General features: G+C 26.4%; 6 protein-coding genes across 11 annotated transcripts in view; 5 read left to right on the plus strand and 1 right to left on the minus strand.

The window, feature by feature from the left end:
- Positions 1–3,473, plus strand: part of LOC132937088 (uncharacterized) — an 18,017-nt gene extending 14,544 nt beyond the window's left edge. The window contains exon 6 of the mRNA XM_061003916.1: positions 1–3,473. This exon is cut by the window's left edge and continues 114 nt beyond it. The gene's annotated coding sequence lies outside the window, so the exon portion shown is untranslated.
- Positions 3,474–8,282: 4,809 nt separating this feature from the next.
- On the plus strand, positions 8,283–25,156 carry LOC132934225 (uncharacterized). The gene is made up of 13 exons (XM_061000505.1): positions 8,283–8,595; positions 13,713–15,867; positions 15,934–16,133; positions 16,195–16,309; positions 16,508–16,938; positions 17,000–17,186; positions 17,252–17,475; positions 17,622–17,874; positions 17,950–18,261; positions 22,563–22,752; positions 22,840–22,968; positions 23,032–23,356; positions 23,682–25,156. The coding sequence occupies exons 2-13, from the start codon at positions 13,776–13,778 to the stop codon at positions 23,832–23,834; spliced, it is 4,611 nt and encodes a 1,536-aa protein (XP_060856488.1). The 5' UTR covers positions 8,283–8,595; positions 13,713–13,775; the 3' UTR covers positions 23,835–25,156.
- A 4,450-nt stretch (positions 25,157–29,606) lies between these two features.
- Positions 29,607–38,511, plus strand: LOC132936019 (uncharacterized). The gene is made up of 5 exons (XM_061002683.1): positions 29,607–29,753; positions 32,945–33,222; positions 34,317–34,466; positions 34,752–34,881; positions 38,217–38,511. The coding sequence occupies exons 1-5, from the start codon at positions 29,661–29,663 to the stop codon at positions 38,442–38,444; spliced, it is 879 nt and encodes a 292-aa protein (XP_060858666.1). The 5' UTR covers positions 29,607–29,660; the 3' UTR covers positions 38,445–38,511.
- Positions 38,512–38,718: 207 nt separating this feature from the next.
- Positions 38,719–43,942, minus strand: LOC132936018 (endoplasmic reticulum-Golgi intermediate compartment protein 2). Of its 6 annotated transcripts, none has more exons than XM_061002681.1 (9): positions 43,592–43,942; positions 43,446–43,508; positions 42,422–42,543; positions 42,017–42,172; positions 41,732–41,951; positions 40,530–40,783; positions 40,322–40,444; positions 39,456–39,593; positions 38,719–39,381 (listed from the first exon to the last, which is right to left on the minus strand). In XM_061002681.1, exons 3-9 carry the CDS (start codon positions 42,531–42,533, stop codon positions 39,281–39,283), a joined length of 1,104 nt encoding a protein of 367 aa, XP_060858664.1. In that variant the 5' UTR covers positions 42,534–42,543; positions 43,446–43,508; positions 43,592–43,942; the 3' UTR covers positions 38,719–39,280. The 6 variants fall into 6 exon arrangements, with proteins under 6 accessions (XP_060858664.1, XP_060858660.1, XP_060858662.1 ...); XM_061002677.1 differs by having other exon boundaries at positions 43,416–43,508; XM_061002679.1 differs by having other exon boundaries at positions 43,339–43,508.
- A 6,542-nt stretch (positions 43,943–50,484) lies between these two features.
- Positions 50,485–53,747, plus strand: LOC132936017 (myosin heavy chain, skeletal muscle-like). The gene is made up of 12 exons (XM_061002675.1): positions 50,485–50,622; positions 50,685–50,726; positions 50,800–50,856; positions 51,545–51,670; positions 51,746–51,828; positions 51,968–52,106; positions 52,187–52,306; positions 52,374–52,484; positions 52,642–52,785; positions 52,859–52,923; positions 53,289–53,538; positions 53,622–53,747. Exons 1-12 carry the CDS (start codon positions 50,485–50,487, stop codon positions 53,745–53,747), a joined length of 1,401 nt encoding a protein of 466 aa, XP_060858658.1.
- Positions 53,748–60,526: 6,779 nt separating this feature from the next.
- On the plus strand, positions 60,527–65,932 carry LOC132936015 (kinesin-like protein KIF27). The gene is made up of 9 exons (XM_061002674.1): positions 60,527–61,362; positions 62,732–62,937; positions 63,024–63,295; positions 63,351–63,513; positions 63,570–63,722; positions 64,383–64,517; positions 64,604–64,750; positions 64,844–65,075; positions 65,132–65,932. The coding sequence occupies exons 1-9, from the start codon at positions 61,125–61,127 to the stop codon at positions 65,284–65,286; spliced, it is 1,701 nt and encodes a 566-aa protein (XP_060858657.1). The 5' UTR covers positions 60,527–61,124; the 3' UTR covers positions 65,287–65,932.
- Positions 65,933–71,989: the final 6,057 nt, after the last annotated feature.

The raw sequence follows: 71,989 nt of genomic DNA on the forward strand, positions 1-71,989 counted from the left end.
TTATATTGTTTAAACATTATATATCTTTGTTGGAAGTTAAGTTGTTATAAAACTAACATTAATGGTTGTAAACAAACCTGGGCATAAATAAGTTAAGAAGTTAAAGCTTAGTTAAAAGTTAAGTTAATTTTAACTTTTTAAAAGCATCAACTTAACTTAACTTAAATAAAAATTATCTTTTACTTGCCCAGGCTTGGTTGTAAACTGCATTGATTTATTGTGTAGACGGCTATGGTTCTGTATGCAGTCTACCTGTGAATGTTCCCTCATTGGTAGATAGTACCTATAGCTATAAAAACAATGGTTCTGATTTATGAAAATTAGGTAATAGTTAGTAGAACAGGTACTTAATTTCTATTAACTTTATTAGGTAGTTATTATTAATTATCGTGCCATATAAAAGAAAAAGAAAATTAATTATCGTACAATTTTTTTAAATTTTTTTATTAGCTAGATCACAAATGTAGATTAGGGCCATGTTATGTATCGATAGATATGTACACAAACTTTTTCAGGAGGACGTGTTATACATTATCAATCAAATATTTCATATCAATCTTATAAATTATTTGAAAAAGGTCAAATGACAATATTATAATATTTAATTCATATTTCATAGCAAAATGTATAGAACTATACTGAAACTGACAATACCATGCATAAAAAAATTTGAATAAATTAAAACGGTTGTCGTCCGTGGTCAATGGATTGTTTCCATTTATATAATTTTGTAACAAAGAAGGATACACGTTGCCAACATTCTATCAGATTACGGATACGGTACAACTTTTAGATAATAAAGTAGCCCAATAATTCATACTGTAGGGATACAGAAACTCGATCAGCTGATTGAGTGTCGCATCTATATTGTTCTGTGCTAGAATACAGCGACAGGTAGATCCATACAAAACCATAGTGATACAAACGGAAAATGTAAATTTGTAAAATATAAAACAACTTATTTGTTGGAACTATAAAATGTATATTATGCTTTGTCTCTATACAGTTTATTCTTGCTTGAAAACATGTATTTTTTTTAACTGTTGAATAACTTTAAATTTAATTGTGGTTTGTATAAAATATGAAGTAAATGAATACATATATTGAGAATTTTTTTCATCAACTTGGAGCCGGTAGAAAAAAAAATGGTTTAACACTAGGCCTTTAGGTATGTAAAATGTTTAAATAAGTTGATATTTTAACTACTATACATATTGCCAAAGCTGGGCAAGTTAACGATTTTTTTTTAATTCGTTAAGTTAAGTTATTTTAAAATAATAAAGTTAAATTAAATTAAAAGTTACTTGTATTTTTTTTTTCGTTAACTCATTAAGTTACTTAATTTAGTGTAAAGTTAAAATTTGCTAATTTGCAATAATAAATATTCTAGACACATAATATGGTTTATTAGATAATTTTTCTTTACGCTCAAGAAAATTACTGGGGAAATTTAAAATGATACATCAAAGCAAAAACCCATTCAAAAATTGACATTATTCTTCGGACAAAAATTAACTTAATTTATATACTTTTGAAATATAGTTAACTTAAAGTTAACGCGTTAATCTTGAAAAAAAGTAACAAATTAATTAACTTAATTTTAACTTTTAACTCGTTAATGCCCAGCCTTGCATATTGCTACCTTAACAACAACAACATATATATTATTTTTTGCTACTTTTTCAGGAGAAACAATAAACTAAATTAATTGGTAATTAATATTTAATCGACCAGTTTCAAGATACACTCTGTTAATTTAACTACCTAAATTTACATCAATTTTTCTAACTAAAAGTTAATAAAATTGTGTAATTTACTGAAAAAGCCACTTATGTGGGATTGACCAAATATAAAGACACGGTCTAAAATTATGTACAATTTTAATAACTATTTTATTTTCCGTAACCAATGAAAATCCTATACAAAACTCGGTGTTAGCCTCTCTTTAAAACACCTTATTTCAGAACTAGGAGTGCAAAAGACTGATATGGATCGCTTAAACACACACACACACACAAATTGCTTTTTATCATTATAAATCTAAATAACTAATAAGTACTATAGTAGTTAAAAATTGTATATAAACAAGTTTTTTTAAGTAATAATGAAAATAATATAATAATATTTTTTTATTTTGTGTCTTATCATGTCCATGATTAGTGCCCCTATTTCATATATAGAGTGCATACATATGAACTGTGCGGACATTTCTTAAACATACTTAAAAGTACTTAAAAGTATACCTACGTTAGCTATTCTCTATTATACATCCATGCTTCTATGCATTGGAATGCATTAATGAATACTAAACATTAAATAGTAATATTGTATTTTTTTTTTTATTTAATATTATATTTACTATCTACAAATTTACTGTAATCTACTATTAATTAAATTTTAAAATATTTTCAAGCTATGAAAAATTATATGAAATAATTTTTAATTGTTTAAAAAGTATTATGATTAACCTGTTACATATGAGGATACCTAATATGTAAGCTACAAAAAAAAATGATTTAAAATAGGAAGTAATTTAAGTTTTTCAAATATTTAGCTAAGAAAATATTTTTATTAAAGTGTACGTTTTACTGCCAATTACCTTTTAAGTGTTTTTAAAATATTAAAATACTTTTACTTTCCACCGAAAAATGTTTATATAATTTAAAATTTATATATTTATGCCAAAGTCAATTTTAATAATACTATATTATGCTTTATATCCTATACATAAGTCTTATTTCTGATTAGTTATAGATAGGAGGAAGTTAGAGTGAATCACTAAAATATTTCCCTAAAATGTACTACTAAAAATAAAGTCATATTATAACACTTTTATGCTATCGCTCAATTCTCTAAAATTATTTTTGTATAAAATGAAATTTAACTGTTGAAAGTCACTGTTTTTGTCATTTTTTGTTATTTTTATAATTTTTATATTTTGTATTGTATTTAAGTATTACAATGTACATCTATATTTGAACTATTGAATGGACTAAGTAGTATAATACTATAAAATATGATTAAGTACAGAAAGAGTGAAGTTAAAATTAACTTGTTATAAATTAAGTCATTAATATGATAACCAAATATTAACTTTATTTTATTTTATTATTTTGTGCGTAGAGAATTTGTTTAAATCCATAACTTTCTTCTAATCTTAGCTAATTAAAGCCATTCTTTGTTTTTTGTAGGTATGTGTGTATTATACACAAATTTTCCTATAAACCAAACTGACGGATGTTGTAAATATTATGTTATTATAATAAATATATAAATAATTTAATAAAAACTAAAATAATATTTTAAAAAAAAGATGTGTTGTGAAACCACAATGCGATATTTCTTAAGTATAATATTATGTTCCTTTTGAATTTAATCCGTGTAAGCTAATTAAAAACTATACAAATTTCATCTTAATGTGTGCAATCAGTTTCACAATATTTTGTATTTGTAAATAATATAGTTTAAATAAATTATAAAAGCAGTACAAATTTAAGATAATATAATTTTCTTATTAATGTATGAAATTATTATTTGTACTATTTGTTTGAAACTATAATATTATAGAGTATAGACTACAGTGTAAGTTATAATTATCAACCTTGTTTTAATACTGATTAAAATATTATTATTATTGTTAATTTTAATAAGTTTTGCATCAACTGTTTAAAATTGTGTGTGATGTGTATTCTTTTTTATAGGTATTTACTATTTCAGTGTTTTATTGTTGGTTTATTATAAATTATAATTATATAAATTTCAAATAATTGTAATATTGTAATTTTAACTATAATTCAAAATTGTATTCTGTACACATTTTTAGTTATAATTAAAAATATTATTGATTGGGTTTTAATTACAGTTTTTATCACTTTCAACAATGGCATTTATAATTTATGTGTATTTTTTATATGTATGTTAAATGTTTATTAAATAAGAACAATTGACAATTGTAATTGTATTCAGTTAATTTTGTAACATCCCAACAAAAGTATCATATTTCTTGGTAAAATAAAAAAATATTAAGTAAATATTAGTGTATGAATACCACTATACCAGTGTTGGGTAGTTAGTAGGTACCTAACATAGGTAACAAAGATCACACATTACTTTGTTTGTAATGTGTTATGTAATTTGTTAGAACTTTTTCCTTTGCGAAATTGTTGTTTTTATTAACCTACCTAACAATGGCAATTCGTATTGCAATTTACAATAAGTACATTTGTTTATTTTTTTTGTGGTAAAAAAAAATTAATTTTATAATTTTGGTGGGTCCTTGTATACACATTAGGAGAGGGGCGCCATCATCGGAAGGAACCAGACTACTTTATGGGGCGACCTTTTTATTTCAATTTTTTTCAGGGAACCGTGTGGCTGTGTATTTCAACAAGTTAAGAACGATTGTGTAAAAATAAATTGACGGCAATCATTGTCTTTTAAGTTATAGACCTACAAAGTTCACGATTTTTTGGTGTTATAATTACGAATTTGCACAACGCTATAGTTTACCGCAACCGCGTTTATAACGAATTTTTATCGCCTAGAAACCGACAAGGCACTTGCTCGATACGCTCGCTAGGACAGCTTAAAACGAAAATATCCCTCGAATTGATAAGCAACATCACCGTAGTAAGTAGGCTACAGGATAAAACTTAAAATGGCTATAACTTTTAAACAAACGTTTAAAAACCAAAGATGAACCACCATTTTGAACTACATTTTTTAGAACATATAATAACATATAACCTATTCATTTCAATAATTTTAATAATACAAAATATATGGTCATGGTCTTAACCTAACCAGCTTCGTCTCAAAATATTGTCTTTTTTTTTTGCTCGCCAATACTAGTAAAAATTTACTTTGACAAATTATTTGCCTCTTTCCGATAAAATAATTTATATTTATTACTTATTTTAAATCTTAAAAGTATTTAATTGTATTTGAAATATTTTCTGAATGGATTTTTTACGTAGACATTATATTATTATGTACCTATATTAACATTTTGGTTATTTATTCAATAAATTTTAAAAACAAATCAAAATAGATGGTAATAGATATAATTATTTTATACTTTTAACTTTTTTTCTGAAGGATATCTATTATTTATTATTAATAATAAACCAAAAAAACACAATTCACTTGAATTTTACACTGTTTTAAACATTTGTTTTATTCGTTTAAAACAAACGATTTAAATTAATGTTTTAACCATGTACAACATGTACAAAACTGTATGACTTTGAACGGTTGTATTTTAATTCTGAAAAAAATATCTTATTTACTTGATTTGTCTATAGGTGATCGATCGAGAAGTTTTTTCCTATTACCTACTAAAATCTAAACTATTATGAAGTTTAAAAAAAAAACAACATTTATATTTTGAATATCCCGACTTTAAATAACTGGAAGAAAAAATGCCCCGATCGATTATTAGTAGAAAAAATGTCGCAGCGGTGGCCGTACATTTTTTTGTATTGGCGGTGGAGGTAAAATTGTGCCAGGACTCATTTTGCCGTCACCGCCATCGCCATCGCTATTGCTGCAGTGTGTGTGGGGGGACCTTGAACAAAAATTTCAGAGAAGTTTTCAGAATTAAAATCCAATCACTCAAAGCCCCAAACTGTTGTCTCGCTATTTTGTCTCCATTACTACATTTTTATATCGGTAATCCTTTATGCGGAATCAATTTATTAATCGATAACATTATCGTTAAAGCTGGGCTCAACTCTAACGTATCATAATAATTGGTTTCATAATACAAGAAAATAATAAATTAAAAAACAATGGTTTGAATGTTGTTTGTTGTTATAACGTAGGTAGCCTCGTACAATATTTTATGTTCAATCGTGTTTTATCAGAAATAAGGTATAAAATATATTGAAAACTGAAACGTACATCAGTAATTACATATAAGTACATCAAATATTAAAAGATGTTGTACTTAATATTAAATATTTAAATTTTGGTTGAATTTAAAAATTCAACAATTGTTATAACTCATAAAATTAATTCTTCGTTCTTCTGTATTTTCTGTCTTTTGGCTCAATCCGATTCATACTTTCTAAATAAAAAACATTAGGCTAGCTGCATAATACCCTATGTAGTTTTTACTATTAAAAATGTTGTAATTTGTATTAATCAATTTTGAAAATTATTCATAATATCTAAAACTTTATATAATACTTAATATTATTTACTATGATATACCTACCTAGTATATAACAACAATAATAATATACTAAACTCTAATAATGATTTTATAAAAAGAAAACTTACTTCAGCGATCTACAGAAATCGTTGAAAAAATTATTTCTTCTACACAGATTACAGACACACACGGTTAAATACGATAAAATGTTATTTATTACATTATATTAATTATTTTAAGAAAATTCCTGTTCAGGGGCAATCCAAGGGGGGGATAACCTCCCCCCTCCCATAATGTCGACCACTGTCATTTTCAGTCGACATTTTATAACAATTCTCAAAACGTATATACTTACAATTTTAATATTTTTTTAAAAATGTATTTCCTTGGACTAATGATTGTTGTAAATACTTAAACAACGATCATAAAACTTTTTAAGTCTTAAAATTTCAATTAATTTCAATTTCAATACTGGTTTAAAATCTAGACAACAATATTAAATTTTGTTTTAAGTATTTTTCATAATAGGTAGGTGGTACAATTAAATTAAACCATTTTTGTACTGTTAAAACTGTTCCTACTGTTGAAACTGAATGCAAAAATGTTTACCTATATTTTTAAATAGGTAGCTAGGTTTCCTTTATTAGATATTAGCGGGTCCCGTGCACTTTAATATTTGAAATAAATTACAACTTTTAAAAAAATGTGATTGTTCAACTCCTTTTGGATGCAACTCAGCCTCCTCGGTATGCAACCCGATTACATCGGATCGCGGACAATGTGCGACAGCATATCAAGTAGGCAATATGTAAAAATTCAATTTCATGCATGCTTGCACCTGATCTGCTCAATTAATCAATGGCAACCAATAAAATAATAAATACTTATTACAGCTAATTATTTCTCGTTTAACCAATAGCAAATATTTATAAACGAAAATGTCGGTAAAATACGATTGAGAACGCTCAATATATTATTTTTTTTTCAATGTTACCAAATTTAATCATATGACAATTTGAGCACGATAATCTGTTGATATTGAAATAGGTAATCCAGCAATATATAATTATGTTGTTATTAAAATTATAATTGAAACTCAAGCAGAAACAATATTGAAAATAGCTACGATAGTTAGTCAAAGTACTAAGAATAATAGGTTTATCTATGCCCTATAGGAGGCTATATCAATAGGTTAAGTACCTAGATTTGGGGGCTTAGATAATCTAGAAATGTTAGTACCTAATTACTATTGATCTATCAATAAAAATAATTTGCAAAAATGATCCTTAGTATGAATATTTTAATACCTCGGGAACAATACTTATTAGAATTTTGATTTAGATACTTCAACATTTTTAAGAGAATCCCCGCTAAATAATTTACAGTAAAAAAGAGGGATACAGAACGTTTTTTTAAACATGCTCACCTCCATTTATCCCTTTAATAATACTTTTATTCAAACTCTGATTAAAAGTATACTCGAAGACCATATTTTCAAATTCTTGATAATTTTGTACTACTCAAGGAATGTCCTGCGGCGATACAAACTTCAATTTTTTACTTTTTCACATACCTAACCTAACCTACTATCATGACAAAATTTTTAGTAAAGTATAATATTTTATTATAATTGTATTTGTGTTGTAAAAAAATTGCCTATTGTCACATCAATTATTTATTATGTAAATAATAATATAATATAATTCATATTAATTGTTATATATCATTTATAATTATATATTTGGTAATTATAAATCATAAGACAGTTGTTTTTGATTTTTGGTGGATAATAAATATTTAATTTTACATTTTATTTGTATTTTTTCATAATTTGCAAACTACAATAATTTATGAACAAATTTATAATTTTGATTATTGGTTAATGTGCTGAACAGTATTCGGGTATTAAAATGGAAAATCGCGGGGCCCTGAACATAATAATATGTAATAATATCTTCCCACAACGCCGGACACCGGCACTGCACCGCTGGGTTTATTATTATGGTGTAACTTGTAAGTTGTAGGTAATAATATTGTGGTATGCGTTCTACCTCCAAGCGATGATACGGTCATGGATAGAACGCGTTTATCACAATGCAGTCCAGCAACTTGTTCGAAGGCGGTCGATACGGGAATCGGCCAATAGGAGTGAGGAGTGTCGGTCGGTATTTACTATTTAGATATTCTTTTCTATGGTCAGTCGCGAAGTGGCCCGTCTCGTTTTGCTGTATACTGTGTACTATTGTATCTAATGCTCGTACTCGGTGTGCTCTCACAGTCTGTGTGCATTTTATAGTTACGAAAATTATTTGTATAATTACGCACTTGATTGATCGCGAACACGAGTCCTGTGGACCTGCAGGCTCCTCGGACAGCTAAATTTATTATTGTCGCTGTAATCCTTTCGGCGTGCTGATGATATCAGCGGAAATCTTTTGAAGGTAATAATATTATAATTAATAATAGGTATATATCAATTTATAATACATATAGATTATTATACTATACGTCTTATTCTCTTATGATATATAAATATATACATTACGAATTAATAACTTATGTTGCCGTAAAATAACAGTATCGTCTCAGAGCTCCCGTTGATCAATTAATAAATAACAATACACCAATAATTCAATGTTTCTAACCAATAGAATATTTCAATATACTTATTTATATGTATGAACAATAACAAAAGAAATTATCATTTTGTAAAGTAATATATAAGAGGGGTTCTTTGTAAATAAATCATATATTATATGTTTAGGCGTATTGCCGTATTTCGAGTTTCCGACGGTAAATAATTATGATACAACACTAAATACTTTTATATTATGTGTATTTATCTGTATTTACTTTCGAATACGTTTACTGTAAAATTATTGCTTAAACATTTTGAACGGTTTTGGCCAAAACTGGATGTTTGATTCAGATTAACCAACTCTTATGTATCATTCTTATTAAATAATGTCCAATGTAATTTATAATAATTCATAATTATATTAAAGATCGTCACTTGCTCGTACGAGTCTTACTTTTATAGTTAATAGTACACCTAGTATATAATATATATACCAGCAATATTATTTTCTACCGCTTGTCGACGTTATCACTTTTGCGCGGTTCATTCCACGAGTTTGTCCGCTACTGTCTTTGTCAGACGTATATCATTTTAATAGCGTTATCACGTTCGGTCGCTCTTATCGATCGGCGCCCGGACGACCGACCATAGATATCTATAACAACTACAATGTACTATGATACAGTTACCTGTGCGCCCGACGCGCCAGTTGTGACGGCGTTCTGTTTATATTATTGTTACCTATGCCGTTTGTATAATTTGTATGTCTATGCGAAATTCGCGTCCTTCATTTTCGTATTTGTACTTAGTAATTTGTACGTACCACCGTCGAAAACTGCCAACAACACCCATTTGAAATTTCGGAATAGTCTGCTCATCTGCAGTTCGAATACGTTTCAAGTGAGTTCATATTTTAATTTTCCTTTACAAATCTGGTCAGATGTTTTAGTCACGCAAATATGCAATGAAATACTATCGAAGCCTTTTTGAAATCCTGGAAATTTTAGGTTATCGAAAAATTCTAATGACAATATAGGCTGTTTGCATATTATGCTGCTTTGTGTTTTTTTGGCGACTCATTAAAATACTCTTTAGCTCGGTCCCCATTCCAAATTTTCTGGTGCCCTTACTTTAAAAATGTAATTTTTACAAACATACAATGTCTTTATCTTTTGCTAAATTATTATGATAATTTACAATAATAAATTATATAATTATCTAGAGAAGATTTTCTTTGAATATAGTATAAGATTGCAAAGTTAAAATTATACAAGTGTTGTACCTAACGAATTCCCATTATTCAATTTTTGATATCTTGTTGTTATTTCAAAATGTATAACCGTATAACCTTTACATTTACACTAAATATTCATATTATCTTTTTCCACAGGTGGTAAAATTTTACAAACTATTTTGACTTGTTTTGAGCTATTTATATCCAGAAAATATTTTTCTAACTTTGTAAATTAGTTTTCAGCTAGAAATTCATGAAAGATTTTTCTTTCTAGAGCTAACATTAGACATTTTAACTAAAGATTCCCCACAAAATGTTCTACCTTTAATAAAAAAAAAGTTTTCCGGAAAGTATGAGTAATTTATTGTATAGCCATAAAATATTTTTATTTTTATTAATTTTTTAGGATGACACAACATCTCCATTCAAAATCATTTTTCGTATGCAATGATTTATCATTGAATTAAAATATAACACACCCATTACAATGACATGCTCAACAACTACTAAGCATCAGAGCGGTACCAACTTGTCCACCTTTTATTATATTTAAAATCTTTATAAATCTTTATAATCATTATTATTTCAAGGGGGGGGGGGGCTTAAAAATAAATTACCTACAATTTTATTTTTATTTTTTCCAGGCTAATAATTTTAGACGTTTAAGTTAGGTATTTAAAAATTTCAACTTCTCAACTTTTCTAGTAAAAAAAATGCCCTGATCATAAACTTTGATGTAGGTTTTTAGAAACAAATTGGATTTAGTTGGGACTTTGGAAGGTCAAAATTGAAAAATCTCAGTATTTTTTAAAATTAAAATTAAAAAAATAATTAAAAATTTGTTAATATTGTTTGGTAACCTTTGTTAGACCGTCTTCGCTTGCATTGTGTTTCATTAATTTTAAGTTTTTTTTTCTAAAAACGTCAATAAAAAATTATTTGGTAAAAATTTAAGTTTTTATTATTGCTATCTAAAAATATTAACGGTACATTGTCACAATTATTTTTATACCCAACCATTTAAATTTCTAATTTTGACAAAACTAAAATTAATTTGTAGTTTAAAATGTATAAAATATTAAATTTGTACAGCTAAGGTTTGAAAATTGAGTGCAAGGTCTCTCATTCAAGTGGTTCATACTTTTACCAAAAAATTACTGTAAATTTTAGTAAAATTGGTATGCTTATACAATGTTTATGCAAAAATGAATTGGTTCTGGTAAGACGTATATGAATTTACGTCTTGCTTATTAAGTAAATGACGGAAGTTGAAATTTGATAAATAAAATATTATTTCTAAAAATTAATAATAATACTGGTAATAGGGGGGCTTTAAGCCGTTAGCCCTCCCCTCTTGTGTATGCCACAGCCTTGGTAACTATAAGCATGAATATTTTATTAAGAAAATGTTTGGGGGGGGGGAAGGGAGGGAGGAATGTTAATCGCAGTTAAGACCTAATTATGCTTAAATGTATATAAAATTTACTGTTGCCCAAGGCTGGGCATTAACGAGTTAAAAGTTAAAATTAAGTTAAAACGTTTAGTTAATTAATTTGTTACTTTTTTTTTCAAATTAACTTTTAACTTAATAAGTTACTTTTTTTCAAGATTAACGCGTTAACTTTAAGTTAATTTTATTACAAAAGTATTTAAATTAAGTTAATTTTTGTCCGAAGAATAATGCCAATTTTTGAATGGGTTTTTGCTTTGATGTATCATTTTAAATTTCCCTAGTAATTTTCTTGAGCGTAAAGAAAAATGATCTAACAAACCAATATTATGTGTCATGAATTTTTTATTATTGCAAATTAGCAAATTTTAACTTAACTTATCTTTAATTATTTTAAAATAACTTAACTTAACGAGTTAAAAAAAATCGTTAACTTGCCCAGCCTTGCTGTTGCCCATACAAAAATGTAGTCCTAGAACCGCGCCTGCTTTAGTAAATTGGACTTAAACTTTATAACTTTCAAAATTTAATCCGTCAGGGATTGTATGATTTTTATATATTTAGCTTTATATATCATCTTCTTTGATTTGAAATTTGTGTATTAGGTTTAAATTGTTCATATTTTTAGGGTTGCATTAATAAAGCATAAATAAAGCTATAAATAAAACAAACAAGGCTGAAAGATACAGTTTAAGTATTTTTTACTTTTTCATCAATCATTGTATAATTAATAGACACAACCTATTACAACCCACTTACATAATAAATTAAACTTGGTATAAACTTCTTCAATATTTATAATATTATCAAATTTAAATGTTTCACAAAATCTAGTCAGGGTTGATGTGGGTATGATCTAACAAATATTGTATTGGAGTTGAGCATTTTCTTTAACTACTTCTATGTCTTCGGGGTATTCACCAAACGAATGCGATATAAGTAGGATAAATATAAGTTCCACATTGTTTGGCCCCAAGTCTAGTTTTATGATATGTATCTTTCGTCATGTGTTTATCCACTATAAATGCTAGAGTTTCATTTCCGGTATAAGGTATAATAGTCTTAGAATCATACCTACAAAGAATTCTTAAATATCTTCTAATTTTAATTATAGCTTGGCAAGGTGAGTACTCAGTTACTTGTGACAATAGGTCAGCAACTGCACATTTCCCTTCAGAGTACATGATACATTTCTTAAAACAAATTAATTCCTCATTTATTGTCGTTTTCCTTAAATGTTCAGTTTGCCTACGTTTTGAACTTTCACATTTATCAAAAAATAATTTATGTGACCTCTCATGACTTGTTGATAGCTGTCAGACTATTTCATATTTTGCATTTATTCTTATGTTAAAATCTAATAGCAATTCACTAGCGCTTTTAGTTAACCAGTTATGCCGCTTCAAAATAGCTGTATAGGCTGTATGTATGGGGAACTTATTAGCGAGCTCCAACCTTAGTAGACAATTGTTATTATAAACCAGTCTCACAGATAATTACATAAGTATACATATTTATAAATCCACTAGAAGATTATTTACCTTGGGCAACCAGTGACGGGTTAAATAAGAGATACATTGTTTTCCTGTTAATTCAGTAAATATTGACTGGTGTTGCTTACATATTTTTATTAAGTAATAGTACAAAACTATAATAAGTTGAGTTAAGATGTAAATATATTTGACCAAAGATCGCAAGCTAATGCACTAAAAAATTTTCTGAAATGTGCATTTTTATGCACCTAAAAATCTAAGACTGCACTTGTAATAGTATTACATTCGTACTATATTTAATGATTTATTTTAGTACAAATTTGAATACCTATTTGGTTTTTTTTTCTATTTAATGTGTTCAGTGATCTAGAACACGCCATGAAATATTTTATTCTATTCATAATAAGTTGGAATTAAAATGAAATATTCTATTTTTTATTTATATTGATTAAAAATAATAATAATACTTATACTAGATAAAAACTATATGTATAGCACAACCAAAGTTCTTCTTTTTATGTGGTAAAAATGCTGTTTCTTAGTAATGACTGTAGACTTCTTGATTCTTTCCCTGGGCAAAATAGTTTTTGGTATGTTGTACATTTGTAAGACGGAGACAACAATTGCGGGCGTAGTGTCCTCTTAAATATTGATTAAACATTTACAATTCAATATATTATTATTTATTTTTTGTATTGGATCTACTCTGAGAATATCTGGTTGTTGTCCATAATTGACAAACTATATACACAACAATAATATATTAATTAAAGAAATTTTAATCAATTTAAGATATTTTTCAGGTTTAATGGTAATCATACTGAAGAAATAAATGATTTTTGATCTGATAAATCATAGAAACTAATATGGATTTAGATTCATTGGAAGATCATAACAACTCTAATTATTGCAAAAGTAGTCAAATAAATGTCATTAGTAGTACAAGTGGTACAGAAGTTACCAAATTAAATGAATCTACTTCAACTAAAGTACAAGAACAAAACAAAACTGAAAAATTTGAAATTCTTGAAATATCTAAACTACAGGTGCCAGTAAAGCCATTTATTGCAACTTCTTCTGTTATAAATTCACCTAAAATAAATGAAAAAAATGTAGATCCTCACTACACAAGTAGTTCACTAGATAACAGCAGTAGTACAAGTGGTATAGAAGTTACCAAATTCATTGAATCTACTTCAACTAAAGAACAGGAACAAAACAAAACTGAAAAGTTTAAAATTCTTGAAATATCTAAACTACAGGTGCCAGTAAAGCCAATTATTGCATCTACTTCTGTTATAAATTCACCTAAAATAAATGACAAAAATATAGATCCTCACTTCACAAGTAGTTCACTAGATAACAGCAGTAGTTCAAGTGGTATAGAAGTTACCAAATTAATTGAATCTACTTCAACTAAAGAACAAGAACAAGACAAAACTGAAAAATTTAAAATTCTTGAAATATCTCAACAACAGGCGCCAGTAAAGCCTAATATTGCAACTACTTCTGTTATAAATTCACCTAAAATAAATGAAAAAAATATAGATGTTACCAAATTAAATGAATTTACCATAACTAAAGTAAAAGACATAAACAAAATTGAAAATTTAAAAATTGTTGATAACAACGATGTTGAAATATCTATACAACGGGGTGTGCCATTTACGAAAATGATTGCAACTACTTTACTTATAAATGCACCTAAGAAAAATGAGAACCATAAAGAGCCTCTTAATTCTCATTCTGACTTGAGCACTTTATTGAATAAAAACAATAGTACATGTGGTATAGAAGTTACCAAATTAAATGAATCTACATCAACTAAAGTACAAGAACAAAACAAAAAGGTAAATTTTAGAACTGTTGATAATAATGATGTTAAAATATCCAACCAACAGGTGCCATTAAAGAAAATGATTGCAACTAAATTAGTTTTAAATACATCTCAGAAAAATGAAAATAATATATATCTAAGACCAAATAATTTTTCTTTAAATTTAGAAAAAATTGCTGTTCCGAAAACAGTTCTTTCTAATATAAAATTAATTCCTCCAACTTTGTCTAACCAAATTAAAACATCACCAACAATTGCTTTAATGCCCGCAACTACACTCATCAATCCAAAAACTACAATTATTACAAGGTTACAACCGAAGTTATATCCTGGTGAAATTGCTAATAATAAATGTGTTCCAACATTGAAACCAGGGTTCAAAATAATATCTTCTAATGACCCAAAGTCAAAAATGTTTTTAATCCCAAAAGGAGTTAACTATATAATAAAAACAATAAATAAAGAAGAGGTTAAAAACCAATCATTGCCAAGTTTTAATTCTGCATCAACTCTGTCAAAACCATTAAATTCTATTATACCAATATCAGTTGCTGAAAAGTTTAATACAATTGAAAAACCAAAAATTCAAAATAAGAATTCAAAATTTGTTGTTAGCTGCAAGGAATTTCAGAATCAAAGATTCAAAGTTCTATCAGATAAAAAAAATATGATTAATGAAAATTTCAAAGGCTTATTCGAATCAAGCACACATTTTGAACTTTTATTTCCACGTTCTTCAAAGAAATTTGTTAGAAATCAAAAAAGGAGTCTTAAACCTCATACCGATACACCAAATCCTAAAGTAATAAATAATGCAGATACTTCAAAATCTAACCATGTTCAACAAGTAAGAAAACAATCATTCATAACATTGAATGAAATTAAAAATACAATAGATTTTGGTGGTACAAGTGGAAAGAAAAAATGTATACCCCATACTATTACAAGTAAAGATGTAATCGATAATCATACAAATGTAATTATTGAAAATAATAAGACTAAATTAAATTCTAATGTTAAAAATGAATTGTGTCCTCCATCTGGATTTATTTCACTGTCATCAAGGCCTGAATCTTCAATACTTAGGACATATGGTCAGCCGTTAAGTGTCTCAAAATATGGTTTGTATAAACTATAAATTATTATACATTCTCTTCTACCAACTACTTTTGTTTGTTTTATTACAGGTAATTTTTCTAATAAAGATCTAAGCACCGTAAGATTAGTACCTTATAGTTCAATTAACCAACCACAAACAAAAGGAGATCATAAGCAATTTTTTATAAAAATTATGAAAAATAATGGTAGTACTTCCAAAAGTACTATTGCTACAGTTTCTTCTGATAAAATAATGAAAGTAATTCCTACTAAAGTATATTCACCAAAAGTACGGTATATTGGATGTTTTTAATGAAAATAGTACTTAAATAAAGCTTGTAATTTTTCAGAATCCAAAGATTAATATAGCAGCTAAAGAAAATCAAAATAAAATACCATTGTCAAAACCAACTACCCTTCAATTACTTTTTCCAAAAGAAACTTTAAAAGAAAAACCAGATCCAGGTATAACAATATTTATAATTTATTAAGGGCCGTTCTTACAATGTCCGGTAAAATGTCGGTTAACGCTAATCAACTGATAACAGATTTTATTACCGGCAGAATTCAGCCAGTTAAGTGTCAGTTAACTTTAACCGGACATCGTAAGAAAGGCCCTAACTCTTACACCATATTATTAAAAGAAGAAATTTTATTTTTCAGCTTATTGTGTAAAACGTCCTTATCGTTGTCAATATGAATTTTGTCGATTAATTGTAGATGAATCTGAATTGATTGATAATTTGTATTGTAGCTTGGAATGTAAAAAGTTTGATACCAAACTGAAAATAGCTAATAGAAGTTCTGGTGACATTGAAGAAGCACTGGAAGAAATCCCAATAAAACCTGTAATTGATCGAAAAATGCTTTTAGCCAAATTAAAAAGTAGAATTAATAAAAGAAAGCAAAGTTTACCATCATTTCAAAAAGAAAATGAAGCTCAACATGTTGATTTGGGTGAAGTTGAAAACCCTGATAATGAAACCTACAAGATGCCACCACCAATACCAATAACTGTAAAACGTTCTTTTCAAAAATCACAAAATAGAAGAAAATATTCAAAATCAAATGAACCTACAACAACTGTTCAAAATGTATAATGATATATATAATTTAATTTTTAACAAGTAGTATAAGTTTTCTTTAATTTTTCAGGGTAAAATAGAAAATGCAAAAATATGGAGCTATTTGGAACACACTGATTATATACCGGCTCCAAAAAAATTGTTTGATAATCCTTTTCCACATGATAGTAACCCTTTTAAAGTTGGACAAAGATTAGAAGGTATCGACCCAGAACATGAAGCATTGTTTTGTGTAATGACTGTAATAGAAGTTGTTGGTAATTATCAAATTTATTTTTATTTATATTTAAGATTTACTTAATTCAATTTTAATTTTCACCAGGATATCGCATTAAGCTAAATTTTGATGGCTACCCAGATATATATAATTTTTGGGTAAATGCAAATTGCCCAGATTTGTTTTATCCTAGATGGTGTGAGCAAAACTCTCGCACTTTACAACCACCAAAAAACTATAATCTGCCATTCAATTGGACTGATTACCTTAGAATGCCTGGTGTTCTGCCTGCGCCGAAATGGAATTTTCCTAGTGCAATATCTATTGTTGTAAGTTGTACAATTAACTATATTTTTATATGAATATTATACATACTTGATTCCTTTTATATGAACTATGTTTCATTGGTTTCCATATATACTATATAATATATACATATGGATGTATAATAATATGAAATCATTTTTGTACCTAGAATCGTAATTCAGAACACTCATTTTGTATTGGATCTAAATTAGAAGCTTTAGATAAATTAACTCGCACACTACCAAAACAGCTTATATGTGTTGCTACTGTTGCTGATATTTTGGGTAATCGTATACGTATTCATTTTGATGGTTGGACAGATGATTTTGACTATTGGACGGATATCACATCAACTAATATACATCCAGTTGGATGGTGTGATAAAAATGGTCGAACTTTATGTCCACCTAGTGGTTACGATAGTAAATATATATATATTTTTTATTACATTTTTACTCTGATAAATTTATATTATATTAATACTGACATTTATTAAGGTTGTAGAGGAAAAAAACCTTTTTCATGGCCTATATACTTACAAGTAACGAATAGTGAACCTGTACCAGAAGATGCATTTGTCCGAAGACCATTACGAGAATTTACTAATAGCATGGCAATTGAAGTAGTTGATATTGCTAATCCTTCATTAGTAAGAATTGCTAAAGTAGTAGATGTTAAAGGGGATGAACTTAAAATACTTTACGATGGATTTGATACCATATATGCATACTGGATTGAAGACGATAGTCCAAATATTCATCCACTTGGATGGTGCTTAAAAACCAATCACCCAATTGAATTATTTAAAGGTAAACGTTTATATTATATTCAAATTAATTCCTATAAACTAAATTTTGTCATTCTTACAACTTAAAAAAAATAAATATATATATATATATATATATATGCTCTGATATATAGTATGGATTTAGTGTACCTCATTATTGAGAGTTGGTCACTTTAATGGATGTGTACAATTTGAAATCAAATAATAGTATATGATAAAAAAAGAAGAGTCTGTGCGAAGATATATGGTCTAACTTTTTAGTAACCTTGGTTACAAAATAATTATTTTAATAATAATATTCAAATTTTAACAACTAATGTTCATTTTTTCACTTTTTTTTTTTACTAAAACTGGAATTTTTACATAAAATGTTCACTGAATGTTTATATAAGCATCTTCTATACACCATAAAATGTTCAAAATAATTTGACTGATGTTGAGCTATTTATAGGCATATGAAAATTTTGATTATTATTAGTTTTTTTAAATTAATGTCGATAAAAACATAGGTCAAAAACTTAAATTTAATACAAGGTTCCTGTAAGTTGTTGTATGTGGAAGTTGAGTGTACATCAACACTAATTTTTTATGAGCGTCTGAAATTTGAATTTTAATAACATTTGTAAAATCACGAAAATATGCAAATTATTCTGAGTTAGAAATGTATTAAAAATTGTTCCATGTATACAGTACAATACACAATTTTATAAGAAACACATTATACAGATTTAAAAACGGTTTACTGTGATAGATAGGTGGTACCAAAGTGCACATTTATTTCTGGGAAAATTTTAAATTTTTAACTCCTTTGGTTCGCGCATGCGCAATATAATTTAAGTTTATTGAAACCCTTATTTTAGACACCAGCTATGGATAGATAATTTTTTTCTAGTACATTTTGATCCATTGACTATAATCCTAAACCCCAAATTGACCCAAGTTACAGGCTAACAGAGTTCTGAAAATTGAAAATAATTCAATTTTTCGAAAAGCATGGTACACTTGTATTAAGTGGATTTTTTTAATGAATAGGTACATGAAAAAATACATGAATACATGATACGTACATTCATAATTATACATACATAATAATGAAATAGAAAGTAAATTACTTTGCATTCTCTAATTTGTATTTAAGTACACTTGTTTATCTAATAAAATATTCAAAATTGCCCCTGTTATTTTCCAAACATATTTCCAGTTGTCGAGTTACTTCTCTGTGCGTAGCTACCAAAATTATTTTCAATTTTCAAAACTCTGTTAGCCAGTAACTTGGTCAATTTTGGGTTTAGGATTATGGTCAATGGATCAAAATGTACTAGAAAAAAAATTATCTACCCTTATCTGGTGTCGAAAATAAGGGTTGCTATTCAAAAAACCTTGTATTGCGCATGCGAGAACCAAAGGAGTTAAAAATTTGAAATTTTCCCAAAATGTGCACTTTGGTACCACCTATCTATCACAGCAAACCGTTTTTAAATCTAGTGCCATCGGGCTGAGATATTTAATGGTACATATAAGACGGGACTCACTGTATATAAGGGTTTTGCTGAGCGTACAATTTGCTATGTTACGCAGTTGTAAGACGGAGACACCACATGCGGGTATGTATCTCTTAACCGGCTACCGTATTAATAATTACAATATAAATATAATATAAATTATTCTAGACTGACAAACCGTCTCCGCTCAGAATCGTTTTTTGTATACAATGATATTATATTATTGAAATCAAATTTAACACCATAATTACAGTCACCCACTTGCAACTTACTGTACAGTAGAGTATCACACTTATTTGAAAATGTTTTAATTTGTGTGATAACCAAGGTTAACATTTCGCTTATTAATTGATTGAAATTTGAAAATGATATACCAGTTAACCTTACCAGGAGTGGTCACTTTCCGATTATGGTTTATATTTCTATGATGCACATTGCACACTGTATTGTATTGCATAGCTATAAAATATAAATTAAATATTTTGAGTATTACAAATCTATCTCGAATTTGATAATCATCAAAAAGTCACTATTTTTTTTCACGAGTAGAGTATTGATTTAACTTAAGGGGATTCGATACCGTGATTTTCTGTTTTTGTCTAACACGCATGACGTAGTATTTTAGACGTGTTTTTGACCAAACATACCAATTGATCTAATGAAGCGATATGAAATCTAAAAACAGATTTGAATTTGTCGTCAAGTCTACTTGAAATTGACTTTTCCACATTTTTGATATTATCCCCAAAATTCCTAAAAATGTCATATTAAAAAAGAGTATTTAAAAATTGTTGTATTTAAATTTTCGGAAAAGTTAAAATCAAAAAATCAAAAATGTGGGAAAGTCGATTTCAAGTAGACTTGACGACAAATTCAAATCAGTTTTTAGAATTCTTATCGCTTCATTAGATCATTTGGTATGTTTGGCAAAAAACACGTCTAACATACTATGTTGCGCGTGTGTTAGACAAAAACAGAAAATCACGATATCGAATACCCTTAACATTAAGATTAAAAAACTTAGAAAATGCTAATTATTGTAATTGAAATTTAATACAAATTAGAAATTATTTACTATAAAAATGAGCTAATAAATTATTGATATCTTTACTTAACTTAAGTTTTTAATTAAATACTATTACAATAATATTATATTTCTTAATAAAATGATTTACAATTAAAATATATTTTAGTTCAAAGTTGTAGTTATTGTTATTTAAAATTAAAATTTAATTAATGATAAATTAAAGAAAACATTTTATGAATTTCTAACTCAAAATAATTGCAAATTCTTGTGATTTTTACGTATTTAATCACCATTTCAACTTTGAATGCTGATAAAGAAAAATATGATTATAAGGAGCCTTGTATTAACATTTTCAAGCTTTTTGACCAAACGATTAATATTTTATTGACATTTATAGAAAATAAACCTAAAAAATTGGAAACTAAAAATGTCCTTAAACAGCTAAAAACAAGTCAAAATATTTTTAAAATTGTATGATGTATAAAAAATGCTAATATAAAAGTTAAGTGAAAATTGCAATTATTATGGTCATTTGTTTTAGAGTTGTAAACTACTGGAAATTTTAAATTTTGACCCTCAGAATGCGGTAAAGCACGATTGAGCATAGAATATTTTATGCGATGTAGCCATTCACGTGGCCGAAATTTTGTAATTTATTATTTTCACATATTATTACACCAATTATTATCATACCAGACGCGAGCCGTGAGCTGAGCCCAGCTTTATCGACAATTTTATCGATTAATAAATTAGTTCCGGAGCAATAAAGTTTTGACGTTTTAAACATTTAAAATTGGGAGAAAATATAAGATAAATTAAGATACAATTACAAAATTATTATAGAAATAATAATATCAGTATTTGATCACCCTTACTCCATAGTATTCTTGACTTATAAACCATGCAGTATTTTTTTTAATTTGTACCATGTTTTGATTTTATTATTTTCATAACTATTATTATTATTATTATTTTTATTATTTTTATTATCATCATCATCATTATTATTATTATCAAACAGATTTTTGAAATGTCACTATTTTATTGACTATGAAATCATGTTATTTTTTTTTGATATGTTATATTTTGAATTATTATAATTATTTGAATAAATATTTTTGTATAGTATAGCTTAAAATGGCAATGTTGCAGAGTTTTTTTATGCTCAATCGTGTAGGTTTTCTTTTGTATTCCGACTTCCTTTGACATGCCGAAAATTTGGCTCAATAGTGTCGCAAAAAAGATGTTTTATGATCAATCGTGTCTCAGCCTCAGAATGCACCAATTAGATTCACTTTCCCATCGTAGAAGATACTGAAGTTGAAATTCGAAGCATTATTTTGACTACTTATCATGTACAGATGCAAAAAACACACACACACATCATTGTAAAATCAATACATTCATCGTAGCGCTCAGAATCTAGAAGTTACAATGAGTATAATTTTTTTTTGACACTATTATAATGGTAAAAGATAGGAAGTATGAACACTTCATAGGTGTAATATACTTCACAACACAACATGTTTAATAGATTTCAAGTATAAAAATGTTGGGGTTAATAAAAAAGAAAGAAAAATGTACATTTTTATTCAATCATTTTTAATGAACTTTGGCACAATATCTTGTTTGCCATTTTAAAAATGTCTTACTTTAAGCATTGGTGTAAATCAATGCTTAAAAAATTGCACAATCTCCAAGTTTCCCGGCTTATAACTTATTTGTATATGAAATAAAATTATGTTGTATTTTTTAAAAATTTAATTATTTGATAATTTTTGTATGTATTTTTAGTAAACGCAATACTTTGGAGTTGTAGAGTTCCTGGCTGTAATGGTAAAGGCAATACAAAAAGTTCCAAAAATACTCATGTATTTGCCAAAGAGTGTCCATATGAATTTGAGTCATGGAAAACATCAATTTCTGGGATGACAAATATTCCTGATAGATTAAAACCTGAAGACATTCCACTTTCAGTTGAAAAGTAATTAAAAAAATTGTTTATATATCTATGTATTTACTTTATACTTGTATGATTTATTATTTAATATAAATTTAAATTTATGTCTAGTTTTTCAAATTCTGTGAGTATTATACCTCGAGAGGATAAAAAAAAACAAAAATTGAAGTTAAATAAAATAAAAAGTTATAACTCAAACAAACCCAAAAGAAGAAGAAGAAGAAGAAGAATCAATAACAAGTAATTTACTCATCAATAATTATATTGAACAAATGTCATTAAAACAATTTATATTTGGTATAGATTAAAAAATAAATTTAATAAAAAGATACCAAATGGTCGTTCTAAAACGGTTTATACAAGAGCCGTTGAGACAATGGCCCAATTAGAAAATACTAAAGGTATTAATGATTATACAAGCTATGGTTATGGATCTTTTAAACCTCCAAGGCTTAATGTATGGACCAGACATAGTGTTCTACAAGGTATACCAATATTTAGTACTATTGATGCAAGAAAATGGCTTGTCAAGGAAGTAGCTGATTTTGTCGAAAAAATAGTATCTAATAATTACACAGACAATAATCTCTCTGAACGAATCAAAATATCTAAATCTTTTATAAATCAGGTATAAATATTTTATTTTTTTTGCAATGTGTAATACATAATTGTATATATATTATTTTTAAATTGGGGCCTCGCGTAGCTCGGTGGTTGACCTCAATCACTTAAGTGTTCTGAGGTCAAGCATTGGCTGGTGTCGGTAGTTCCTGAATGGGTGACCACCACAGTTTTTTGTGACGAATCCTCACTCCACATACATGTATTCCTCAACCAACTATAATCCTCCTACAAAATGCTAATGGCCATTGTTGCCGATGCTTATGATCAATAAAAAATATATATATTTATATTGTTTACTGTATATTTACTTCTTTTTTTTTCAAATAAAGGAAATTGATGGCGATGTATTTTTAATGTTAACTCAAAAAGATTTGACAGATGTACTAAAAATTCCTCTTGGACCAGCACTAAAACTGCGCAATGCTATTGTTGTGTTAAGACAAAGAGCTTCTGCCTATGATATTGCGAATGGACTGTTATAAACAAAAAAAAAGTTATACTTTTATGTTGAAATTTTATTTCATTTCTCATTTTGTATTTTATTACTTTTTTAATTTTTAAATGTTAAGTATTGTATTGTGCATTTTAATTTGATACCTTTTTTTTAAGCGTTTATGTGCTCTTCACAATTAATAATAGTTACTTTTGTATTTTTTATGTTGTATAAAACATTTATATACATAATACAAAATAAAAATTTGTTTTCAACAATTTTAGAAAATGTTTAGTTACAGAATGCATAATATTTAGCTGTTTATTGTATATTTGTTTTGAATGGTTCACAAAACAATACATTTTAGAAAAAATATTTTTTGCATAATTTATAAAGATGATAGGTATATCTTTATTGTATAGTTTAATTGATATTTTGAATATATAATTTATTACATTCTTTTTATATATCATCAAAGCCAATTATTTAAACCTATTCTATTAATGTTTATTTTGTTATAATTCAATTTTTGATCTATAATTTGTAAATTTTTCTAGAAATTAAGCATGTTTGAATTTATTTGTTTTGCTTATTCCTTTTTACCGCTATATATAATTTAAATTTGAAACTCAATAACTTATGTGTTCAATCTTTTGAACTAAATTTGTTTTATAATTTTAGTCAAAGCTTTGCAACAAGTTAATGCAACTTTGTAACTCAGTCAAGTTAACTTTTTTTTCAATTAAGCTAAAAATAAAAAATTTACATTTTAAGTTATTTAGATAGTAATTTAATACTCCTATGTCTTATTTAGTAAATGTGGATGCTTATATCGACAACCGAAACAAAAACTGTCGTAACGCAATTTTATAACTTTTTTTTTCAATCTGGCGTTTCTATTTTTCTGGATTTCCAACGAAACTAATAGAAGCATAAATCAACCAAAGACGTTCTATACAATAAGATGCAGTTACTGCCTTATAGTCTTCGTTGGAAATTCAGAAAAAAAGTAATAACTAATTGAAAAAAAAGTTTTAAAATTGAGTTACTACAGTTTCGTTGCGGCAATCAATATTATGTATTCAATGATCATCGTATACAACAGACAATTTTTAGCTGAGACTATCTAACATTTTGGTAACTGACTACTGAACAATTTTTTAATAATAATATTAAAAAAATAACAAATGTTAGTATTTTTTTTCTTCAATTATTAAAAAAAAAACTATCTACTAAGAATTTCTACTTTTGACTAGCCAGAATACAAACATTTATATGTTATTCAAAATAATTGTACAATAAGTACACTAATTAATCACAATAAGTACTGATAAGTAAATAATGAAAAATAAATGATACATTACTACTACAGATTCATTGTCTATTATTATTGTCTCAATCGTTCCAAATAGTATGGATTTAATGTCTTTTCCAATTCTTTCAACAAAAAAAAAAAAAAATGTTTACTTATTTCAACTTCAAATCGTTGATATTATGAATATTGTATTAAAAATATAAAAAGTATAGTAAATTAATAAAGATATACGGTTCACAAATGTCTGATTATGGTTCTTATTCCATTGCAACATTATCCTGAATCCAAGGAGCAATGCAGAATGTTTAATTTGATGGCTGTTCAAAACCTGTTGCAAATTATTTATTTTGTCATCCATAGTTATGCTATGCACTAATAATGAGGTTAGGGATGTTTTTGTTTAATGTACAATTTAAAGAACATGTGAGAAAGTCTTCCAACATTATCCTAATGAGAATATGAGATATATAGTCTAAAGTGTTTAATCCGACACAATTAACTTAGTATTATATTATCATTTATAGGTCATATTCTAAGTGCATACTATAAATGATACACTTTCTGGATATGTGCATGAAATTATTTCTTGCTTTACAATTACAACATTTTAAAAAATAATGTGAACACATTGAATAAACTTTTTTTGAATAATTTACCTGAAAGCGGTTGTAAAAACTAACTAAAAATAATAATAATAATTTATATTATAAAAAAATATGTATTTCTATTTATCAATGAAACCAACAAATCAAAAGCACAACACAAGTATAATTTATTGATTTATTTAGTAATGTTATCCTTCTACAACCATCTACTCGCAAATTTTGAAATCAACTTCACTTTTTACACACCGCCTAACTACCTACACAATGTGGATATACCTATAGCACAAATGTGTACAAACGCATAACGAAACAAATAATATGTATACAATTTTTTAAATAGAAACAATTTGATTAATGAAAATATGGAAATAATAATAATAATTAGAGCTCGGATGTTAATGAACAAAATGTCATTAAAATATGCATTTAAAAATTTCAAAATATGCTAATATATGACTTTAAATCTATCAAAAATATTCCTATTTTTCAACAAATATATGCAAAAATGAAAAAATATACGCAAAAAAGGTGTTAATATTAATTCAAAATAAATTATGAACATTATTAATAACACTATAAATGTATACTAAATATTATTATATCTATTTTAAACAATTACAAAAAATGGGATAATAGTGATTCAGAATAACTTTTGTTTTAAATGATTTTAAAATAACTTCATTGCAAAATACATAAAAGAAATAAAATATTATAAATATAAATATATAAACTAAAATACATATTAGGTAGTAAAAAGTGTTATGTTTATATTATATTTAAATATTTTAAATGCCACTAAATCTAGAAATTAGCAATATATGCATTTATATTCTCAAAAATGTCAAATATGCAAAAATATACAAAAAAAGTTTGCCTATTTCTAATATAGACTTCAAGAATCAAATTTATATCTCACTCCGGTGTAATTCTGGCTGCGCGAAAAAAATATGCTAAGTCATAAACATTTGAGCTCTAATAATGACACTATAACAACTATCTTCTATATTAATGCAAAAAAAAATTGAAAAATAAACATAATAAATACAAATCAAAATAATTTAGTTGGTTTACAACTCAAAATTCAAATTCACTATTTTGCCGATTGCTCGTCTATTCTTTCATGTTTCTTTAATGTTTTGACTCTTGCATTAGTTTTGATATGTTCTATATAAGAATTTTGAATACGTCCTGCAGTTTTCTTTCCTTCTATCATACAATATAATATTCTATCGTATAATATTATATTATACAACTCTCTGGATGTCTCAGGAGCATATCCAAAGCCTAAGCACGTAATCATTATTTGTTTGAACACTTGGTAGTAATAGTAGTATTATAGCAACAACTATAACAACTATTACATTTTCACTGAATATTTATATTAGAATTTACTATACGTCTATACAACATACCATTTTCAAATATATTATGACTCATTTTGAGCTATTTATTTTATAGGCATCAGTAAATTTAGATTTTTATTAGTTTAGTAAAAGGTTCTTCATAAGTTGAAAATCAAAAAAAAAAAATTTAGCGTATAATTTTTTATAAGCGTCTGAAGTAAGAATTTAGACAACATTCGTCAAAACCACAAAAATTTGCAAATTATTTTGAGTTAGAAATTTATAAAATATTGTCCATGAATATTTAAAATTAAAAAATATAATACAAGATTCCTTATACATTTTCCGACCTTTAACAAAACAAAAAAAGTTAACCGCAAAGTTAAACTAATTTTTTATGAACGTGTGAATTTTAAACATTTACAACATTGGTTGTTTACCGCCTGATTTATCACGGAACGATTTTCTTATTTTATTGTAATAATGCAAAAACGAAGAACTGTAGTCTGTAGATAAATTTCCATTCAATAATATTTATACTATAATTTTCAAAATATTTTTATTTTTTTTGAGCTATTTAATAGGTATTTATAGACATTTTAAATTTTTTAGTTTTTTTCTATAAGTATCGATACAAGTTTTTTTTATTTATATCTAAGATTTGAACATTTAATACAAGGTTTTTTATAAGAGCAGTTTGAAAAATTAAAGATACCTACATACGCACAATTTTTATTATAGACATTTTAAGTTAAAAAGACAACATTCATCAGTCAAGGGAATTTGCAAATTATTTTGTACTTAAAAAATTATAACATTTTCAATTTTGTATCTAAAGGTTGAGAATTTAAAACAAAGTTTATCATAAGTATTTCATATTGTAAATAAAAATCTAAAAATCTTCTATGTAAGCAAAGTTTTTAAGCTTAGTTTATTGTGTTTTTTCTTATGTTTTAAACAAATTGTTTCAAACAAACGTTTTAAATATAACAACCCTGGGTAGATACCTATGTAGAACATGCATATTATTTACCAACGTCACCTGCAATTAAGTAAGTGTAAATAATTTCGTCTTTAAAAAATAAAATTGCATCTATTGTGATTTGTGACTAATGGTGCAACGACTGGTTTTCTTTAACCCTGTTGTGAACCAATAAACAAGAATACAAAATTTTAAAAACTCAAAATATAATTAGGTTCTTACCTAATTTAAAATCATTTGACCAATATACGTTCTCAATGACACACAAGTGAGCAGTGACAGATATAACTAAAAACAATAATTAATATTTAGTACCTACTGATTTGTTGGCTTTGATAAATAAAAAATCGTACCTACATAATATTTTGTTTAAAATACGAATAAATAGGTACCTACTGTTTATAAACTAACTAGAATCAATATTATTCTTTGTGAATTTGAAGAATACAAATTTCCTTATGTGTTTTGGGGCTTATGAGTTAGATATGACAAGTTAAAATCAAATTAAAACGGAGAAAAATATATGATTAAGGATAGTCTGCAGTTTATCAAAAACATTAAAATAGGAATTTGAATGTGAATAAAAGGATCTTGAAACAGGGAAATTATAACAACAATTAATATACCCCAATTATATAATATAATATATATAATTATATAATGTATTTGTATAATTATATATAGCTGTATAGGTGTATAGTGAGTAGTGACCATCATATTTAGTGTTTGAAATTTTCAGTATATTAATAAATTTTGTTTTATTTTTAAATAAGTTTTATATTTACATATAATTGTCATAAATCACCTTCATAACTGTATGGTACCTACTTAAATGTATACCTTACCTTTGGTATTATACCTACATTTAAAATCGTATTCAAAATTTTAAAATATTTTAATGTTTAAATGATACAATAGTATACATGTATATTGATTGAATACCTACCTACTGAATTCTTACATTATAATTTAGAACACTGAACATTGTGTTAAAAAATAAATAAATTGTTATTTTTGTAATTGTAATATTTCATTTAAATAATAATATCACTTGAGATGGTCATAATATAGTTGCCAATAATAAAAACCAATTAAAAAAAAAATATTATTTTCGCCCGCCGCAGAAAAATGATTGCCAGGTCAAAATACTATCTCGATCAATTTTAGGTGCCCTATGCTAACCCTGCTGCAACATCTCAAATTATGCCCCTGCTATATATAGGCACAATATAGAATAACAATGTACTATGTAGCCATGTAAGTAGGTACCTATAGCCTATAGGTAATTTATGTTATATAGCTGATATAGGTATGCGTAGAAATAGAATTTAGAAATTAGAAGGTAGATACTTGAAAAAATGCAAACATGACTTAGCAAAAACAGTCACGGTTTCTCGCGGTTATTGTCTGCTACCTATGTTAAATCGATAACGTATTGCTGTTTGTGTAGGTAGGTTCAACGATTCAATTACAGTGAACGGTAGCCGGTGAGTGGTGAGTACTAGATACCTAGGTACTTATAATTAATCTGCAATTGCAAAAACGCCTAAGACTTGCCAAAGTCTATAACCTACAACTTACAAGGATTCAATTCAATCGTTACTATAATTCTAAATAGTTGCATAATAAAATGGACAACAATAACGTATACTTCAAAGACACGAAAAATACAATTCTTCCCAGCTTAAATAATTTTATCACCAACGCAAAAGGTTTGTCCAATGTAAGTATTATATTACATTTACACTTTATATTTTTATAATATTATCAAAAATAAAATGTATGATAATGATATGATGTGTGTACTAGGTATTACCGCTCATATACCCAGTGTTTACGCGTCCATGTTCATATTTATAAGTGAATATTTATATAGTGAACGATACGTGAACGTCGCTCGTTTTTTAAAATAGAACGTGTACGTGAACGACGTTTACATATTTAATCAATTTGAACGATTTTTAAGACGTTAAAATGTATTTATTATTTAATAAATATTGATTGGTAATACCTACTATTATAATATATAATATAATATTACGAATTATAAAATAAAATACATGAAATTCCAGTGGACACGCCTGGACATAAAACAACAATATAATATTATGATTTCCACGATTTTGTATTCGTATTTAAACAATACTTACATAAAAATAAAATAAAATGAATTAAATTAACGTCCAAATGAACGCATTCATATTTTCAAAGAACGTGAACGTGAACGCGTTCATTTGAAAAAAATATGAATTTGAACGTGAACTAGTTCCTTTTTTAAGCACTGAACGTGAACGAATTCATTTTTTTAGTGAACTTTCAGAACACTGCATAAACTCAGTGCCGCCGAAGTCCAAAATTTTACCTATAACATTAGACACCTCTACATAAAATTTTGATACCCTCCTATTTCTTATAATTACCTTACCATACACCAAGTATAGTTTTTATGTTGTCTATTAAACAATTTTTCATAAAATAACTATAGAATGACAAAGGTGATCCACTGACCCCCTAAAATACTAAAATCACCTATGACAATTGTCAATATACTTTGGCGCCACTGCATAAACTTACCTGTATATTTATGATCATTGAGAGAGCAAAAATATTTTCTTATATGATGTAAAGACGTAATAAGTATAATATTAATTATTATTGTTTAGACATTATTAACCATTAGGTAATAATGATTAATTATTGGTGTTAATGTAGTAATTTAAATAGTATATACTATATAGACGGTTCTATAGACGGTTTAAAATAATATATAAATTAACATTAACTCATGCATGTATAGTAACTATAGTGTAGCCAAAATGACATCAAAAATCATTTTACGAGTATATACGACAACAAACAATACGTTGACACGCAGTTTAATATTATCAAATAATTTGTAATCGGCCCAGAGTTTTAATACGATAGGATCGTCCCCCGGGAACTTTCCCGATATCCCGAGGTGGGCCAATCCATCGGTGGCGTCTAAAACGAGTCTCCAAAAATGTAATAATAATATTAATAATAACAAAAATAAAATATAATAATGCATATTACCTATTACCATTCATTTTTAAATAATTATGAATTGTTAAACCTATAGTTAAATAAAACTGAAATGTTATAACTTATATGAAAAAAAAATTGCATACCCATATCTATTTACCGATATTGCAGGTTATTTAATATTTTTAGTATTATATACCTACGTATATTATATGCATAATACATGCACCTATTTCATTGTTTTTTAGCACATACGATTCTATGCCCTGCTGATAATATTATAATATATACTTACTGTTAGAAACATGTGGTGTCATATTACTCATATTGGTACCTTTATACAGTGGCGGACTGGACGACCGGGATACCGGGAAATTTCCCGGTGGGCCGCTGCTCGTATAAGATATATATTTATTAATATTATTATTATGAAATTATAAATAAAAATATTATCTAAATCTAAAAAGTAATAAGTATGTAACATTAAACATAAAAAAGTGGGTAAGTGGATGTCGCTCTGCTGTACAGTAGGTGACAAGTAAGTCCCTGTAATGGATGGTGTTAAATTTGAATTCAATGATAAAATATCATTGTATAAGAAAAACGATTCTGAGCGAAAACGGTCAGTCAGCCTATGATATTACCAAGTATATTTGATGATATTATTGTGAATAAAGTAATTTATATATAACCTATTTACGTGGAGCCTTGTTTTAAATTTTCAATCCTTAGCTATAAAAGTTGAACATTTTATAAATTTTCAACTACAAAATAGTTATTAAATTTTAAATGTGATAAATTTTGTCGGAATTTGAACTTTAAACGCTTATAAAAAAAAATTGTGACTGGATTTTAAAATATTTTTCAACTGCTTTTGAAACAATAACCTAGGAGCCTTCTATTAAATTTTCAAGCTTCTTTAACCAACAAAATATTTTATTGATATTTATAGAAAAAAAAAACAATGTAACAATGTATCAGGAGCCTTATATCAAATGTTCACGCTTTATTACCCAACAAATAAAATTTTATTGATATTTATAGAAAAAAAAAACTAAAAAAATTGAAAACTGACAATGTCCGTAAACAGCTCAAAAAGTGTCGAATTATTTTCAACATTTTATCGTGTATAGAAAATGCTAATATAAACATTCAGTGAAATTTTCAAGTATCTACAGTCATACTTTTTTTAATTACAACAAAATAAGAAAATCGTTACACGAGAAATCGAGTGAATATCAAATGTTGTAAAAATATGAATTTCAAACGCTCATAAAAATGTAATTTGATTTTCTTGTAGACATTTTCTTTTTGATAAAAGTAGACAAACATATGGATAATCTTATATTACATTTTCAAATCTTAGATTTAAAAAGAAAATTTTTTATGAATTCTCAACTCAAAATAATTTGCTAATTTTCGTGATTATTCCGTATTTTGTCATTATTTGAACTTAAAATGCTTATAAATAAAAACTGTGACTAAAATAGCTCAAAATAATTTATTTGAAAAATGTTATGGTGTATAGAAAATGCTAATATAAAATTCAGTATAATTATTAATATGTTAAAAACTAAAAGTGATTTATTAAAATAATGATAAACTTTCTTATTAAAATCAAATTGCCTGTAGTTTAAATTACATAACAATTACATAACAATTACTTGAGATGTACTCTAACTAACAAATTTACAATAGTTATTTTATTTTGTTTTATATCAATTAATTAAAATATTTAAAAATTTAAAAGCTTAATTGTATTTACAAAAAAAATATATTTAGGTATATTATAAAAAGGGCCGTTAGTATACTGAGGGCCTCTAAAATTATGATTTTCCCGGGCTGTTTTTTTCTCCCAGACCGCCACTGCCTATATATTATACAATGAGTTTATTTTTAATTATGTTAAAGGTGTCCTTGACCGTGAAACATAACATAAGTTTAAGCATCCAATTTGTTAATGGAGTAACTCAAGAATTAGAAGCGGATGGCAAAGCAATTTTTAAACGAAATGTAAAAAAGGATTTCCCTAACATCGCCGATTATAAGCTATTTGCTATAAATAAGGAACAGCAAAAGTATGAACAAATTAAACATGACGTGCAGGCAAAAATCGGCAGAAAAAATCAAATTGAACATTATTTCAACGTTGTAGATCGACAATTACAATTTGTCATGAAAAAAAAAATGTTTGTACACTTAGCTATACTAAAATGAATTTATTTATCTTATTTTCCTACGTACCTACTAAATATGTTATTATTAGGAGCCAGGAGGTATTTATATAATATCTTATAACAACATGCATGATTTGTAAATCCACGATCCACCTTGCCTTATAAAGTATAATACATTTATATTATAAATTAAACCTAGGGTTAACGGTCAACGGTAAATCGAGACCTAAGGCCACATTAATAAAAAAAAAAGTTTTACACATAATAATACTAAAATTTTTATTGCTGTTAAAAATGCAATTATTAATAATTATTATTTAATTACTTACTACCTAATACTATTAAAGTTAAACACTAAAATTCACTATGTACTAGTGTATAAGTGAGTTTATTAGTGTTTAATTAAAAAAAATAATATTAGGTACGAACATTTCTTAGTAGGTATTTAGGTATTATTAAAAATTTTTAAATGTAAAATTATAAACTAATGTGATTTCTGTAGTTGGAATTGGTTAATTAATAATTTGTTTATACACATCAGCTTGTCAACTATATTTAGGTTGAGATTTGTATTATAGGCTATAGGGTATAAATCACTGAGTCGGGCAGAGTTTACTTTTTCCATAGATAGGAAGGATACTTCATACCTAATCGAAAATTTTTGCTCACATACATGATACACATTTATTGTGCAAATAGAGTCAAATATAGAGCTACCCGTGCAGTTTTTCCAACCATCTGAAATTACTTTATTGTTAGTTGTTATAGGTACCTACTATACTAGTTTAAACTATACCAATATGTCGGAGTAGGTATGTCCTGTATTATAGTCCATACTCATAAGGCGCAACTAGGGTTAAAATTCTGGGGGGGTTAACAAAACTATTTATTTAAAATAACCCATAGGGTTATATCTAAATCAATAATAAGGGATATTATTTTTTTTGAGGGGGGGGGGGGGGTTAGCATCTTAGTCAGGAAGGCCAAGCCCCTCTATTTGTGCCAATGCCTATACCTACCCAAGTCTGATACAATGATGTGCAATGTATTGTAAATTGTAATTATATAGATACCTACCTAATTACCCATAGATATTATATTTTTAGAATGAAATCGGAAGCCATTATTGTTGCGGCAATGAAAGAATACGAACATAAAATTGTGAATTTACAATTAGAAGCGAACAGTTTGCAGTCAAAAATTGAGGCAAATTCAAAAAAAAACGAGATTAACAAAAATTGCCGTATGCAAATCAGGTAAATATACATGTGGGTACCAATCTGTAAGCCTTCAATTTTAAAATATTGTTTATTTAAGTTTTTATCGTTTTTGAATGCCTTTAATCTTTATCATTATTGTTGTCATTTGTTGAATGGAGTTTCATCAGGTACATAGCTGGCACTGACATAGTAACATGTAGTGACTAGAGCAACATATAATAATAAAACAAATTGTAAAATGGTATAATATTATAATATGTGCTTAATATTTTTTAGTTAGGTGTGTTAATTGAATAATGAAAATGTTTTCTAATATGATAGGAACGATTTAAAAATCAAAAAAGCTCTAATAGTCCATACGTACGATTCTGAGATGATGGCAAAATACAATAACGTGAATGGATTTAATTCAAAAATAAAAATAATTGAAGATACCATTTATCAATTGCAAGTGAGTAGAAATAGGTGAATTTCTCTATAAGTAGGTAGTACCTACTTGTACAATTACACTTATAATCGGCTAGGTACCTACCAATATAATATTATTTTGGATAACAGGAAGACCAGACAAATGAAATAACTTTTGTTCTAATCAATATGTATTATTTTTTCTCCATATAAATTATAATTTATTGCCTCATGCACTATATAATATTTTTATTTTTATTTTAGATTCTGAGCGGAACGATAAATGTATTGATTTTACATGATACCTACGTTTTTTTCTGTCCGTAAATATATTTTATAGTAGAAATAATGATTCGATTATCCACTTCAGCATCTTTTCTGATGGTGAAGTGAGTCTAATTGGTATTTATAAGAGGTCAAAATTAAAAATTCCCAGTAGTTTTCAAAAGCAAAGGGAAAAATAAAAAAAATAAAGGAAAAAGGGATTTTTTATACTAATTACTGTAGTCCGTAGATACTTAAAATTGTCACCGTATGTTTTGATTAGAATTTTCTATATAATATATATATGATATATTTTTCATTATTACTTAGGTTCAGATATGTTTTCATATACCTGTTATTATAGTTACATTCGTCCTGTTTTTTTCAATTAATATCTTTCAATAATTAGACTCGTTTTGAGCTATTTATAGACTTAAGAACATTTAGATTTTTAACTATTGTCGATAAAAACTTGAGAATTTAAAACATTTCTCATACATTTTTGTTAGTGGAAATTAAAACAAAAGTAGAATCCGTCAAAATTACAAAACTTTATAAATTATTTTGAGTTGTCTTATTTTGTTGTAATTCAATAACGTAAAAACGTTAATGTTAATGTAGATAGGTATTTATACTTCACAAATAAAATTATATTAACATTTACAGAAAAAAAAACTAAAAAAATTGGAAACTTAAAATGTCCGTAAACAGCGCAAAACAAATCAAAATATTTTGAAAGTTCTATGGTGTACCTATAGAAAATGCTAATATATACATTCAGTGAAAATTGCATGTATTTGTTTTATAGAATTACATCAAAAACTAAAACCGTTTTTGCTTATTTTTTCCCGGCACTTTAAAAATGTAGTAGGTACTTACTTCATAAACGCATTAAGAGGACGCAACATGTGTTGTCTCCGTCTTACAAACGCATAACATACCAAATTTTACGTTTAAAGTTTTTTTACGATAATTCAGTTTTTAAGTGAGTTATGAGCATTTTTAATTTACATTTATTATACACGCTATAACTCAATTAAAAACTAAATTATCGTAAAAAAACTTCCAACAAAACACAGATAATATTCTTACCATCAAGTTTCATAATAGGTCGATTCACTCTAATTTTTAAGCTAACGGCATGAAACTTGAATTTCTGAGCGTAAATTTGGTATGTTACGCGTTTGTTAGACGGAGACAACACATGCAGGTGTGGCGTCCTCTTAATGCGCTTATAAAGTAGGTAGGTGCCTACTAGCATTTTCTATAGGTACACCATAAAACTTTCAAAATATTTTGAGCTGTTTACAGACATTTTAAGCTTTCAATTTTTTTTAGTTTTTTTTTATAAATGTAATATAATTTTATTCGTGGCTATAAAATATAACCTATATATAGTAGGATAATCCCATAGTCAGCCCATACAACCACACGTAGAGTATATTACTATCAAGTTGTTAAAAATAATTGTTTCAAAGTATTGAGTACCTTTTGATGATATTTTTCTATGAAATATTAAATACATTGACTAAAAATGTATTGCAAAATAAAATACTCGATAGGTAGCTTCTTATAACTGTATTTAGATACAAGATACAATTGTATCTTAGATACCACCCAGCACTGTATCATGTAGCCAAAGGGTGAAATTCATAGACCTAAAAACTAAGTTTATGGAATGTCTATGGAATTGTACAAAGAAGGTACATAAATACAAATGTATATTAACCATATTAATTGAAAAAAACAGGACGAATGTAACTATAATAATAGGTATATGAAAACATATCTAAACATAAGCAATAATAAAAAATATATCATATATATAAAAAACATTACGAATGTAACTATAATAATAGGATATGAAAACATATCTGAACCTAAGTAATAATGAAAAATATATCATATATATAAAAAAACAGGACAAATGTACTTATGATAATAGGTATATGAAAATATATCTGAACCTAAGTAATAATGAAAAATATATCATATATATATTTTTTGAAACAAGCTTGATAATATATAATAATTATTACCATCATATTATAAAACCTATACCTATGTAAATTGGATGTCACCTGAAATAGCTTACTTACATTGATTTTCTTCAAAAATGCCGAGTAAACATGAACTTTTGGTTTTTGGTGTTAAAAATATTAAAAATACATACGCAGAATTTTTTTTATAATCATTTAAAGTTTAAGTTATAATATAATTCAAATTTAACATGCTTTATTAATTTAAATCCCATTAGCCGAGTTTGCATGTAAGAACGTAAGAGTTAATTCCCACATTTGGGGGGTGTAGTACCTACCCATACAAGCTCTGATGAGTAAAAACCTGGGATTTTTCGCAAAATGGGATTTGTTATCAATCCATACACAACTGGTTTTTTGTCGACGAAACGTGTCACTACGACACTGCCTGCAGCATACACTGTTAAGGAATTATTAGTTTAATATTAAAACATTCTAAAAAAAATTAAAATAATGTTCAATTACTGCCGAGTTGGTAGGTACTCCACATTAACACTGATGTTCGATATTTAATAGAATACTAGAAATCTAATAGGCATTGACTAGGTGTAATTAATATAGAATAGTTAATTTAACATGACAACATTTTTTTTTTTTGAGCAATTACAATGTTTAATTATTAATTATTATACCAGTACCTACACAGAATAAATTATTATTCTGTAGTACCTATATCATTATATCAGTTATAGTTATAGACTATAGTAGTTACTATAAACAGTATACACTCATCATCGGATTATCCTAGTCTGTAGAACAAACCATAGTCATTGTCAGGAGGTGAACAATTCTTTGATAACCTACCTACTGCCATACTAGACCATCAGAAAAATATAATCAGTAGCTCCATATTTGTTATAAACATGTTTGAAGCAAACAAATAGATTTCTTGTAGTACCTACTTATAAACATAAGATAAATAATTAAAAAAATTATCATTCGTACGGTTTGAATATTGGATATAAATGATTTAGTATTGCTATTAAAAGAACGTAGTAATACGATTAACCTAGCTAAATTTAGTGAAGAGCGTAATTATTTATGATTGGTTTGGAACTAGTGTTTTATTTTTTAGGAATCCATTTCACGTCAAATGCCGTTTTACAATAATGTGGTACTCGAAAAGGAAGAGGAAAATGATAGAATTTGGCACGCAAAATTACACGAAATACAACGCAAGATAGCCGCTCGAAAAATACAAATGCATTTCAGAAAATACTTAATCTACATTAAGACTCGAGATATTAAGAAAAATAAAAAAGGACAGCACAAAAAAAATCAACCGAAAATAAAAAACAATTAAATTTATTATAATTTAGTAAGATTCAAAAGAAAAATTCATTTCTGGGAGAAGAATTAAGTTATTAAGTTTTCACAATGGGCAATTCAATTTTAAGTTTTTATCAGTACTTAATAAGTTTCATCATTTCATTTTCTCAATTTTCGATTATTTTCCCATAAATTCAAGAGAAACATTTTAAATTTAATATTTTATAATTATTTTAATTATGCATAAATGCATAATAATACGTATTTCGTATTTTATTATTTCAGTTATTGATGTAAGACTTAATACATTAACGAATAAATGTTCTGTATATTATATAATACATGTTACAGAGAGAGAATGTCTCACAGTCCAAAAGTCATAACCCGTATGTGTTGTCTTCGTCTTACATATGTAAAACATACCAAAAATAGTTTTGAGCTGAAAGAACCAAAAAGGCTACTCATAAACAAAATGTTTACCACATAAAAGCCAATTTGGCTGTGAAATATTGTTTATTTGATATCAGAACTAAAAAAAAAGTTATTCAAATTTTAAAAACACAAAAATAATGCTTTGAAACACTAAGAACTTTTTTTGTATAAGGAGATGTCAAAAAAATTAATACTATATTTCACAGACTATTTTGTATATCGATTTGGAGTCTCAACTATCACTACAGCCTGAGTGGCCTATGTCAAACAAAACAAGTTTTGCTATGTTGTACATTTGTGAGAAGGAAACAGCGAATGCGGGTGTAGCGTCTTCTTAATTTGGCTGGAGTAGCACCCAATACTTTTTATATTTTTGATAAAAAAAATAATAATTTGAATATAAATTAATTTATATAGTTGTATTGTTATAATAGCTTGTTATTTATAATCTAAGGACTTTTCTCTAGTAACAATGTTATCAGTTGTATAGAAGGAATATACTTTTTTTGTGAGCTTGTCTAATAAAATCTTCATAAAATCTAGAAAAAAATTAATTGTTATAAATAAGTTATTAGTGTATAATATAATATTTGTAATTTGTCAATATACTTACTAAACAATAAAAACAAACCCCCAATAGTTGATGCTATTTCAATAATTAAATGAAACACGGTAGTTCTATTTTCTGTGATGATAAATTTGAGTGCATTTATATCATATTGAAAATAAATACCAGGCATACCATGACTCCCTAAAATATAATTAGTTATAGAAATATGGGTGTATTAATAAATTACTAATCAGAGACATAAAATATAGAGAAGTTTACCATTACATAAGTAAATAAAAGTATTTTGTGACTATGTTGGCTAGCAATAATTTTAATCATAATTAAAATATATTTTTGGCCTTTTGTTATATTATTTTCATTTTAATGATTTAGTCATGTAATATTAGTAAATAATTATACATCATCTTATAACTCCTATAATTCCTGGATTTGTATGTAAATGTATCTAAAATGTGTTAATAATATTTAATTGTAAAATGTACAGAAAAAATATCGATAATATGGAAAGAATATCAAACATATATTATTATGTTTATGCAAAAAAATACTTAAACACAATGTAGTATAAAAAATGAATAAATTGTAATTTTTTTTTTTATTTTTATCTCTAATTGAAACAATTTAAATGGCATTAATAGAAAATTATAAGTTTAGGTAGCCAATATTTTGATTATTTTAGACTGAAAATAGCTTAGAGTAAAAATTTGAATAAAATTTAAATTATTCTATTTAATTTTTATACGAGTATAACAGTATGTTAAAGCTGATCAAGTATGTAAAAATAAAAATTAACTATAGAATAGTAGTATAGAACATAGGGCATTATGAAATGTCAATATACTGTTATTATAATTATGAGCAGAATATGCATTTACAAAAAATTCTGGTGCCCTACTTATTATACTAACCAGTATTATGATCAATTGTTCTTTGTATATCTTTTGCTGAATACTGATAAGTTTTTATTTCATTTGAATATGATTTAACATCTGTAGCTACCACATCTATGAAATATTTATAGGATACAGCATCTATATAAAATAAAATAATTAATTAATTAATGTGAACAAATCGTATAAAAATGTATATCAATGTAAAACAATCTATATTTTTTACTTTCATTTGTTTCATACAGTTCTCCTTCTAATGGATATATTATCCCTTTTGTCGGAACACCAAATGAAAATTGATTGATTCGATGAGAAAAGTTAGTAGCCTCTGATCCAAAAAATGGACCAGTAAGATGCACATGGCCACCTGGAACTATTAGAGATTTTCCAGGAGTTATATGGAAATTTCCTATCACTTTATTCAGAATTAATGACCCATGTATGCGACATGCATCAGGTAAAGTGTTTGGTTTGTCTGTCCTGCAAAATAAAAAAATAAAATAATTTTAATTTGCTCATTACTAAATATATAAAAATATAATGTAGAATAAGTTATAAACATTTTTTTTTTTTTTTTGATATTTAATTTCAATATTTTTCTTAAATTATTTTTTTTAGTTTTTCCTGATAAAATAATTATGTTACTATTACTAAGGGCCGTTCTTACAATGTCCAGTTAAAGTTAAATGGCTGAATTCTGCCAGTAATAAAAACTGTTATCAGTCGTTTAGCGTTAACTGACACTTTACCGGACATTGTAAGAATGGCCCTTAAGAATATCAACTCACTACCTATTTGTTTTTCCTATGTGAACAATGCTCAACATAGCAAACTTGTGTTCAGCAGAATGCCAATCGTGTATGATTCGACTTATAATCAAATTAATTTATTGTTTTTATAATGAAGTAAAACATTTTTAAATTATTTATTTGATTATTTGATTATTATTTATATTTTCAAGTATTTATTTTTTGTAAATTTAAAGCTCTGCATCAAGTAGAGGATTCTGTACAATAGGGCTTAATTTTTTGAACATTAGGTTTCCCTACAAGTATTATACAATAATAATGTATATACAATCATAATTCTAAAATGGTTTATAGTTTATACACATTAATTATATATTATATTATATTACGCATAAGCTTATTGAACAAATTGTCCAACAATAAATAGTGATTATGAAAATTGTTTTGCAATAATGAAAATAGTATTTTAACCACTAATTTTGAGTTGCATAAAAACTTGATCAATTTAATGGTTCACTAAAATGTAATGGGCCAGGTTCACTAAAATGTAATGGGCCACTAAATTATGTTAAAGGAAACATTAGCTCACTATTGATTCATTCAATATTTAGAAATTGTTTATGCAACCCGGTTTATACAATTATATTATTTTTACAGTATCAACAAATGTTTAACTAACCTAACAGATATTTTATTTTTTAATGTATTATAATCATCAAACATCCATAATATGTCTTTCATAGAATGATATTCTTCTCTTAAATATGCATTGAATTCACGCATTTTTTCGAAATGTTGTTGCTGTTCTTTTGTCATTTCCCACCAAGTATCATCAGTTTTTAATTCTCCAAATAACATCATATTTTGTCCTGTTGTATCAACAATATCAGCTCCTATACCTAAAAAAATAAAAACAAATTTAATTAAAAACCCTATCGTATTTTAAAAACAACAAACATCTTACTATCACAAGTTGATGCAACAGTAATATCTATGTTAATTGGAAGTTTAGATTCATAGTTCGTGTCTGGTACAAATCTGTATATATAATGTTCTTGTAAAACATACTGTATTTCAGAAATCAATAACCATAATCCAAACACAGAAATCAAAACTGTCACTGAAAATCATAATATTACTAGTTTTCAAACAATTTAATAATTATAGCTAATACCCAGTTAGCATTTTGTAATGATAATATTATAACAGTGTTATAATAACGTTATACTAATATTATTCGTTATTTTAATCTTATAATAATATTATTAAACAAAAAATTGCTGTCTGGGATACAAATTAATACCAGAACTTAAATGTACATAATATTAAATTTACAATTTGATCAAATATGTTTTTATGATGATCTTACGTATAACATTACTATAAGTAGATGGTTCATAAATTTCTTCTTGAACCTTAGGAAATGAATCCAATTCTTTTACGATATTAAGTGCTAATTTCTTTCCTCTGTATCTCAACATTTTTAATTATCTACAACAAAATAATATTCATATAAAATTTATTATATAAATTATATTAAATAATATTATTATATGTAAATTATTTCTTATAACATATAATTTATTTACCTAAATAGTTATTTAAAATATTAACAATGAGAAAAAATAATTATTTAATGTAAACAAATAGCAACAACCAATTATTTTGTTATATTATGTAAGCATACAAATATTTAGGTATAAGGTCACTTTGTACGGTTGATTGTTTAAAATTCATAACCCGGACAATTTGTACGATCAGGTAAAACTTTAAATTGCTGAACACGGACACTTTGTACTAATATACATAAAGTATATATTTCATATATAAACATGTCTGAAGCCATGACTAGACCATGTTATTAAGCTTCAATATTATTTGGTAAATCTAATTACCTTATACATTCCAAATAGGAAAGAATCGTGAATTATTACCTATCAAAAGTAATTTTTATTTGTCATTTCTACACATTGTTCACATTTTTAATTTACTTTTTAACATAACATTTGATATTAATATAATACAATTTTAATTTATAATTATGTTTGATTATTTTGATAATTTCAAGATTTTTAGGTAATCAATTTCCTAAATTAATTAAAAATATATTATAACACCAAGTAATATTTGGCTGTTAATTAAAAAAACTTTGATTTTTTTTTACTATTATTAATAATAGTATATTTTAAAATCTTTTAATTGACTTTTTGTTCAAGTTTTTAATTTTTACATTTTAATAATTGACATTATATATATTTACTACTTAGATATATAACTTATATTTACACAATATATGCTTTTTGAATTTTGTATATTTCATTGTACAAAGTGTCTGGGTTCTGAAATGAACATTTTTACCCAACCTTACAAAGTATCCGCGTTCTGCAATGTACCCTTTTACCCGACTGTACAAAATGTTCGCGTTTTGCACTTTTAATGCTCGACCATACAGTGACCTAGAACCAAATATTTAAAATAAAAAACAATGAAAACTGCAGAAATCGGCTATTCCTTTATTAACATGTGTAAACGTACTTACGATTTTATTTAAATATTATCGACTTAATTTATATGAGCTAGATGCCTAGATGTGCTATATTATATGAAACAAATGGAACAATAATAATACAACAGAGTGATATAGTTAATCCCTGCAAAAGCCTATAAAATAGGAATTTAGCAACATTTTAAGTTGCAATGCTGCGTGAACACACTTGTTAAAATTACCAGTTAACAATTATCAAAAATTGGAATAGAATAAAATACAAATTAATATTGAATATTATATTAATATGTTAGAAAATGTTTTCTACTAAGAACTTAAAAACTCGAATAATATAGAAACTGTTATTTTTGTTATCATTGTCGACGTGTTTTCGTTTATCAACAAAATCAAATGTTGTCATTACGCCGCTCCGCTTCTACCGCCCGCCGACATACGGTCGATTTCCTTAGCAGACGGTTATCTCGCTTTCAATTTTTTTAAACATTTATGATAATAATATAATATAACGTTTTTCGAAAAATTTCGAATTTCCGACATTTCTCCATCCCCGACACTCCTCTATTCGCGTAGTTCGTTTGTTTTTAAAGCCGCAGATGTTGTGGTTTGTACGCTAAACCTGTCCGTAGCCTTCGGTATCGCAATCGACGCCGGCCGTCGGTAGTTATCGCTTTTTTCGTCTTTTTCTATTCGTTTTGTCTTTTCAATCGCCGTCTGTGCTCTATTCGTTTAGTTTATTTCTTTTGAAATCCGTGGATATGCGGTTTGTACGCAAATTCTGTTTGTACTCAAAGTTTCGATCGGTCTTCGTTTCGACGCACAACTTGGATTTAATAAATTATAATATTATATATTTAATAATACTTATTTTAGATTCTGAGCGAAGCGATGAATGTATTGATTCTACAATGATGTGTGTTTTTTTTTTTATTTTTTTTTATTTTTGTGTCTGTCATCACCTTTTAGGACAGTAAAAGTGCTTGGATTTTCTTCAATAGTAACTTTTCTGATAGGAAAGTGAATCTAGTTGGTACTTTGGGGGGTCAAAAGTAAAAATTTCCTAGTAGTTTTCACAAGCGACGTGAAAAACAAAAGAAAAATTAAGGAAAAACGGGAATTTTTACGCAAAATCTGTTTTCGAGAAAATCGATTTTGGTTTTTAGTGTAACTCTAAAACAAATGACCGTAGGGACATGAAATTTTGACTGAATGTTTATATTAGCATTTTCTATACACCATAAAATTTACAAAATATTTTGACTCTTTTTGAGCTGTTTACGGCCATTGTCAGTTTTCAATTTTTTTAGTTTTTTTTTCTATAAATATCAATAAAATTTTATCTGTTGATTAAAAAAGCTTGAAAATTTAATAGATGGCTCCTAGGATATTGTTTCAAAGGCAGATGAAAAAAATTAAAAATCTTTAGTCACAGTTTTTATTTATAAGCATTTCAAGTTCAAATAATGACAAAATACGGAATAATCACGAAAATTAGCAAATTATTTTGAGTTGAGAATTCATAAAAATTTTTCTTTTTAAATCTAATATTTGAAAATGTAATATAAGATTACTCATAAGTTTGTCTACCTTTATCAAAAAAAAAATGTTTAGAAGAAACTTAAATTAAATTTTTATGAGCGTCTGAAATTTATATTTTTACAACATTTGATATTTACTCGATTTCTCATGTAACAATTTTCTTATTTTATTGTAATTAAAAAACGAATGACTGTAGATACTTGAAAATTTCACTGAATGTTCATATTAGCATTTTCTATACACCATAAAATGTTGAAAATATTTTGACTCTTTTTGAGCTGTTTACGGACATTGTCAGTTTTCAATTTTTTTAGTTTTTTTTTCTATAAATATCAATAAATTTTTATTTGTTGGGTAAAAAAGCGTGAAAGTTTAATATAAGGCTCCTGATATATCGTTCTAATAGCAGTTGAAAAATATTAAAAATACATAGGCACAATTTTTTTTTATAAGCATTTAAATTTCAAATTTTGACAACATTTATCAAATTTATAATTTATTAATTATTTTGTAGTTAAAAATTTATACATTTTTAACTTTTATGGCTAAGGATTGAAAATTTAAAACAAGGCTCCGAGTAAATAGGTTATATATAAATTACTTTATTCACAATAATATAATCAAATTTACTTGGTAAAATCATAGGCTGACTGACCGTTTTCGCTCAGAATCGTTTTTCTTATACAATGATATTATATCATTGAATTCAAATTTAACACCATCCATTACAGTGACCCACTTGTAACCTACTGTACAGCAGAGCGACATCCACTTATCCACCTTTTTTTTAATATTTTTGTTTTTGATTCAATAAATATTACATTATATTATTGTACAAATATTGTAAAATATAATATACACAAATAATGTTTTGTCCTTTATTCATGATAATATATTTAAGCTTTGGTCAACTACCTATATGTCTATATGTAATTTGTAGTATACAAAATAGGTACGAAAGTACAAAACTGTTTATCGACGGTGTTATGAGTGTCAGCATGTACTGTGTACTGCTACACATATATATAGAGCACGGATCTTTAGGTTTTTCCATATTTTTATTGGCTTTATGCAGCTTTACGTGGATGAAAAATGTGAAATCCATCATAGAGTTCGTAGGAAAAAATTTATTTTGCAATTTTAGCATATATTCAATTATTGTTCATAAACAAGCATATTTTTTTAATTTCTCAAATTGTGATTTTTCTAGGAAAAAAATAATTTGATTTAGAATGTTAAAAATCATTGAATTATCTACTTGGTTGTAAATAAATTGGTAATGTTGGTCATAATATTACTCTCAGTCCGTGATTGTACTGTGGTGATTACGACGCGTTATCACCACTTACGCTAGCGCGTCCGTTTTTGTATCGTCACCACAGTACCATCGATTATCGTATTTGACAACAGATAACGTGGTGAGAATGATTTTATAATAAATAAATATAATAATTTATCTTTTAGTTTTTACCAAAGAATGGTGCATACCAGTGGCGGATCCAGAATTAAATTTTTTTTTTTTTTTGGGTGGGGGGGCAAAAGTACAAAAAAAAATTGGCTGAACATAGTGCAAAACGAAGGGAAACACGGCGGTTGGGGGGGGGGGGCAAATGCCACCTTTGCCCCCCCCCCTGGATCCGATATTAGTGCATACAAGTTGTTCATTGTTTTTTATTTAACTATTTTGTTTTTATATATAATTTTATTATATTCATATTCCTATGTATAAAATTTTTTTAATTTTTTATATTTAAATAATTTACCTAACCTGCGGTAGATCGCGGACCCCGTGCTTTAAGTGTATGATTTAACTCTAAAGTATCAAAGTTATACCAAGTTTGTCGTTTTTACTTAATCCCACCTACGGTGGATTTATATAATTAATTAATACAAAATCCTAACCTAACCTAATCGTACTAAAATCTGATAAATAAAAAAAACCAAATTAAACACTTTTTAAATTAGTCTATATTCTTCCCAGAGGTCTAATCTACACACAAACATTCATTTATATATATATCAGTTCTTTAATTCGCAATGTTTCGAATCCTAGTTGCATTACAGCTTTGACGTGAAGTATTTGATCGTCTTGGTCGTGGCATGGTATTGTTAATGAGAATATCGACACAATAAAACAAAGTCTTACCTTTAGATTTTATAAGAGGTCAATTCGCTCTAATTTTTAAATTAACGGAGCTACACATGTTCTGCTGAGCGTAAAATTTATTATACGCACTTGTAAGACGGAGACAACACATTCGAGTATCACATACTCTTAATATAACCAACATTACTACTATACTGCTTGAAAAAATATTAAAATGGGGCCATAAATATTGTCTTGCATTAGAGGTCTACCAAAGGTTAGTTGCAGCACCAATTTTTTTCATTATATTAGAGTTCAAGTATAGGCTATAGGGGCGAAGGGCCCCATAAAATGTTTCTCATCAGGTCCCCACAAAACCTAATTTCGGCACTGCCAACAATAAGTAAATACTAATTAGTAATTTCTACTAATTATTTCTCTTATAACCAATAGCAACCATTTATAAACAACAATTTCCATCGTAAATCTCAAAATTCCGGTTTGAGCACCTCCCCGGGTTGGGCTTAATGTTTCCAATTGTGAATCTAAACCATTCAAGGACCCACTCAAGCACACACAACAAATTTCATTCAAATCGGTCGAGCCGTTTAGGAGGAGTTCAGTGACATACACACGTACAGTAGAATTATATATATAAATAGATTATATAGTGTTGAATGTTGATATCGGTAAGTTAGCTACTATTAGTACTGTACTACTATGAGTAACCCATATTGGTCATTCAATGTTTAATTAAGCACACAAATTGTGCAGTAATTTAATGTACTATATACTACTATACGGGATAGGCACCACGACGACGGAAAGGAATAGGACTTTATGTACAACTAGGGAAACAGGGTGGTACGGGTTTTATTATACGAACTGTGGTCGATCCGGTCTGAGTCAATGTCCACAGGATACAAATAAAATAATCGGGGATTCCCTTCAGAAATTAGCAATGTAAGGCAGGTGAAACGTAAAGCAAATGGGTGCGATGTTGATCACGACGAGATCACCCGAACGATGTGTCCAACGACTATAAACAGTTGACACAATGCCACAAAAAACTATAAAAACAGAATAATGTATTATAATTGCAAAAAAAGTACCATAAGAGTGAAATGAAAAAAAAATATATTGATAATGAAGGCGTTGTCCGCTACAATATGATTACAAGAAAATATACACTAGAAAATATATATTGATTTTCTTCAACAGAAACTTTTTTGATAGGAAAGTGAATCTAGTTGGTACTTTGGGGGGTCAAAAGTAAAAATTTCTCAGTAATTTTCAAACGCGACGTGAAAAACAAAAGAAAAATTAAGGGGAAAACGGGAATTTTTAAGCAAAATCTGTTATCGAGAAAATCGATTTTGGTTTTTAGTGCAACTCTAAAACAAATGACCGTAGGTACATGACATTTTGACTGAATTTTATATTAGCATTTTCTATACACCATAACATTTTCAAAATATTTTGACTTATTTTGAGCTATTTTAGTCACAGTTTTTATTTATAAGCATTTCAAGTTCAAATAATGACAAAATACGGAATAATCACGAAAATTAGCAAATTATTTTGAGTTGAGAATTCATAAAAAATTTTCTTTTTAAATCTAAGATTTGAAAATGTAATATAAGATTACTCATAAGTTTGTCTACCTTTATCAAAAAAAAAAATGTCCACAAGAAACTTAAATTAAATTTTTATGAGCGTTTGAAATTCATATTTTTACAACATTTGATATTCACTCGTTATCTCATGTAACGATTTTCTTATTTTGTTGTAATTAAAAAACGTATGAGTTTAAATACTTGAAAATTTCACTGAATGTTTGTATTAGCATTTTCTATACACCATACAATTTTGAAAATATTTTGACTCTTTTTGAGCTGTTTACGGACATTGTCAGTTTTCAATTTTTTTAGTTTTTTTTTTCTATAAATATCAATAAAATTTTATTTGTTGGGTAAAAAAGCGTGCATATTTAATAGAAAGCTCGTTCTAATAGCAGTTGAAAAATATTAAAAATACATATGCACAATTTTTTTTTATAAGCATTTAAAGTTAAAATTTTGACAACATTTATCAAATTTATAATTTATTAATTATTTTGTAGTTAAAAATGTATAAAATGTTTAACTTTTATGACTAAGGATTGAAAATTTAAAACAAGGCTTCACGTAAATAGGTTAATATAAATTACTTTATTCACAATAATATCATCAAATTTACTCAGATATATCATACGCTGACTGACCGTTTTCGCTCAGAATCGTTTTTCTTATACAATGATATTATATCATTGAATTCAAATTTAACACCATCCATTACAGTGACCCACTTGTAACCTAATGTACAGCAGAGCGACATCCACTTACCCACCTTCTTTATTTTTTTATTTTTTTTTTGTGTCTGTCATCACTTTTTTTTTTATTTGTGTGTGTGTACACGATAAGTAGTCGAATTAATAATGCTTCAAATTTCAACTTTACTATCTTGTTCGACGAGAAAGTGAAACTAGTTGGTGCATTCGGAGGCTCGAAAAAAAAAATTAGAAAAAACGTAAATTTTTAGGCAAAATCGTTTTTGACAAATTTGTTTTTGGTTTTTGGCGTTAATCCAAGACAAATTATCGTAGATACTTGAAATGTTCACTGAACATTTATATTAGTATTTTCTATATACCATAAAATATTCAAAATATTTTGACTTTTTTTGAGCTGTTTACGTACATTTTCAGTTTCCAATTATTTTACGTTTTTTTTCTATAGATGTCAATACAATTTTATTTGTTGGGTCAGAAAGCTTAAACATTTAATACAAGACTTCTAATATATTAATACAATGGTAGTTGAAAAATATTAAAAATACATAGTCCCAATTTTTTTATAAGGATTTAAAGTTAGGATTTTGACAAAATTTATAAAAATGTATAACTTAAAAATGATTTTGTAGTTAAAAATTTTAAAAATGTTCACCTTTTATAGCTAAGGATTGAAAATGAAAAACTAGGTAAAATAAGTGAATAAATTACTTTATTCACAATAATATTATCAAATATACTTAGTAATATATCATAAGCTGAAAAAAATAATATAACAAATATAAAAATTATAATTATAAATTTAGCTGGCCAAAAATAATAATTATAATTATTTAGTTTAAAAAGTATATAGTACAATTCCCGTGGTAATTGATATAATGTTGTATCATGTATTAATATAAATTATAATTAATTATTAAAAATAATAAATTCATTTTATTCCATAGAAAATTATTTAATATAAAAAAAATTATAATGGGCGATAAATGCAAGAATGAGATAAAAGTGGATATAAGAAACGAAACAATTGAGAACACTTTAAATGATCTAAGATTACAAATATCTATATTAAAGCACCAGAATTTAAATATCAAATCGAAATTGGACGAAGATGTATGTTTTGATTAAAAGCTGTTCAGTAATATTAAATATAATTATATTTTTGTAACTTATAGATTAATAAAGGATGTGCAATGACAAAATTGTTACAAAAAAGGGTATGTTTATACATTTGTCAAACACGTTTTGATACTAATAGTATATTAATTAATATGTTTTTATTTTTTATAGAAGCCTTTTAGACAAACAAAAACTGGTGAAGTGATATTTCCCGGGAAAAAGGAAATGGTATTAAATAAATGAAATTTATAGGGTGCTTACTGCTTACTGCTTCTATATTACGAGCTAAAATACAAGTATAATCAAGGCTGGGCAAGTTAATGATTTTTTTTAACTCAGTTAAGTTAAGTTAATATGCACCAATGACAAAAAGTTAAAAGTTAAAAGTTAATTTAACTATATAGGTTAACTCAGTTAAGTTAAATGTTAATACACACTTTTTGTTAACTTTTTATTAAGTTAAGAAAAAGTTAATTTGTTTATACAACGCTAGCGTACTTAATTTTTTTCCAACCCAAAACTAAATTATAGGATATAGTGTTAATACTTCATACAGTATTTCTATATAAGTTAGATTCGAATGATACACATTTTTAACTTTAAACAATTTACGATACATATTTTTTGACATGAAAACGAAATAGACTGAAATAGTGAAATATTATAAAATTAAAAACAAAATAAATTAACTTAACTTACTTCTTAAAATGAAAAATTAACTCGTTAATTTCACGTTAATTAAGAAAGAAATTTAGTAAGTTAACAGTTAAGTTAATGAAAAGCCAAAAGTAACTAGTTGAGTTAAAAAGTTAAAATAAAATTAACTTTTTAACTTAACTTTAACTTTTTAACTCGTTTTAACCCAGCCTTGAGCATAATACCTACGTCATATTGTGATTGTTTATTATTCATCGAGGATTTTAAACTGGATGTAATGACAAGAGAAATTTTGAAGTTAAGAACGGTATTAAATGGCTTGAAAAGAAACCACAATCAAATCAATTCAGCTGGAAACAGTAATAAAATCAAATCTAATTGTTCTGTATGTGTAGATTTAATTAGGTACCTAATTTAAAATATTATTGTTTAAAAGTTAAAGTTGGTTATTTTTTTCTAGGATACTAATAATGAAGACAGCAAAAATAAAAAGTTAAACGAAGAACTGTGCGAACAATATAACACAATGAAAGACACATTTGAGTACCTATATTTTATTTAACTAAATTTATTCTCATTATTTATATAATATGATATACTGGTATACTGATATACTAGTCATCTGCACATTAAAAATTAAATTATGAACTCGTTTTTTTTTTTTTTTTTAATATGCTTAAAGTAAAATTGTATTAGAAATATCGAAGTACCGTGTACTATCAGACAATAAAATAAAAGAAATGGACAATAGTAATTCACAGTTGACAAAAACACAAGAAGAATTTTACAATGCAGTTACAACATTAGCACAGATAGAATCGGTAAGTTAAATAAAGTTGATTTAATAAACAGTTAGATTATCGTAATACCTATTAATATTTTTAATAAAAATTAACTTTAGAACACTTTAGACGATGTAGAGATTGTACGAAAAGAATTTAAAGACGTCAAAGACCGCTTGGATGGTTTGAAATCGGAGGCTGAGCATCAAATTGACGAGTTAAACGCTACAAATGAATCGGTTTGAGTTTTAAATAAAATAACCAAATTAATAATATCTTGTATACCTAGTTAATATTATTTCTTAGTACATGAATGGTCTTCAAGAAAAAGAGTATCAAATAGTCCGATCTAATAACCTGTCCAAAGAGAAGGCGAAGCTTACGGCGGAATTCGAATCTGAATTCAATCGACATAAAGTGAGTTTCACCTATCTTGTGGCTTGTACAATGTACATACTATTTTGAATTTGTTACCTAACATAAAATAATTTAACAACCTTAAAATTTAAAATTTTTCAATTAATATTAAAATGAAATCCTGAATAATATGTTGTACCTACTTAATTTGTTACAGGAATATTTCAAAAAACGAGTTAGCCAAGTAGAATTTTTGCCCGCTGCGTTACAAGCAGTTCAAAAACAAATGATCCTTGAAAAAGAATTAAGAACTTCGCTGGAACAAAATGTTGAAATTCTCAGTAAAAAGCTAAAAACAACTGTAATGCAACTTTTATTATTAATTTAAATCAAATTTTTAGTGTTTACTTAATATATTATTTTATATATTATAGAAAAATGATTCTTGTAATGACTCTCTTGACATGAATCAATTATTGAAGTCTAAAGCTCAACTGAAGTATGTGAATACAAAGCAAATAAAAACTTTATTATCTATAGTCTATCTACTCCAACCAATGTGGCTAGTGGCTACTCTAGTACACTCGTATATAAAATATCGTTTTAGAGACCTCCACCTAACGAAAAATTAAAATACATTGTTTGTTATAAGATTATTTAGTAACATTGCTTAATAACATTGCTAGTTAACCTAATACAAACGTATTAGGTTAACTACCTATCAAAAAAAAAGAATGAAATAATTTTACTACCTACTTAAAATTATAATTTATAACTTATCACTATACTTAATGATATAAAGATAAATAAATTAATATATAAATTAGCTATATAATAACATGTTTTATTGGTGTACCTATATAGAATCAAACAAATGAAATTGGAAAAGATTTTAGAAGAAAAACTACGTTGCTGTGATGAAATAAAAACATATAAGTATCAACAAAAATCTGTGCTAGGCAAGATAAAATCCGAAACAAAGTTAAAAATAAACGATTTACGTCGTATTTTAAAAGCACCTGCTGAAGAATATTTAAATACCATTAATAAACTTCAAAATCAAATATCTCAAATCGAGGCATATTCTTGTTTTGAAAACGATCAACTAAAACTTGTAAATACTATTACCTGCATTATCGTTTGTGACAAATTCCGAATTTGTATTGTGTATAATTTAAGACTTATTTTTATTATTAGATGTCTTCGATCATGCAAAAACCAATCGACGTATTAGCCAGTATTTTAAAAGAAGCAAGAGAACAAATCACCGCTATAGGAAATCTACAGAATGTACTTACTGTCTGCCCAAAAATATGTTCGTAACATTTCGGATTAAAATTAAGTTCGGAATATTAGTGCCTGAAAACAAAAAGACAGTGTGGGAAACTTTTTGTTTTAATATGTTCAACTACTGTCAGTAACAGTATTATACACATCTTTTTTAAATAATTTTATTTCTATAAATAAATTAGAAGTATCTATAGATAATATAAATAAATAATTGAAGAGAGTCGGTTCCCGGTTGCAGGGGTTTTATTTTCGTGAGCTGAGAATAATTTCTGAGTTATTACATTTTATGAATTTACTACGGATAATTAATCATGTTTATTCCTGCATAATGGATTTGCATAAAATATGGTAAAATATTAAATATGGTGATTACATTTAGTTAAGTAGGTAGGTACTTATTATAATCATACAATTTTAACAAGTTATTAACCTAATGGATTAATATAATATTTTCAAATCATCAAAGCCATCTTGTACGCCCGTCATGGACTAATGCTGTCTAATGCTGTCTAATGCTGTCTAAGATCTATAAAGTATAAATCATATCGTTTTGCATTTATAACATAACTTTAGTTGTGATGTGTAGCCTATTGGTTTGTTAATAAGTCACAGTGTCGCTTATCACTACCTACTTAAATTATTTACGGCGATGTAAAAATAACGGTGTATGTCTGTTTAATTAGCATAAAATTATTATAAATATTTTGAAAATTTAATTTTCTTTAGAAAATAATATTATAGAACATAGGTGGTAATAAGGAAAAGTTTCAAGTCCCTATGATAAATAATTTTTTAATTACAATATAATATAGAATCTAGTATAGGTATATTCTAAGAGGAATTTTATATAAGTTAGGTTATAACTTAATATAGGTAGTGTCTTAAATATTAATAACGATTTATAATATTTATAATATTATTTGTGATTACAGTTATTTGCCTATAGTCTGCAGTACCAGATGACTGAATAACTTATAAAAATATAAAAAGAAATAATTAAAAATGTGTACTTATTAAATAAAATACTAGAGTTGTGCTATTTAAGATTTGACTATAAGCAGTGTTAGGACTTATCTAGATAAATTGTCCAGATAATTATATTTTTATCTTTTATCTTATCTAGATAAATAAATATAAGTTATCTAAGTATTTATTTTAGATAAAAATTTAACTTATCTAGACAATTTTACAAGATACATTTTTTTGGAGAAAATTAGCTAGATCTGTTTGAAAATGTTTTATTTTTATTCTCATTATCTGAGGCACAACTTGTACGTAAAATAACATCCAGGGCTAAAAATATATGAGATTATTCTGAAAAGACTATAAATTATTCCTATTTAGTACTTATTACTTTTAAGTAATTAATATTCTGTATTCGGTTAGTAATATTATATAAAATAATATACTAATTAATTTATGTAATTAGCCTATATTAGTATATTACTGTCGCAACAAATATGTCAAATTCCCGGAATTTTATAAATATTTTTAAACTATAATTATAATACGAATAATAGACCAGATGGCAAGTTATAACCACCGCCGTCCCAAACAAAATTCCACAGAATATAATATTATTCATTGAGAAATAAAAATAAACCAGCAGTCTATTCTTTCCGTATTTGCAATACGTGTTTGAAATTAATGACAATTGATAAGTCTGACGAGCAATACATGAGATGCTATTTATATATTTCGGGTTTTATGTTTTATATTATAAATCTATGGACTATAAACAATCTCTAAACCAATTTTAATTGCACATGACTTATAATAATAATAAACATTATTTCGTATACACAATATTCGTAAATATCTTTTCAATTTGTTAATTAATAATAATAATAATAGTACGTGACACGAAAAGTGGCCGGTGACCCCACCACCAGCCCAAAATTTTAATTCAATGATTTATCATTGTTAACGAAAAACGATTCTAAGTGGAGATAATCTATCAGTATATCAGTCTATTTCAAGTATATTTCATGATATTATTATGTTTTTTGATATTGTTATGAATGTAGTATAAAATAATATTTTTAAACTACAAAAAAGCGACAGTTAAAAAACGATACAGCAAAAAATGACTAGGTAAAAAACGTCAAACATAATTTACTTAAAAATCACAAATATTAGTGGCCAATTTTAGGCTGTTAACATGATTTAGGCCCATCATTTACAATGGTGTTTACTTATTTTTTTTTTTCATCCTGTATACAAAATTTCTACCAGAAGGAGTACTTTGATTTCAACATATTGTATCTCATCTTTTAGCAAATTGGATCAAGATGGTACTTTAAAGAGGTCATTTTTCGATTTTCTCAATAGTTATTTTGCCACGGGGAAAACCACCGATAAATTACAAAAAAACCAATAAAAATGAGATTTTAATTTCTAACGCTTTGTCTATTACCATAGAAACGAATAAAAATAACGATTTTAGTTAGGTATTTTGTTGTAATTTATAATATTAATTCAACTTCCAATCTATAATAAAATATAATTATAATATACAATACCTAGACTGACAAACCGTCTCCACTCAGAATCGTTTTTCGTATACAATGATATGATATAATTTAATTCAAATTTAATACAATCCATTATACAGTGACCCGCTTGTAACCTACTGTACAGCAGAGCGACATCTACTTACCCGCTGTTTTTTCTTTAATTATCATTAAAATGTTATTCGTTGGGTAAAAAAGCTTGAAAATGTAATACAAGGCTAATAACTAATATGTATTAACAATATAAATTTAATGTAAAATATCCTACCCTACTGTACAGCAGAGCGACATCCACTTATTCCACCTATTTTTTCCGTGTTAGGTATTTAGTAACTTATGTCCTATGAGTTAATTTGTTTTATTGTCACGTTAAATTAATTTTAATCCTAAACCACAGATTAAAAAATATTCCATTTTGTAAAAATGAATTTAAAAAGAATAAGTAATAGTTATCCAAAATATTATATTAATTAATAATAATAGTTATTACTTGTTATATTGAATATTCACAGAAATTCACAGAATATTAATAATATTACACCAATACGTAATACCATTGATTATAAATACTACTATTTTAGATTCTGAGCGAAGCGATGAATGTATTGATTTTACAATGATGTGTGTTTTTTTTTGTGTCTATCATCCCTTTTTAGGATAGTAAAAGTGCTTGGATTTTCTTCATCTGTAACTTTTCTGATAGGAAAGTAAATCTAGTTGGTACTTTAGGGGGAGATCATAAGTAAAAATTTCCAAGTAGTTTTGAAACGCGACGTGAAAAACAAAAGAAAAATTAAGGAAAAACGGGAATTTTTACGCAAATACTGTTTTTGAGAAAATCGATTTTGGTTTTTGTCGCAACTCTTAAATAAATTACCGTAGGTACATGAAATTTTGAATGAATGTTTATATTTGCATTTTCTATACACGATACAATTTTGAAAATAATTTGACTCTTTTTGAGTTGTTTACGGACATTGTCATTAGCATTTTAAGTTCAAATCTTGACAAAATACGGAATAATCACGAAAATTAGAAAATTATTTTGAGTTGAGAATTCATTAAAAATTTTCTTTTTAAATCTAAGATTTGAAAATTTAATATAAGATTACTCATAAGTTTGTCTACTTTTATTAAAAAAAAAATGTCCACAAGAAACTTAAATTAAATTTTTATGAGCGTTTGAAATTCATATTTTTACAACATTTGATATTCACTCGTTATCTCATGTAACGATTTTCTTATTTTGTTGTAATTAAAAAACGTATGACTTTAAATACTTGAAAATTTCACTGAATGTTTGTATTAGCATTTTCTATACACCATAAAATTTTGAAAATATTTTGACTCTTTTTGAACTGTTTGCGGACATTGTCAGTTTTCAATTTTTTTAGTTTTTTTTTTCTATAAATATTAATAAAATTTTATTTGTTGGGTAAAAAAGCGTGCATATTTAATAGAAGGCTCCTGATATATCGTTCTAATAGCAGTTGAAAAATATTAAAAATACATATGCACAATTTTTTTTGATAAGCATTTAAAGTTCAAATTTTGACAAAATTTATCAAATTTATACTTTAATAATTATTTTGTTTAATAATTTTCTGTTTTAATTTATAAAATGTTCAAATTTTATAGCTAAGGATTGAAAATTGAAAACAAGGCTCCACTTAAGTATATAAATTACTTTATTCACAATAATATCATGAAATATACTTGGTAATATTATAGGCTGACTGACTATTTTCGCTCAGAATCGTTTTTCTTATACAATGATATTATGTCATTGGATTTAAATTTAACACCATCCATTACAGTGATCCACTTGTAACCTAATGTACAGCAGATCGATATCCACTTACCCACCTTTTTTTACTACTAGTATTTATAAGCAGTGGTGTAGTTGGGCGTATACGCGGTATACCGTATACGGCGTATAACGACTTCTCCAGTTTTTGGTTGATGCGTATACTTATAAGTTATAATATAATTTGTGATACGCAGGTATACGGGTATACTGTATAGCTATAAATCAATAATATAAATAGTATTAACGAATAACCAATAATACCAAATATATTTCCTTGTGATCATGTTCATTAGGAACTGTTATTATTTTTACATTTTACACATCTATTTTTAACTTCATTGCATCGATCTATATTTATTATTATATATATATATATATCATACGTCTAAAATTATAAGCTTATCTATAACGATAGCCGTCGCCGAGATTCACTTGTCGCAACTCTTAAACAAATTACCGTAGGTACATGAAATTTTGAATGAATGTTTATATTTGCATTTTATATACACGAAAACATTTTCATTTGTTTTGAACTGTTTACGGACATTTTCAGTTTCCATTTTTTTTAGTTTTTTTTTCTATAAATATCAATAAAATATTATTTGTTGGTTAAAAAAGCTTGAACATTTAATAGAAGGCTCCTAGTATCATGTTTCAAAGGCATATGAAAAAAATTAAAAATCCATAGTCATAATTTTTTTTGATAAGCATTTAAAGTTCAAATATTGACAAAATACGTAAAAATTACGAAAATTTGCAAATTATTTTGAGTTAGAAATTCATAAAAAATTTTCTTTTTAAATGTAAGATTTTAAAATGTAATACAAGATTTCTTGTTTGAAATTTATATTTTTACAACATTTGATATTCACTCGATTTCTCATGTAACGATTTTCTTATTTTGTTGTAATTAAAAAACAAATGACTGTAGATACTTTAAAATTTCACTGAATGTTTATTTTAGTATTTTCTATACACCATAACAATTTCCAAATAATTTGACTATTTTGAACTGTTTACAACATTGTCAGTTTTCAATTTTTTTAGTTTTTTTTTGTATAAATATCAATAACATTTTATTTGTTGGGTAAAAAAACGTGAAAATTTAATGCAATAAGGCTCCTGATATATTGTTACAATAGCAGTAGAAAAATATTAAAAATACATAGGCACAATGTTTTTTTATAAGCATTTAAAGTTCGAATTTTGACAACATTTATCAAATTAAAAATTTAATAATTATTTTGTAGGTAGTTTAAAATGTATAAAATGCTCAACTTTTAAAGCTAAGCATTAACAATTTAAAACAAGATTCTACGTAAATATGTTATATATAAATTACATTATTCACCTTAATATCATCAAATATACTTACTAATATCATAGGCTGGCTGACCGTTTTCGCTCAGAACCGTTTTTCTTTATATATTATATCATTGAATTCAAATTTAACAACATCCATTACAGTGACCCACTTGTAACCTACTGTACAGCAGAGCGACATCCAATTACCCACCTTTTTACTTGTGATTATATATTTCAAACTTATATAATATATAATATATGTATCATAATATTTATTACATTTACCTATACCAATATTTATACATATATATATTTATATTTAAATTGTTTTCGGTGGATTTTTTATCCGTGGGCTTTTTTTCCGCAATTCGTTTATGGCAATAATTAAATTAATTAATATGATACCATATTTTGCTTTATATGTCCATATATCTAGTAATATTGGCTGACGGGTTGTTTGCACTCATAATCATTAATCAATCATCATACATTTATATACAATGATATTATATCATTGAATTCACACAAACAATAAACCATGACATTGAAAAACTAAACACCTACTGTACAACAATACAGTAGAGCGTACTGGTGAGGATCAGTCATTGACCATTACTTAACACCATAACTTCAAACTTATCAGTACTAACTACAAGTTACTAAATAGTAAATACTAATTAGTACAGCATAATATAGCATAATAGTATATATGAGTGTGACTGTGTGAGTAATTTAAGAAAATTCGGACTGAACTTTTAACTTAATTCAGTTAATATTATGTTCCTAAACAAGTAACTTACCTTAGTGGCTTAGTTACTCAAATTCGTTTATATTTTTTATTGGTATTTTTTTTTATGATAACTCCACTTAAATTAGTTTATAAAAATGGTCAACTTACCCAAGCACTGGCTTATAAATGCCATATATGGAAAGTACATGTTTTTTTTTAGATGATCTGGGGTAGATTTGAGCATTGTCGCATTGTTATTTCACTTTTCTTGGTCGTTAACTCGTAACTCGCAACAATGAACATTATTATTACCATACGGCATACGTATATCCGTTGTGTGCAGGTTTGGTCACCCCTGGTGTAGAGTCTAGACATACCGCACGTGTGAAGTACCTATCCCGCATGGCCGCATGGGTGATCCCCGACCCGCAGGCGGTAGTCCGCGGGCGGCAGATGGCAGACCGCAGGCGGCAAACCGCAGACACCTCACACCTATAAATTATGATATATTTTACGGGATCGATTGTAAGAAAAAAACGCGATTACAGTGTTGTTTGTAAACGCGTGTAGATTTTTCCACAGTCGCCAACGGACAAAATTCGGCTCAATAGCGATCGTCGCAATTTGTGACATTTGATTATACTATATCTATAGAATTTACATTATGCGCATTAATTTTGCGCGCCGGCGCCGACAAACGTAACCGGAAGGTGGAACCGTTGCGAATGCTGGTCGCGGGATAACGGACGTTTCTGCGTGATGCTAGCGATAACGGACAGTCACCTTGATAAGCATTTACGATTGTACGATATTTTCTAATTTCTTACACAACATTATTAATTATTTGTTATTATTAACGTGTTTATAATTTTATGAATTCACTTTATGACGTCTGTGTCACTACTGTTATTAGTTACTACTACTACTACTACTACTACTCAAATTACTACTTCTAGAGAGCCTTTATTATCTAGGCTCTAACTACTACTATTACCATTTTTATTACGTACAATTTTTTTTACCAACTTATATTGGATCTTAAGGATTTCGCAATGAATTCAACGTCAGACCTACTTACCAAAAACCTAAAACCTTTACCAATTCGCAATCCATTTGGTAGAGTGAAAAAAAAGGGTCTGGACATTGACAGTGTAATAAATGAAATTAAATTTGATCAAAAGTTAATAAGTGTGTTTAACACTTACAACAAGTACATCAATTTTCGGTTTGACTATGTCATCAGAACAAGTATTACTCAGTTACCTGATGAACTCAATCATAATGTTGACCGTGAGTATTACATAAAATCTTTATTTGGTTAAGTTACTTACTTCACTAGGTACTTCGGTAAAATAAAAATCTTTATGAATTAAAAAAAAAACATTTGAAGTAGGTACCTATTACTATCTACATTAATAATAATATTCACAATTTACTAAATTGTCTTACACCTTAAGACACATAATTAATACTTTTCTATATTGTTTACATGTTTATTATAATTTATGAAAATTATTTGAATAGAACAATAATAATAATATACCTATGTAATAATTATAATAATTGGATAATACCTAATTGAATAATAATTAAGTAATAGTATATATTATATATACCTACGTACATGTTGAAATTATTCAGTAATAGCAATTGTAAACCTATTATTTTGTTCATTGTAAATAATTGTAAGTTTAATTTGAACATCATCTGTATAACCTAACCTATTTATTTTTCTTTCTTATGAACAATCACTAAACATTTAACCAATCAATAGTGAGCTAATGATCCCTTAAACATGATTTAGTGGCCCATAATTGGTCCATTAATTTGTATTAAAATATTTTTCATGCGACCCGACATTAATATAGAGAAGAACAAAAGGATTATTAATTATACATGTACAGGGATAGATTGGGATTTCAGATAACCCTGGTAAAACTAATACTTAGCAGCCTGTATGGCAAACACTATAGACAAAAAAAATATTACAACACTAGGCATAATAATAGGCCACAGTTTTACTATATTTTATTGATTAAATTATTCAATAATTAAAATATGCAAATATAAGTCCTCTCTACCCTATTCTCTACACAAACTACTATTATAATAGGTACAGTAGAAATCAGTTAGTCATCACAGTAACCGGCTCAGAGGGATGGCCAAATACATGGAATATAAAAAAAGAATTATAAATGTTTGAGTTATGACGTATATTTATTACTTATTTTTATCATCATATTGTTAACAATGACGTATAAATATGTCTTAAAAAGTGTATAATATAGTAATTACATAGATTTATAAGATACAATTGAGGATATACCCTGTAAAATTAAGAGAAACATTATTGGTAAAAACTTTATTATAATACAGTCGATTCTTGGTAATTCGAACCTTGATAACTCAAAATTCTCGACGTCTCAAACAAATAAATTTCCCCTTCAAATAACAATAACACATTAAAATTTTGATAATTCAACATTTTTAGTTAGTCAAATTTTTTTTCCCCATGAATTTTTGAGTTTCCGAGTGTACACTGTAAATAATAATGCTAACCATGCTAACATTTTTAAAAACGTGTTTAAACATCATAACTTGTCAAAAGGTTAATTATTATTTGTTAGGTAAATTTTAATTGATTTATTATACTTTTTAGATTCTGAATTTGATCAAAGTCAACATATTATACTAGATTGTATTAGTAGTAACAATAGTTTAGATAATGTTACAAAACTCCGAGAAGAATTGAAAACTTTAACAACAGAAGTAAATTTAAAAAGAAAAGAATTGAGTTTAATTTCCATTAATGAGGATGGATTAAAAATTAATATTAAACATTTAGAAGACATTATATCAATTAAGGTAATTATGCCATCGTTTTTATCATATTATAAACTATTAAATTTTATAATATATTCTATGAATCATTGAAATTTAAATTATTTTAGAAAAATTTCATCATTGAATTTGCCAGCTATGCAGAAATCAGATGTAATGCAAAAGAAAAAATTCAAAAAGAATACAATAGAATAAACAAAAAATATAAAAAAATTTTAAGTCAGTTAAACAAATCAAATAAAATGACAAAAACTAATTATGGTAATGGAACTAGTAAAGATAAGGATTACGGGGAGCAAACCAATAATAGAATATTACGATATGAAGATAAAATTAAAAAAATGGATGATATTATAAAAATTGCCAGTGATAGTAAAGAGAAGTATTTACATATACATTATAAATTTGTCTTAATACTAATGAATATTATAATTTAGATTACTACAATATCAAATAGCTTTACAAACTTCTAATGATCGCTTAAAAACATTTTATGACCAATTAAATAACCAAATAAAAAATAAACAAGAAGTTTCATTATTATTAATACAAAATGAAAAGCGAATTAAACAATTAAAAACTAATTTATCTAATTTGGAGGTAAGTAAAAAAAACTTGAATTTGTTGTGAATGCAATTAATAAAAAAAATTTTCAGGTTTTATCAAGCGTAGAAAAAAGTAGAGTACATACATCATCAAATTTAATTGAGAATGATAATCTAAAAAAAGAATTTTTGGATTTGCAAAATATGAGAAATGAAATTTTAAGTTCACGTCCTAGAGGAATGTTCAATCCCAAGTATCAAAAGGTTTTTATTCAATAAGATTTAAAGTTTATTCATTTTATAAACATAAAAAAAAGAGTTTCTTCATAACTACATTAAAAAATAATCTTGATGTTAATTAATATTCAGGTATTATAAATGATTGGTTTTTTTAAAACAATTTTAAGTTAAATCTTTCTTGTATACATTTTTTTTTGCATAAACACCAGTTTATAAGCTTAAGAGGATGTCACACCTGCACGTGTTGTCTCCATCTTACAAATGTACGAAATAGCAAAAGCTATTTTGAGGGTACAACTTTACTCCCTTTGTATTTATAGTAGAATTACCAAAGTTCCACAACGCACAGGGAAGAACTTCATCTATATCGTAGTGTTTTTATTATTTGGATAACATAAGTACATTTAAAGTTATCAGTATGAAAATATTAGGTTTTTTGTTTTTTTATTTAGTTATTAAAAATTATTGGTTGGACTAAAGTACTATAAAAAAAAAACAACACTGATAAAGTTCTTACCTAAGAAATTATCGAATATTGGTAATTCTATTATTAATACAGACGGAGTAAAGTTGTCCCTCACAAAACAGTTTTAGGTATGTTGTATATTTGTAGGACAGAGATAACACATGCAGTGTGACGTGCTCTTAAATGATTGTAATTCTGATTACACTTTTGTTTTCAAGGAAAATAATTTATTTAAAGAAGATATTCGAAAATATTTAGAAAACAATGAAGCAATTGATTCCATAGATTATTTAATTGAATTAAAAAATAATATGTGCAATAATAATACAAATTTATTACATTTTATTCATACGGTAATAATAACATAATAATGCATTATAATATTGCATTTAGGTATTTAAAAAAAAACTATATATTATTATGCATGGAATTATTACAGAATTCAAATGAAACAAAAATTTTTTTGAAGTGTCTGTCAACTTTAAATATAGATGAAGTAAAGAAATTGTTGGTACATTATTTTATCAAAGTTGTTGATTTAAAAGAATCTGGACGAGAAAATGATGAAATAATATCTAAGCTTGATGTGAGTATATTATATATCAACAAATGGATATTTTTTTATTATAAAATGTAGCAAGTTTTTCTTTTTAATAATTATAAATTTAATAACATACAGGCAATAAATGATATACAAAGGCATAATATTGTGTCTTTAACTAATAATTATCAAGAATTTCATTTGTCAATCGAAAAAAAATTCATGGTGTTAAAAAAAGATTATCAAGCAAAAGTTAATATGTTATTCCAACTAGTTCAAGAAGAAAATAATGCTATTACTATGTTTAAGACGAGACAAGAAATCGTAGGACTTAAAAAGAAAATAATCGAATTGGAGAAGTTACAAACAGGTTCATATTATATCTACATAACCATGTACATTTATTAATTAATTAAATTATTGTAGTGAAACATAAGGACACTTCAGTGGTGCCAGAACCCCATATCTGTTCAAATCTTCTAGAGGCTTCGAAATCAGAATCTGAAACTATGTCATCTGCCAAAGTAATATACCATAAAAACAAATTGAAGATACAAAAAAATAAATTTAAATTGATTTAAGTATAACTTTTAAATGAAAAAAATATATTTGTATTACAACTATTACGTATAGGTAGACTTGAGCTTCAGCTTGTATCTCAATTGCAATTCCTTTTCTGTCAGGGTTTAAAATATGAATTGTAATTATGAGGACTGAATAATTATTGTATTTTAATTTTATTACTGCCTCAAAAAATTGTTAAATATATTATACAGGATGTCTAATGGTTTTAAACTGTCTTTAAGCGTGACTTAAAAAATAAATATTTATTATTCAAAATTTCTGAAATGTAGTGATTATTGATCAGTGACCTATTATAAAAAAAAAAAAAAATTAAATACAATTTTTTTATATATAAAATAGCAATAAATAATTTATAGATAATATAGTTAAATGTTTAAAATAATAGAAAATGTTTCATTTTTATTATTTGTCTGACTTGAAATAGGCATTTAGTTAAATGCCTAGTCATTTAACTAAATGTGTAGGCGGATTCTGAAATTGTATAAAAATTAAACTTTTTGACTATTTGCCTACGACATAATATATAATACTTAAACAATGTATTACTGTTATAGTTATTTTTTTGTAATTAAAAAATATTTTTTTTATATAGACAAAAAGACGATAGACACCCTTTGCTCAGAATCGTTTATTTCGTATAGGTAACTACAATAATTTTATATCATTTATGATGCATTTTTTATGCAAGTTGTGTGTATATAATATAGCGTACCTAAATTAAAAATGCTCATAACTCATTTAAAAACTGAATTATTGTAAAAAACCTACATACAAACAGATAATGTTCTTATCATCAAGTTTCATAATAGATCCATTCACTCTAATTTAAACGATGCTAACCATGATCTGCTGAGTGTTAATTTTCTAAGACGTAGGTAAACTTAATACGTAAAACTAATAGGTAGGTACGTAAACTTGTAAGACGGAGCCAACAAATGCATGTGTTACGTATTTGTGTTCTTTTAAAAGTCTTAAATGCAATCTTTCTGTCAAAATACAGTTACTAATTGTAAAATAAATTACTTTAATAGTTGCAATATGGATATAATAATTATATCATCAAATATATACATCTTATAGTATAATATAGATTGACTGACTGCCTTCGCTAAGAACTTTTCCACATGCAATGATTTATCATTAAATTCAAATTTAATACATACATAGCAGTTACTTGTGCAAGAAAGCGGTTATCTACTTTCCCCTTTTTTATTTTTAAATATGATTGTTGAAAATCTGTAACATTAAAAACAATAAGCAGCTACATTTGTCATTGGATTACAAAAACTGGATCAATTGATAGAAATTGGCATCTAGCAGTGGCGGCTATCAAACAAAATAAAGGTGTATCAAATTTTGAATTTAACTACCCACCCGCCAACCCTGATATACAATTTAGTAACCAATAATTTTTTTTTATGTATACTACCCAAGTACAAATACAAGAAAAAAAGGTGGGTAAGTGGATGTCGTTCTGCTGTACAGTAGGTTACAAGTGGGTCACTGTAATGGATGGTGTTCAATTTGAATTCAATTATAATATAATTTATCATTGTATAAGAAGAACTTATGAGGAATCTTGTATTAAAATTTTAACATCTTAGATTTAAAAAGAAAATTTTTATGAATTTCTAACTCAAAATAATTTGCAAATTTTCGTAATTTTTACGTATTTTGTCAATATTTGAACCATAAATGCTTATCAAAAAAAATTATGACTATAGATTTTTAATTTTTTTTCATATGCCTTTGAAACATGATACTAGGAGCCTTCTATTAAATTTTCAAGCTTTTTGAACCAACAAATAATATTTTATTGATATTTAGAGAAAAAAAAACTAAAAAAAATGGAAACTGAAAATGTCCGTATACAGTTCAAAACAAATAAAAATATTTTGAAAATGTTTTCGTGTATAGAAAATGCAAATATAAACGACTAGTGAAAATTTCATGTATATGCGTTCATATGTTTTAGAGTTACACCAAAAACCAAAATCAATGTTTTGAAAAATTGATTTTGCGTAAAAATTCAAGTTTTTCCTAAATTTTTTTTTTGTTTTTCACGGTGCTTTTGAAAATTACTGGGAATATTGACCTCCCCATGCATCAACAGTATTTACTTTCCCATCGAACAAGATACTGAAGTTGAAAATCGAAGCATTATTTCGACTACTCGTGTAAACAGACACAAAAAAAAAAGAAAAAAAAACACACATTGTAAAATCAATACATTTATCGCTCCGCTCAGAATCTAAAAACGGATAAGTTGGTGTCGCTCCGTACAAGTAGCTGGTTGCAAGTGGGTCACTGTAATGGATTGGGTTAAATTTGAATACAATGATAAAATCATTGTGTACAAAAAACGATTCTTAGCGAAGACCCTGAGCGATTCTGAGTCTATAATATAACTAAGTATTTTGATAATTTTATTGTGATTAAAGTAATTTGTTTTACTGTTTGATATTAGTACAACAGTAGGTTAAATTTATTTTTGCCAAAAAAAATTACATTTGAAAATGTCATTGTGTGTATAAAATTTAATAATTTACTCTAAAAGTATCATATTCTCACGAACGCAATTTTTAAATTACAATTAAATATCTAAAATGGTTATCATCGGTTTCAAAATGTGAATTCGTCCAAATTTTATTTTAAAATATCCGTAAAAAAATAATTAGGTTTCATATTTTTTGTTTATAGAGTATGAACTTTTTATGAGAATCCTTGTTTTAAATTGTAAACCCTTAAAGTTATAAAATATTAAGATGTAAACATATTTTAATTTTTTAACAACAATAAATTTCGAAATTTTGAAAAATTTTGTTAAAATTACTTATAAAATAATCGTTCCTATGGATCTTTAATATTTATCAACTCTATTTTAACATCTAACCTTGTATTACATTTTTAAGCTTGCAATTTTATTAAATTGTGTAGAAAATGATAAAATAATCATTTGATTGGATACGATATGAAAATCGTATGAGAATTTGTTGATTTACTGGTAAATATCTAATGTCTAATTTCAAACTTGTAAAAAATTGTTTTGACTTTCTGGTTATTTTTTTTTTATTTAATATAGGTAAACTTAAGATTTAACTAAAACCTAATAATTTGCTAATTTTCGTGATTATTCCGTATTTTGTCATTATTTGAACTTAAAATGCTTATAAATAAAAACTGTGACTAAAATAGCTCAAAATAAGTCAAAATATTTGGAAAATGTTATGGTGTATAGAAAATGCTAATATAAAATTCAGTCAAAATGTCATGTACCTACGGTCATTTGTTTTAGAGTTGCACCAAAAACCAAAATCGATTTTCTCGAAAACAGATTTTGCTTAAAAATTCCCGTTTTCCCTTAATTTTTCATTTGTTTTTCACGTCGCGTTTGAAAATTACTGAGAAATTTTTACTTTTGACCCCCCAAAGTACCAACTAGATTCACTTTCCTATCAAAAAAGTTTCTGTTGAAGAAAATCAATATATATTTTCTAGTGTATATTTTCTTGTAATCATATTGTAGCGGACAACGCCTTCATTATCAATATATTTTTTTTTCATTTCACTCTTATGGCACTTTTTTTTGCAATTATAATACATTATTCTGTTTTTATAGTTTTTTGTGGCATTGTGTCAACTGTTTATAGTCGTTGGACACATCGTTCGGGTGATCTCGTCGTGATCAACATTGCACCCATTTGCTTTACGTTTCACCTGCCTTACATTGCTAATTTCTGAAGGGAATCCCCGATTATTTTATTTGTATCCTGTGGACATTGACTCAGACCGGATCGACCACAGTTCGTATAATAAAACCCGTACCACCCTGTTTCCCTATTTGTACATAAAGTACTATTCCTTTCCGGTTATTTTATGGTGTATAGAAAATGCTAATATAAACATTCAGTCAAAATTTCATGTCCCTACGGTCATTTGTTTTAGAGTTACACCAAAAACCAAAATCGATTTTCTCGAAAACAGATTTTGCGTAAAAATTCCCGTTTTTCCTTAATTTTTCTTTTGTTTTTTACGTCGCTTGTGAAAACTACTGGGACATTTTTACTTTTGACCCCCCAAAGTACCAACTAGATTCACTTTCCTATCAGAAAAGTTACTATTGAAGAAAATCCAAGCACTTTTACTGTCCTAAAAGGTGATGACAGACACAAAAATAAAAAAAAATTAAAAAAAAAATTAAAAAAAAACACATCATTGTAAAATCAATAGGTACATTCATCGCTTTGCTCAGAATCTAAAAATAATCTAGATAAAGATAAAGATAACAACACTAAATTTTATGTAAGATACAGATAAAAGATAAACAAACCAAATTCATCTAACAAAAAGATAAAAGATAAAAATATTTTATCTAGATAATTATCTAAATTCTAAATATTTAAATAACAGATAATTTTAGAAATGATAATTAAAACAACTAATTTAAAAATATATATATACCGTCATGTAAGTACACAAAATAATAAACACTAAACACACAAGAAAACCCATGGCTAACAGCCGTTCTTGCCGGGCTGGTGGTGGGGTCACCGGCCACTTTTCGTGTCACGTACTATTATTATTATTATTAATTAACAAATTGAAAAGATATTTACGAATATTGTGTATACGAAATAATGTTTATTATTATTATAAGTCATGTGCAATTAAAATTGGTTTAGAGATTGTTTATAGTCCATAGATTTATAATATAAAACATAAAACCCGAAATATATAAATAGCATCTCATGTATTGCTCGTCAGACTTATCAATTGTCATTATATTTCAAACACGTATTGCAAATAAGGAAAGAATAGACTGCTGGTTTATTTTTATTTCTCAACGAATAATATTATATTCTGTGGAATTTTGTTTGGGACGGCGGTGGTTATAACTTGCCATCTGGTCTATTATTCGTATTATAATTATAGTTTAAAAATATTTATAAAATTCCGGGAATTTGACATATTTGTTGCGACAGTAATATACTAATATAGGCTAATTACATAAATTAATTAGTATATTATTTTATATAATATTACTAACCGAATACAGAATATTAATTACTTAAAAGTAATAAGTACTAAATAGGAATAATTTATAGTCTTTTCAGAATAACCTCATATATTTTTAGCCCTGGATGTTATTTTACGTACAAGTTGTGCCTCAGATAATGAGAATAAAAATAAAACATTTTCAAACAGATCTAGCTAATTTTCTCCAAAAAAATGTATCTTGTAAAATTGTCTAGATAAGTTAAATTTTTATCTAAAATAAATACTTAGATAACTTTTATTTATTTATCTAGATAAGATAAAAGATAAAAAAATAATTATCTGGATAAGTTCTAACACTAGTAAATACACAATATTCTTTTTGAGCATTTTGAAGTTAGAATTGTATGATTATACTCGAGTTGCGAAAATATTTAATTTATTATATAGGTACCTAGTAAATTATTATTGTGTTTAATATTCAATATTCATGCCCAAGACTTGAAAATGCAATAGATACAACTAGTACTAAACAAGGGTCAAGGATCATGGTTCCTTTTTCAAAATTGATAGGTTTGTTTTACTTGAATTTAAAAAAAAATTTAGCATGACGCAACGCGCTTAAAATTGTATGAGTGATTGAATTTCAAACCTTGATTACATTAGTATTATAGACACCTAATACAATAATACGATTTATCTTTAATCAATTTTTGATATTTTGTTGCAATTCAAAAAAATATTTATCATAAATACTAAAAACATAATTCCACTATTGCTTAAATTATCATTTGCTATACAGAATGCATTTTTCAAAATATATTTTTTTAATTTAAATAAGGAATATAAGGAATATATAATTTAAGGAAATTTAAATTTTTGATTTTTTTTTTCTTAAAAATAAGTTTTGCTAAGTTTTGCTTAAAAATAAATTTTTAGATTTGTTCAAAAATCTTAAATATTTAAGACAATAGATCTATTTAAAGACAAGATTCTATTAGAAAATCTATTCTAAGACAAGAGCTAACAATATAGTTATTCTTAAACCTATTTAAAAATATTAAAAATACACAGTCATGAATTTTTGTTATAAGCTTTTGAAGTTCAAATGTTAACAAAATTGTATATTTCAACGAAGATTATCGATTTTAGAAATTTTGTCATTATTCCAGAATATTATTTGTGGCCTTTTAGGGACTTGAAATTGTACAACAAATCAGTTATTTACTTGACCAATATTTTTATGTTTAATATTATATTGTTAACTGCAGGTATATAAGTAACTAATAAGTTAGGTATGTCGTATGTATAATGTATAGTATAGCCACAAGCCTGCATACGTATATAATATATATTATAGGCAGTACCTACCTATTGTTGTAGCTATTGTGTCTAGGTATTTATTTATGTACCTTGATATAATACATAATAATAAGAGTAGGTAGTACTTTTATTGAAAAATTATTAATATACGTATATACCTACCTATAACCTATATGCAAAGGAATTAATATTGAAATTTAAAAATACTATTAAGTTTATTAAAATATGTTAAGGCAAGTACTGAAGTACGATATAGGTCACGGTGAAAAATGTCTGGTTTATGTGCCAAGTAAAAAAATATTGGTAATTTCTTAATAAGTTATCTTGAGTGCAGAAAAAAAAAGTTTTAACATACATATAAGTATACGCTATAATATTTAA

Source organism: Metopolophium dirhodum, chromosome 1 (assembly GCF_019925205.1).
Source record: "Metopolophium dirhodum isolate CAU chromosome 1, ASM1992520v1, whole genome shotgun sequence".
Taxonomy (NCBI): domain Eukaryota; kingdom Metazoa; phylum Arthropoda; class Insecta; order Hemiptera; family Aphididae; genus Metopolophium; species Metopolophium dirhodum.

What these genes read in the sequence shown, in the direction of transcription:
- LOC132936015 (XM_061002674.1), top strand. Translation starts at nt 61,125, where the DNA reads ATGAATTCAACGTCAGACCTACTTACCAAAAACCTAAAACCTTTACCA. An exon ending in TATTACATTTTATTCATACG is followed by an intron (nt 64,518 to 64,603) that starts GTAATAATAACA and finishes GAATTATTACAG; the next exon opens with AATTCAAATGAAACAAAAAT. An exon ending in ATTGGAGAAGTTACAAACAG is followed by an intron (nt 65,076 to 65,131) that starts GTTCATATTATA and finishes AAATTATTGTAG; the next exon opens with TGAAACATAAGGACACTTCA.
- LOC132934225 (XM_061000505.1), top strand. Translation starts at nt 13,776, where the DNA reads ATGGATTTAGATTCATTGGAAGATCATAACAACTCTAATTATTGCAAA. An exon ending in CTAAAGTATATTCACCAAAA is followed by an intron (nt 16,134 to 16,194) that starts GTACGGTATATT and finishes GTAATTTTTCAG; the next exon opens with AATCCAAAGATTAATATAGC. An exon ending in ATTCCACTTTCAGTTGAAAA is followed by an intron (nt 22,753 to 22,839) that starts GTAATTAAAAAA and finishes ATTTATGTCTAG; the next exon opens with TTTTTCAAATTCTGTGAGTA.
- LOC132936018 (XM_061002681.1), bottom strand. Translation starts at nt 42,533, where the DNA reads ATGTTGAGATACAGAGGAAAGAAATTAGCACTTAATATCGTAAAAGAA. An exon ending in AACAATTGATCATAATACTG is followed by an intron (nt 39,594 to 40,321) that starts GTTAGTATAATA and finishes ATTATATTTTAG; the next exon opens with GGAGTCATGGTATGCCTGGT. An exon ending in GGGTTTGTTTTTATTGTTTA is followed by an intron (nt 39,382 to 39,455) that starts GTAAGTATATTG and finishes ATTTTTTTCTAG; the next exon opens with ATTTTATGAAGATTTTATTA.
- LOC132936017 (XM_061002675.1), top strand. Translation starts at nt 50,485, where the DNA reads ATGGGCGATAAATGCAAGAATGAGATAAAAGTGGATATAAGAAACGAA. An exon ending in ACAATGAAAGACACATTTGA is followed by an intron (nt 51,829 to 51,967) that starts GTACCTATATTT and finishes ATATGCTTAAAG; the next exon opens with TAAAATTGTATTAGAAATAT. An exon ending in CTGAATTCAATCGACATAAA is followed by an intron (nt 52,485 to 52,641) that starts GTGAGTTTCACC and finishes AATTTGTTACAG; the next exon opens with GAATATTTCAAAAAACGAGT.
- LOC132936019 (XM_061002683.1), top strand. Translation starts at nt 29,661, where the DNA reads ATGGACAACAATAACGTATACTTCAAAGACACGAAAAATACAATTCTT. An exon ending in ACGCAAAAGGTTTGTCCAAT is followed by an intron (nt 29,754 to 32,944) that starts GTAAGTATTATA and finishes ATTATGTTAAAG; the next exon opens with GTGTCCTTGACCGTGAAACA. An exon ending in ATACCATTTATCAATTGCAA is followed by an intron (nt 34,882 to 38,216) that starts GTGAGTAGAAAT and finishes TTTATTTTTTAG; the next exon opens with GAATCCATTTCACGTCAAAT.